This window comes from Cetorhinus maximus, chromosome 4, assembly GCF_964194155.1.
Source record: "Cetorhinus maximus chromosome 4, sCetMax3.hap1.1, whole genome shotgun sequence".
Classification (NCBI taxonomy): domain Eukaryota; kingdom Metazoa; phylum Chordata; class Chondrichthyes; order Lamniformes; family Cetorhinidae; genus Cetorhinus; species Cetorhinus maximus.
This window is the reverse complement of record NC_135882.1, coordinates 89,254,692-89,326,780: the sequence shown is the minus strand read 5'-3', so window position 1 is coordinate 89,326,780 and position 72,089 is coordinate 89,254,692. Positions and strand designations below refer to the sequence as shown.

At 42.9% G+C, this 72,089-nt stretch overlaps 1 protein-coding gene and 1 long non-coding RNA gene across 2 annotated transcripts; both read right to left on the bottom strand.

The window, feature by feature from the left end:
• Positions 1 to 24,389: 24,389 nt before the first annotated feature.
• Positions 24,390 to 32,927, bottom strand: LOC144679748 (uncharacterized). The gene is made up of 3 exons (XR_013576414.1): positions 31,520 to 32,927; positions 25,925 to 31,378; positions 24,390 to 24,547 (listed from the first exon to the last, which is right to left on the bottom strand). It is a non-coding gene; the product is annotated as an uncharacterized LOC144679748 (long non-coding RNA).
• Positions 32,928 to 34,691: 1,764 nt separating this feature from the next.
• bpnt2 (3'(2'), 5'-bisphosphate nucleotidase 2) lies at positions 34,692 to 69,911 on the bottom strand. The gene is made up of 5 exons (XM_078540459.1): positions 69,320 to 69,911; positions 58,266 to 58,428; positions 39,599 to 39,694; positions 37,871 to 38,032; positions 34,692 to 36,607 (listed from the first exon to the last, which is right to left on the bottom strand). The coding sequence occupies exons 1-5, from the start codon at positions 69,665 to 69,667 to the stop codon at positions 36,333 to 36,335; spliced, it is 1,044 nt and encodes a 347-aa protein (XP_078396585.1). The 5' UTR covers positions 69,668 to 69,911; the 3' UTR covers positions 34,692 to 36,332.
• Positions 69,912 to 72,089: the final 2,178 nt, after the last annotated feature.

The window sequence follows — 72,089 nt, the reverse complement described above, 5'->3', positions numbered from 1 at the left end:
GATTTAGTATTTCAAAGATAATTCTAATATTCACTTTAAACTGTGCAACCACCCCTAGAGGTTTAGTACAGGCCTCACATAAGTCACTCCTCTAAGGTAGTGTGCATGGTCACACATAAAAATGATTAGGCTGCGCACCATGAAAAAATTAGATAGGTCATTGGTTAATCCCTAAAGCCTCAGCATCTTTTAGAATCATAGGGCAGAAATTTCCAGCCCCGGGTGTTATGGCAGGCGTGAGGAGACAATATGGTGGGAAGGCCAAAAATCGGCTTCAGGCCGTCGTGAAACCAGCTTGCGATCATCTGCTCCACCCATCAATGGCGGGCCATGTTTCCTGCTGCCGGGTGTTGGGAACGTCTGCATGTCATTATAAGCCCAGCTTGCTGAAATCTACTGGTGTAGAAGGGAGTTGTTCCGGTGGGACGGGCTTCACTATCCTATCCCAGTCCACTCCAGCTAACCCTGCCCTCATTCCTTTGTAATTACTATTATTTATGTTTAGCACAGTTGTTTTTGACACAAGTTTCTCACTCTCGAACTGAATGCTAAATTCTACCATGTTATGGTCACTGTTCCCTAGGGTATCTTTTACTCTGAGATCATGTATTAAACCTGCCTCATTACACATTACCAGATCCAAAATAGCCCGATCCCTGGTTGGATCCACAACATATTGTTCTAGGAAACTGTCCCAAATACACTCTATGAATTCTTGCTCATGGCTACCTCTGCCAATTTGATTTTCCCAATCTACATGAAGAGTAAAATCACACATGCCCTTTTTTACATGTCCTCATTATCTCCTGATTTATTCTCTGTCCTACAGTACAGCTATGGTTTGAGGGCCTATAGACTACTCCCACTACTACTTCTTCCCCTTGTTATTTCTTACCTCCACCCATATGGATTCTACAGAGCCAGATTGGCTTCATGAAGGGGAAATCATGCCTCACAAATTTATCAGAATTCTTTGAGGAGGTAACTAGCAGGATAGATAAAGGGGGACCAGTAGATGTAATATATTTGGATTTCCAAAAGGCATTCAATAAGGTACTGCATGTAAGGCTACTTAATAAGATAACAGCTTATGGGTTGTGGGTAGTATATTAGCATGGATAGAGGATTGACTAACTAATAGAAGACAGAGAGTTGGTGTAAGGGTGGTAACTTCAGGATGGCAAGTTGTAACTAGTGGAGTGGCAGAGGGATCAGTGCTGGGGCATCAATTATTTACAATATTTAGAATTACTTAGATGAGGGAAGTGAATGTACTATCGCCAAATTTGCGGGTGATACTAAAATAGCTGGGAAGGAAAGTGGTGAGGATGACACAAGGAGTCTACAGAGGGATTTAGACAGGTTAAGTGAGTGGGCAAAAAAGTGGCAGATGGAATATAATGTGGGAAAATGTGAGGTTATGCACTTTGGCAGGAAGAATAGAAGAGCTCAATATTATTTAAATGGAGAAAGACTGCAGCACAGAGGTTCTTTGTACATGAATCCCAAAGAGCTAACATACAAGTTCAACAGGTAATAGGGAAGGCAAATGGGATGTTGGCCTTTATTTGAAAGGGAATGGAGTATAAAAATAGGGAAGTCTTGCTAAAACTATACAAGGCACTAGTTATATCACACCTAGAATACTGTGAACAATTTTAGTTCCCTTATCCAAGGAAAGATATATTGGCATTGGAGGCAATCGAGAGAAGGTTCACTGGGTTGATTCCGGGTATGAAGGGATTTTTTTTATGAGGAGAGGTTGAGTAGGTTATGTCTGTACTCATTGGAGTTTAGAAGAATGAGAGGCGACCTTGTCGAAACATATAAGATTCTTAGGGAGCTTGACAGGGTAATGCTGAGAGGTTGTTTCCCTTTGTGGGAGAGTCTAGGGCCAGAGGGCATAATCTCAGAGTAAAGGGTCGCCCATTTAAAACAGAGATGAGGAGGAATTTCTTCTCTCAGAGGGTAGTCAATCTGTGGAATTCTTTACATCAGAGGGCTGTAGAGACTGGGTCATTAAGTATATTCAAGGCTGAGATGGGCAGATTTTTAATCAGTAAGGGAATCAAGGGTTATTGGGAAAAGGCAGGAAAGTGGAGTTGAGGATTATCAGATCAGCCATGATCTCATTGAATGGTGGAGCAGACTCGATGGGCCGAATGGCCTACTTCTGCTCCTATGTCTTCTGGTCTTATCAACCTGCAAGCTGGATCATCCTGACACGTCAGCATGATTGCATGCTGACGTGTTTCACAACTGTGCACGAACAACATGCACTTGGTGAGCTGCATCTGACTCTGGACTTTGAGGTTTGTTTGTCTACCTTGCTTCAGGCAGCACGGGCATTCATCAGCGCCAGGCTTTGTAGCCAGAACGACATCACTTTTAGGGGGGCTCACAGGCACGTCTCTACTTACCAGACCAGCTAGAAGGAGACGGTGGCTTTTTAACATCTGAAGGGCTAGGACTTGTTTGGGGAAGGGGGAGAAGTAGCCTCAGGCAAGGGAAGAGGCTGCAAGGCAAGGGCATTACTGGGGAAGGGGGGTATTCCAGGGTGGGTGTGGGGGCACGTGTTGATCTGTGCAAGTGGCCTCAAAGGGGTGAGGGCTGAGGAGGCAATCTCCAGAGGAGATGACGCCAGATGGAGATGTGAGGGTGTGTGTGAGAGAATGAGTGGTGATGTGTCTTGAGCTGGCAGTGAGTGAGATGCCAGCGAATGTGTGATGGCCTTGTGAGTGTGTGAGTTTAGAGTGATGAGATGGTTGCCTTAGCCTGGTGGCACGGGTGAGATCATTCATCCTCATTCTGTACTGGATGCCAAACTTCTTCTGTGCAGCATTGGCACTAACCACTGCTGCCACCATCTCCCTAGCCAGAGCAGTGACACTGATGGGACACCTGCGGCCATAGTTGGGGTAGAGGACATTGCAGTGGGCTCCACTGGTGTCCAGAAGGCATTCCAGGGATACATCACTGAATCGGGGGCAGAGGGGGCCGCAGTCTTCTTACCTTTCACGGTCATGTCTTCTGTGCAACAGTCCTGGGCTGGAAGCACTGAGAGGTGTGCGCGCAGCTGCACTTTAAATATAGCGCCCGATGTGGGGAAGCAACGAGGTGATGACGTGGCAGCCAAATCGGAGGCTGCCCACCAGCTTTTCCTGGGAGTGCGTGATTAATGAGGTGGAATTGGGCGATACCAGCCAATGAGGCCGGCAGGTGAAATGTCCTTCCCCCCGCGTTCAAAAGTGAAGAATTTCTGATCACAGCCCTTCCACCCTCCCAGACTCCTTCTCCCCCGTAGACTCCTTCCCCTCTCCGCATTCCTTCCTCCTGCCCTGACTCCTTCCTCCACCGGACTCCTTCCCCTCTCTGGACTCCTTCCCCCCTCCGAACTCCTTCTCTTACACCTTCCTTCCCCCTTACACCTACCTCCCCAGTTGCTGTCTTCTCCCCAGTTACCGCCTCCTCCCCCTGTAGTCCCTACCCCCTACCAACCTTACCCCCTTCACCACCTTCATTACCCCCTCCCAACATCACCACACCCTGACACCTTTGTTCCCCCCTCCCAACTTCACCCCCCCGACACTTTTGTTCCATCCTTCCCAACCTCACCCTCTGACACCTCCATTCCCCCCTTCCCAACCTCATGCCCCCAACACCTTCGTTCCCCTCCGCCCAACTTCCCCCCACCCCCACCTCCACTCCGGTATCACTTCCTCTCCTAGTTGATCCTAGACCTTCCTCTCCCACCCTCTGGTACATCTTCCTCTCCCAAAAACAGCTGGACCTTCCTTTCCACCCCCTTGACCATCATCCGTTGTGAGCAGACCCTCAGCAGTGACTTTCCATCTTCTGTGAGGTGCTTCGCAGTGGAGCCATGTCCATGAGAATCCACCCAGCATGCCATGGACGTTCCTCCAGTGTGCCGTTGCTGTCAGGCTCCAGCATCTTCTGCTCCTCGGATGTCCGCGATGTGAGCAAGGCCCTGGCGGTAAGTCCCAATTTCTGCATGTCATACTTGCCGTTACGTGTTCTGCATCAGCATGTTTTCCCGCGGACGAGCCAGCATGGGGGGATGTTTCTAGCAGGCTGGCCTTATAATAATATGCAGATGTATTACAATGAGGTTCCCAACATCTGGCGGTGGGAAATACGGCCTGCCATCGACGAGCAGAGCGGATGATGGAAACCTGGCTTCACAACATCGTGAAACCGATATTTGGCCTTTTCGCCAAATTGTCCGTTCACGCCTCCCAACACGCCTGATGCCAACGGGCACGGGAAGTTCTGCCCTACATATTTACTAAGAAACTGGCCGGTGTACACCAATCAGACTGATAAATGGTTTCGTTTTTTTAAAATCATTCTTGGTGATTTATAATGGAGTTGGTCACAAGAAATAGATAATCTTATAAAAAAGCTTATTTTTATAAGTCCATTTTTACCTATTAATTAAACTACATCAAGTTTTCCTTCCTAAATATATTAATAAATATTTTTAAGACAAGAAGAGGAAAAACAAATTCTATTTTCTTACATTGCCTGATATTTGCTGGGTTATGGAAGATTTTACATTGTGATTATGCAAGTGCTTTTAGACAGCAAGTTGATCTGTAGCTTTACATTGCACAAACAGTGCAATTTGAGTGTTTTTTTTTGTGCAATCTGCCAATTGCGTCCAAAGTGGAAACTCTACCCCAGAACATCTGTGAGAATGAGATATCTCTCTCCATAAGCTTTGTGTGAACCAATTTCTGAAAAATTACTTTAAGAAGAGTGTATTTAGCTCACTATTAGGAACAATATTTTGTGCTTCATTATTTCTGTTAGAAGGACAATTACAAAATAGATTAGGATTCATTGTGAACATTACTCTGTTCTTTCTCGTATTACCTATTAAATAAATGAGCCCATTTAGTTTATTACCAACCTCATTTTACTAAAATGTTCATCAGTACGCCTTTGAGAAAATAAGGATATGGATATTGGAACATTTGTGAGATCACGTAGTATCCAATTTACGTAATATTGTTACAATCCCAAGTCACACTATTGTATGACTTGATAATGGGCAATTAAAGTTCAACACCTGACCTTGATCTATTTGTGGGAGAGACTGGTGATGCTGAACCTAAGAGGGTACCCAGCACAGATCTGGGCTTTGTAATTCTTTCGCAACAAAGAAGAATAATGGGTATTTATCACGTCATTAAAGATACTAGTTAGTGTCCCTTGGGAGCCAATATTAGTCTCTATTAGTTTTGATAGCACAAAATAGAGTAAACTAATGAATATCAAACTCAACCAAGGGCAACCTAGGCACAATGAGAATTGCTGGACTGCTCTCTTTTCTAACTCATTTTACTGAACATTGCAGAATACACACACACACACACACACACACACACATCCACCCATTTCCACACACACACACATATCCACACCCACACACGTCCACACACACACCCGCATCCACACAAACCCACATGCATCCACACACACACACCCACATCCACACACACACACACCCACATCCATACACCCACACCCACATCCACACACACCCACACCCACACATACACACACACCCACATCCACACACCCACATCTACCCACACACCCACATCCACACACATGCACCCCACATCCACACACACACACCCACGGACCCACATCCACACACACAGCCACACCCACACCCACACACACCCACATCCACCCACCCACCCACCCACCCACCTACACACACACACAGATGGATCCTAGGGTGGTCAAAGGATGGCTACTGACCCCTCTCCAGGAGCCCCAAACAAAGGCACAGAAGTGATATAATCAATGCAGCCTGCTCAGCAAGGCAACCACTGAGCAGGCCATTGGGCTTCTGATGTGATACTGGTGCCTGGACTGGTCAGGTGGTACCCTCAAATACCCTCAGTCTTTGTGGTGGTCTGCTGTATTTCCATAAAATGGATCTCCAGAAAGGTTGGACCTGGAAGGAAACATTTGTGAGATCACGTAGTATCCAATTTACGTAATATTGTTACAATCCCAAGTCACACTATTGTATGACTTGATAATGCGTAATTAAAGTTCAACACCTGACCTTGATCTATTTGTGGGAGAGACTGGTGATGCTGAACCTAAGAGGGTATCCAGCACAGATCTGGGCTTTGTAATTCTTTCACAATAAAGAAGAATAATGGGTATTTATCATGTCATTAAAGATACTAGTTAGTGTCCCTCGGGAGCCAATATTAGTCTCTATTAGTTTTGATAGCACAAAATACAGTAAACTAATGAATATCAAACTCAACCAAGGGCAACCTGGAAGGGGTAGGAGCAGGAGGTAAGAGAGGAAGAATTGGAGGCAGAGGGTGATGATGCTTGGCAGGGATGCCCCTGTTGTACAATGAGGTGGCCTCCTTCAGCCACTCTCCAGGAAGTGGACCTCCCTCCACACCCACAAGGCTGCTAACATTAGTTCCAAGTTGGCATTGAAAAAAGAAGCTCCAGGTGCCAGTCCTCTGGCTCCCCTCGGGGAACTCACTTCCCTCTAGTGTAGTAGAGGCTTTGGCAAAATCAGTGTATTTCTCCCTTAGGACAACCTCAGCAATGGCTGCCTTGAGGGTCTAAATCAGCCTGACAGTTCAACTGACCCATGTCCTTTCCTGTCCCCATTGGATCTAAGTGAACAGGAAACCAATTTCTATATCAGCTAAGGGCTCACCCTCTTGAAAATCTGAACTTTACAGTTTCCCACTGGAGGTGGGATTCTCACCCAAAAATAGACCCAGCTCCTGTTTCCAGTCCCTCAGGGAATGCCAACATCTCCTGTTGCTGTTCCAGAGAGATCCGCCTTGTGTGTGACCCCTGAGACCCTGTATCTCCACCCAGCTAAGCTTGGCTGTGTCTGTCTTTCATCCTAGAAAACGGACAGTAAGAGCTCCTTTAAATATACAGAAAGAAAGAGAGAGGCCAAAGTGAATATAGGCCCCTCAGAGAATGAGGCTGGGGAGATAATAATGGGGAAACAGGAAATAGGAGAAACAGCAGAAGAGTTGAATAAATACTTTTCTTCAGTCTTCATGGGAGAAGATACTAATAGCATTCCAAAAATACTAAATAATCAAGTGGCAAAAAGTTCGGGGGAGGAAATAAATACAATAACTATCACAACAGAAAAAGTACCAGGGAAACTAATGGGGCTGAAGGCCGATAAGTCCCCTGGAGATGATGGGTTGCATCATAAGATATTAAAGGAAGTAGCTGCAGAGCTAGTGGATACACTGGTAGTAATCTTCCAAGAATCCTTAAATTCTGGAAAAGTCCCAGAGGATTGGAGAACAGCCAATGTAACATCCTTATTCAAAAAGGGAGGGAGACAAAAAACAGGTAGGCCAGTTAGCTTAACATCTGTCATTGGGAAAATGCTGCAGTTTATTATAAAGGATATAATAGCAGAGCATTTAGAAATACATAATCTAATCAAGCAGAGTCAGCATGCCTTCATGAAGGAGAAATCATGCCTAACAAATTTATTAGAGTTCCTTGAGGAGATAACAAGCAGGATAGATAAAGGGGAACCAGTAGATGTAATGTATTTGGATTTCCAAAAGGCATGCGGTAAGGTACCGCACATAAGACTACTTAATAAGGTAAGAGATCATGATGTTGGGGGTAGTGTATTAGCATAGATAGAAGATTGGCTAACTAATAGAAGACAGAGAGTTGGGATAAGGGGGGCATTTTTGAGATGGCAACCTGTAACTAGTGGAGTGCCACAGGGATCAGTGCTGGGGCCTCAGTTATTTACAATATATATTGATGATTTAGATGAGGGACATGAATGTACTATCGCCAAATTTGCAGATGACACAAAAATAGGTGGGAAGGCAAGTGGTGAGGATGACCCAAGGAGTCTACAGAGGGATATAGACAGGTTAAGTGAGTGGGAAAAATGGAATATAATGTGGGAAAATGTGAGGTTATGCACTTTGGCAGGGAATAGGGGAGCTGAATATTATTTAAATGGAGAAAGACTGCAGAAGGCTGGGAGTTCTTGTGCATGAATCCCAAAAAGCTAACATACAAGTTCAACAGGTAATAGGGAAGGCAAATATAATGTTGCCCTTTATTTCAAAGGGAATGGAGTATGAAAATAGGGAAGTCTTTCTAAAACTATACAAGGCACTAGTTAGACCACATTTAGAATACTGTGAACAATTTTGGTCCCCTTATCTAAGAAGATATGTTGGCATTGGAGGCAGTACTGAGAAGGTTCACTCAGTTGATCCCGTGTATGGATGGATTTTCTTATGTGGAGAGGTTGAGTAAGTTGGGTCTGTACTCATTGGAGTTTAGAAGAATGAGAGGCGACCTTATTGAAACATATAAGATGCTTCAGGGGCTTGACAGGGTAGATGCTGAGAGGTTGTTTCCCCTTGTGAGAGTGTCTAGGACCAGAGGGCATGATCTCAGAGTAAGGGGTTGCCCATTTAAAACAGAGATGAGGAGGAATTTCTTCTCTCAGAGGGTAGTCAATATGTGGAAAACTTTACTGCAGAGGGCTGTAGAGTGTGGGTTGTTAAGTATATTCAAGACGGAGATAGACACATTTTTAAGCAGAAAAAGAATCAAGGGTTATGGGGAAAAGGTAGGAAAGTGGAGTTGAGGATTATCAGATCAGCCATGATCTCATTGAATGGCGGAGCAGACTCGATGGGCCGAATGGCCTACTTCTGCTCCAACGTCTTATGGTCTTATGGTGTGTGTGGAGGCACATGTTGATCTGTGCAAGTGGCCTCAAGGTGGCGAGGGTTGAGAAGGCATTCTCCAGAGGAGATGAGGCCAGATGGACATGTTGGGTGTGTGTGTGAGAATGGATGGTAATGCCCCTTGAGCTGGCAGTGAGTGAGAAGCCAGCGAATGTGTGATGGGCTTCCATACCCTGGCTTCATGAGGATGAGATCATTCATCCTCTATCTGCGTTGGATATCCAACCTCTTCTGTGCAGCATTGGCATTGATTACCACTGCCATTGTCTACCAAGCCATAGTGGTGATCTTGCTGCTCCTCCTGCAGCCAGAGTGCGGATAGAGGACATCACAGTGGGCCTCCACGCTGTCCAAAGGACGCTCATGGGCTGCAGTCCTCTTGCCTTTCGGGGCCATGTCTTGTTTGCTGCAGTCCTGGACTGGAAGCACTGAGCGCAGCTGCACTTTAAATGTGGTGCCTGGCATGGTGAAGCTGCGAGGTGGTAGCATGGCAGGTGAATCAGAGCCCTCCTGCCATGGAAACGGCATGTTTCCCAGGAATGCATAAATAAAGTGGCGGGTTTGGGACGATACGGTGTGAAAACCCGCCATTGCGGCTGGCAGGTAAAATGATGGGTTACCCACCCGCTACTGCACTTTGTGCAAATCTGGAATAATTCCGCCCATGGAACAGGATTGGGACCCAGAAATGGTCCCTACCCTGCAATGAGAATTCAGCACATCATGTGCAGCTCCCACAGACAGCCCATGACATTGAGTTACATGCATTATATTGAACTCTCATTCCCACAAGAATATGTTGCTGAGGTGCTGTAAATTGATGATGTGAGAAACAATTGTGTGCTTCAACAGGTTAGGAGTTTGCTACCTGGAAACCACTATTGGAAACTATGAACGACAAGGAAAAAATAAGGTAAAGATGCAATTGTAGCAATGTGCTATGATTGCAGTGTATCAGGCACTAAGGACAGTTGCCCAATTTAAACCTGCACTGGAGCACATGTCCACCTTTTCAATTCACCTCATAATGCACATTTACAATGTTTAAGTGCATGTGCAGAAGCAGTGCATTGGATTTGTTATGGGGTAATTACAGATGAAACCCACTTGGCTGGTTTCCCAGCCCTTGTGTCAACAGGGACAAGAGAAGCTGGCCAACTGGATGGAAAATATGCTGCTGACAAATGTGTATTTGACTGTTCCTTTATTATATCTCAAGAATGTTTTTTTCTATGTTTCATTTGTTATGATCCCAGCTGAGGTTACCCCTGGACAAGCCTGATCCCAGAGTGGAACCCAGTTTGATAGATCCTAACTTTTAATTTTTGTTTGTTTAGATACCTGGAGAGTGGCTACTGAACAGCGTCACTGGAGTCAGCTAATGAACGTTTAACAAAATAATAAAACATTTATTTAACAAGAAAAGATTAACTACATTACAATGCTCCTTCACCCACAACTATACCTTTACAAATATATACAGATTTGTAAGGATAACTTAAGTTACAAAAACTATCTTATACTCTAATGTTCACAGTAAGTACACGGTCTATGTAAAACATGAGGCACCCTGTGGTCAGAAACACCACACTCTGAAACCAAGGACAGAATTTAGCCCATGTCGGGCAGGCTCGGCAGGGGTGGGCGGGGCCAGTCGGGAAGCTGACTGGATCCTGCAATTGGGGCCAGACCGTGATTTCACGCTGGTGAGCCAATTAAGACCCGCCCAGTGTGAAACATAAGCGACAGCACACAGCGATGCCTATTTGGGGGGTGGGGGGGAGTACAAGCAGGACGAGTGCAAACTTTGGGCATGCACGTGAGTGAGCACTTCATAATCTCCATGAGGCCACAGAGCTACCTCAGGGAGATGTTAAAAAAAATAAAGAAAATAAAAATGTAACGAAACATGTTTCCTCGTGTGACTCTGTCACATGAACAGGGACATGTTATTAATTAAATTTTAAAACTTCTATTTTATTTTTATTTGCTTTTGGAAACCTCATCCCGCCTGTGGATGAGGTTGCCAAAAGAATGCAAAAGCCGCTTGACCTTTTCGCCTGCTCGCCAACCATAAGGTTGGATGGGCAGCGAAAAATTTAAGTTAATTCTTTAATGGCCTTAACAGGCCTTTTAATTGTCGGTGGGCACGCTGCCAACTCCGGCGCACCCGCCGACCGATCTATCACGCGACTGCGCGTTGACGTCGGCTGAGCATGCCGACGTCAATGCGCGTCATTTTAAGCTCGAGCGTGTGCGGTATGCACCCACCCACCAAGCTAAAGATTTTACCCCAAGTGGCAGATGCCACCCCAACCAGATGCTATGGATCTCTCCTCAACTCCTCTAACCCCCCCAGATGCTTGTCATACCGTAAGCCAACCAGTCTCATCGAACTCCATCTTTCACACAAGGGTTTCCAATCTCCAAGAACCCGCATTGAAACCTTCTCCCAAACCAATGCTTTCTCTCAGACAATATCCGCAAGGGTTCACCTCCAGGGTTTCAAACTCTTCTTCCAATGTTCCTCTCCCCTGGCATGCATTCAAGCTGTCTTCCACGCACTCTCTCTCACCAACTCAGCCCTCAACATTACCACTGCTTCACATGCCCATAGCAAAGAGTTACAGACCATCAGTCATCTCTTTGGACCTTCTGGCCTCTTGCAAGCTGTTCTCACTTTAAATCTGCTTTCTGCAGCTTTTGTCCCTTTAAAGTATGAGAAACAATGAAGAAAGAGAAATATCCCACCACTCTTCACAGATGCAAAATCAAAGAGATGGATATCTAGTCAAAGAAAAAGATGTCAAAAGGTGTGATCAAAGTGGTGGCTTTATAAGGAGGATCTTAGAAGTGGAAAGACAGCAGAATTAAGGGGGAATTTCTAGAGCATTGGTCCAAGGTGGCTACTGGCATGAGGTGAAGGGAGGGGTATGCAAAAAAGGCCAGAGTTAGTTATTGGAGAGTTTGGAGGAGGGACTGTTGCACTGGGGAATTGTTTATAGCCCAGGAGGGGAAAAGTCATATGAAGATTTGAACCCAAGGATGAGAGTTTCAGATTTAAGGCACGCGTGGACTTGGTGCTAATGTAGTTAATTATGAACAGGGTAATGGGTAAGCAGGATATGATGTGAGTAGGATATAGGCAGCAGAGCTTTGAATGATCAGAAGCATATAGTGGATAGAGAATGGGAGGCTGGCCAGGAAAGCATTGGAATAGTTGAATCTGGAGGTGACAGAGGTGTGGGTCAGAGCTTCAGCAGCAGGTGAGATGTGATCAAGGGCGGGGAGGGAAATGTTAAAGGTAGAAATGAGGAGTCTTTGTGATGGAAATGATGTCAGGTCAGGAGGTTCACTCAGAATCAGCTAGGATGCTGAGGTTACAAACGGTCTGCTTCATTCTGAGACAATGGCCGTGTGGGGGGTTGGGGGGGTGATGTGGGGGGTTTGGGGGAATGGCTGGCATTTGAAGGGAAGCCAAAGATGATGGCTCTGATCTCCTAAATGTTTAGCTGGAGGACAGTGCAGTTCATGCAAAACTAGATGTGCAACAGTCTAGATGTAGTGAAAAACTTGAAAAAGTTGGTGAAGAGGTAGAGTTGGTGTTATCAGCGGAAGTATAAACAGGCACTTATAAATTAATTAAGCAACATTTTTCAGCATAGTATTAGTTGAATTCTTAAACTTCTACTATGATAAAAGACCAGCTTTGTCTTTCACTTCAACTGATGCGTGAAAGAACATTTGATCCTTTCAAGGACAGACATATCACAGCTAGTTTTTGCTTGTGTGAGTAACGTGCTATGGTTGTCAATATAATTAGACTCATGCAGCATCTTCCATTCAGTACATGATCACACAATTTTAAAATATTGAGTTATTTTATGGCAGTGATTATTGTATGTTATACAACACAATTTAAAAAAAAATTAAAACAAATTAACCATCTGAAAAATATTTATAATCAGCTAAAATATGCTTAGGAATTTTATGGATTAATATATTTAATTTTACTAAATCAGAAACAAAATCCTTCTTTTGCCCCATTCCTTAGAAACAAAAGCAGAATTGTGTAAAGACAGTGTTACTTGATGAACCTCTTATTGGTCAATGCTTCATGAATGCTTGCTGCCTCTCTGTGACTTTATTTGGAACTGCAGCTTAAGACAGTTTTTTTTAGGATTGGAGAAGATCATGGAATCAGAGAAAGTTTACAGCGTAGAAAGAGGCCACTTGGCCCATCATGTCTGTGCTGGCTGAAAAACGAGGCATTTAGCCTAATCCCACTTTCCAGCATTTGTTCTGTAGCCCTGCAGCTTACCGCACATTTATGCCACCTTTTAAATGAATTGAGGGTTTCTGCCTTTACTACCCTTTCAGGAAGTCAGTTCCAGACCCCTACAACCCCTCTGGATGAAAGCCTTTTCCTCATCCCCCCTCTAATCTTTCTACCAACCACTTTAAATCAATGCCCACTAGTCACTGACCTCTCTGCTAAAGGAATAGGCCCTTCGCATCCACTTTATCCAGGCAGCTCACGATTTTGTACATCTCAATCAAATCTCCCCTCAGCTTCCTCTGTTCCAAGGAGAACAACCCCAGCCTATCCAATCTTTCCTCATAGATTCAAACTTCCAGTCCAGGTAACATCCTCGTAAATCTCCTTTGTACCCTGTCAAATGCAATTATATCCTTTCTATAATGAGCTGACCAGAACTGCACACAGGATTCAAATTGCGACCTAACTAATGATATATATAGTTCCAGCATATTGTCATGCTCTTATATTCTATGCCTCGACTAATAAATGAAAGATTCTATATGCCTTCTTAACCATCTTATTCAACCTCTTCTGTTACCTTCAGTTATCTGTGGATATTCAATCCAAGGTCCTCCACTTCCTCTATTCCTTTCAGTATCCTCCCATTTTTTGTATAAACCTTTGCTTTATTTGACCACCCCAAATACATCACCTCACACTCCTTTGTGTTGAATTCCATTTTCCACTTTTCTGCCCACTGGACCAGCCCATTGATAGCTTCCTGCAGACTATAGCACTCCTCCTTGCTGTCTACCATGCGGCCAATTTTTGTGTCATCTTAAAACTTCTTGATCGTTCCCCCTACATTTACATCCAATTCCTTAATATACACCACAAAAAGCAGGGGACCTAGTACTGAGCCCTGCAGAACCCTACTAGAAGCAGCCTTCCAGTCACAAACATCCACCAACAATTACCTTTGTTTCCTCTTGCTCTTTATGTACTGGAAAGCATCTTTGGGTTTTCTTTGATTTTACCTGCCAATAATTTTCACATCCTCTCTTGGCTTTCTTAATTTCCTATTTTACTTCACTTTTGTGTATTCCCTCCTCCTCTAGGCTTTCTACAGTATTAAGCTTTTTGTGACTAAGCACTCTTTTTCTGCTTTATCTTACCTTGTATGCTTCTGGATAACCAGGGGGCTCTAGTTGTGGCAGTATCGCCCTTTTACTTTTTGGAGACATGTCTATAGTGTGCCATTGAATCTCATTTTTGAATATCTCCCACTGATTTGACACTGTTTTCCCTTTAGTAGCTGTATCCAGTCCACTTTTGCCAGTTCACCTCGCAGCTTTGTAAAATTTGTCTTCCCCCAATTTAGAACTTTTACTCCTTTTCTATCTTTGTCCTTTTCCATAATGATGCTAAATCTAACTGTATTAAGGGCCAGAATTTTTACCTTGTCAGGCAGGCAAGCGCCCAACCCAAACGAGCGTAAAATGATGCATGATGACATTGGGCAAGAATCCCGACGTCATCGCGCACTAGTGCGATACTTTGGTCGACAGGCGCGCGTGGGAGTTGGCAGCACATCCGCCAACTATTAAAAGGCCTATTAAGGCTATTAGCAATCTAATTGAATTAAATTTTCCACTGTCCGTTCAACCTTACGGTTGGCGGGCAGGCGAAAAGGCCGAGCGGGCTTTGCATTTTTTGCAAAACCTCGCCCATGGGCGGTATGAGGTTTCGATCCGTCATTAAAAAAACATTTTTATACTAATTTCTAACATGTCCCTACTCATGTGACAGAGTCATATGAGGGGACATGTTTTTTAACATCTTAAAATTCTTTATTTGTAATTTTTTATATCTTCATCTCGCTGAGGCAGCTCTGTGACTCAGGGAGCTTTCTTAGTGCGCACTTGTGTGCATGCGCGAAGTCCCCGCTCGCCCTCCTGCCCCTCCACAGAGGCAGCGCTGCAGCACACGTTTCACGCTGGGCAGGCCTTAATTGGTCCGCCAACGTGAAATCGAGGTCCAGCCCTGATCGCGGGTGGGGGTCAGTTTCCCAACTGCTCCAAGCCGCCCTCGCTGAGCCCGCCCAACGAGGTAAAAATTCTGGCCATGGTCACTATCTCCAAAATGTAACTTCATCCACTGGCCCAGCTTCATTTACTAAGATTAAGGCCGGGATTTTCTGTGGCTGGCGTCGGGCGAGTTCGGTGATATGAGTGGACAAAATAGCGTGATCGGTTTCACGATGGCGTGAAACCAGTTTGCGATCATCTGCTCAGCCCACCAATGGCAAGCCACGTTCTCCACCATCAAATGTCGGGAACCTCATTGTAATACACCAGCATATCATTATTAGGCCTGCCTGCCGGAATCGTCCCCTCCCCACTGGATCATTCGCCCACAGCAGCAGGAAAACACGCCGGTATAGAACACGCCTGGACAACTGTGACATGCAGAAGTTGGGACTTACCCGCCAGGGCTTTACTGACATCACGGACATCTGAGGAACAGAAGGTGCTGGAGCCCAACACCTACGACACACTGGAGGCATGTCCATGGCATGCTGGGTGGATTTTCATGGACATGGGTCTGCTGCGAAGCAGCTCACGGAGGTTGGATAGTCACCATTGATGCTCACCACAAATGACGATCGAGGGGTTGGGAGAGGAAGAGCTGTCAGGGGGCTTGTGAGGTTGGGAGCTGGGGAATGAAAGTGTCAGGATGGGTAATGTTGGGAGCTGGGGCGAATGAAGGTGTCGGGGAGGGAAGTTGGGAATGAAGATGTCAGGATGGGGGTGAGGTTGGGGGGGGAATGAAGGTGTCGGCGGGGACGTTGGGAATGAAGGTGTCGGGGGGGAGGGAGAACAGGGGGAGAATGGAGTAATGGAGGAGAAGACAGCAACTGGGGAGATAGGTGTAAGGGGGGTGGTGGAAGGTGCAAGGGAAGGATTGCAGAGGGGGGAGGGTGACCTGGGTGAGGAAGGAGTGCTGAGAGGGGAGGGTGTCCAGGGAGAGGAAGGGGTATGGAGAGGGGAAGGTCCAGGGAGAGGAAGGGCTGTGAAGCGGGGAGTGTGTTCGGGGGGAGGAAGGGGTGTGGAGAGGGGAGGGTGTCTGGGGGGAAGGAAGGGGTGGGGAGAGGGGAGGGAGTAAGGCTGGAGGAAGAAGTAAGCCTGGAGGAAGAGGTAAGGCTGGAGGAAGGAGTTGGGAGTGGGGAGGGACTAAGGGTGACGGAGAGGTAAGGGTAGAGGAAGAAGTCAGGAGGGGGGAGGGACTAAGTGGCGGGAGTCCGGTGGGGGGGTGGGGTGGGAGAACTTACGGGGGAAAGGGTTTCCAGTGGGAGAAGGGGTTTGAAGGAGGGAAGATTTGCGAAGGGGGGGATTGGGTACGAAGTCGGGGAAGGGATGTGAGGTGGGGCAAGGAGTGCAAAGAGAGGGGATGTGCAGGTGAATGTGCATGGCAGGGGTCAGATGGGTCCATATCTGCCTCCTGGAGACCGAATTGAGGGTGGGCGTGGTATGGAGGAAAGGTGACAATGACCGAGGGCAGTGTGAGGCGGTAGGGTGGGAGGGTGAGGATGTGACAGTATCGGTAGAAGGGACAGCAAGACGGTTGGTGGGAACCCGGAAGCAGACACGGGCCCTGGGGGGTGGGAAGGAAGAGGCTGGGGAGGTGAATGTGTATGTGGGTGGGATTTTTGGGAAGGAAGTGAACATGCACATTCACCTGGACATCCCCAAAGGAAAAAGGTTGGGGCTGGTAGGTAACGGAGGGGAGGTGGAATGTGATGCTGCGGGGGTTGGGGGGGCGGGGGGGAAATCAACTGTGATAGGGGCAAAGAAATGGGTGACTGGGGGAGGCTAAAGGGTGGGGGAGTGAAAGTAAAACCGAATTAACACCATTCTGTCCAAATCGAAAGTGAAACTAGAGTTGCGCTGGGCAAGATCAGGTGATGCATTGGAATGCAGAGATGCAGGTCAGCTCAGATGGAAAACTGAAAGTGAACCCCAGCAGGCAGCTCAGGACATTTAAATGAGTGTGAAATGTGAAGGATCCGCATGCGTGCGAGACTGCTTGCCCGAGGCTCCAAAAGGCCCTGCCACACACACTTTTCCCTCCAGAATCACTCATGGGCCGGCTGCTCCCTCTGCAGTGACAGGTCATCTGGGCTGCTTATTTCCACCTCTGCACTGGGGGAGGAGTCCACTTGGAAGCCACTGAGGACGTGGATGGAGTGCAACAAAATATAATAATTTTCATAATATTTTTCTAGTTTATTGTGAAGTAGGTTTATGGGTATAAGTATGGTTGGTTCTGTCTGTGTGATTTAATTATATTTGGAGTCAAATAGCTTCTTTTGATGATTTCTAGCTTGCACTCTATGTGTAGAAATGTGCTTAACATGCTAATCAGTAAACATGGATGTGGGTTTAGCATGTAAGGTGTGAAGGGAATTTGTATTTGTTTTAGATAAATGAAGGGTTTGTTTGGATTGCAAAGGCATATTAGTCTGTTTACAACTGGCCAGATAAACAAGGCTAAGGAGTGTGTTTATTTTCCAAAGGTTACTGATAATATTGGGAAGATGAAAGTTTTTATATTATGAGGAAGATACAGTTTCAAAGATGTTTGGAACAATAGAATTTATATATTAAAGTGAGAGAGAGATACCAAAAGGAGAATGAAAGGCTATGTGAGGAGGGGGCCATGTAAGATCCAACAGGAGCTTCGAAACAGTCTTCAAGGTGCCTCCAGCCATTTGTGCATAAGTCTGCTATGTAAAGTAACTGAAGTTGGGGAAAAGCTATTTGGAATTCCACTGTCAAGTGGGTGCTGTGTTAACTTGCTGGTTTTGTTTTAAATCTAAAATCCATTTTAGACTGTTGCCTTAAAGGGGGATGGGGGTGTAACTGGGAATCAGGTCAATTAGGAATTTTAGGGTTTGTTATAGTAGTAAGCAATTGTTCTCTTATGTATGTGCTTGAAATCTTTTATTTTGTTAATGAATATTTTCATAGAATTTTTAAAATCTCGAGAGGTCTTGGTGGACTTATTACTTTTGAATTCAGTGCACACATCTTCTTGCAAAACCATTGTGATAGCATGACCAAATTTCCGTTGTGAATTTGGTCCGCCTGGCACACATCATCTGCCACATCATAACAGGAGCTGAGGGACTGGCTGGCTGAGGGTGTTGTCCCTTGTAGAGCTCCCTGTGAACCAAAGTAGAGATAAGTAGCGCATGAGTCAAAGGCACAAGAGAGAGCACACATAGTTGCGTTGAGGGAGAGATGATGTAGTGCAGGTTCCTCAGGTGAATGTTTGCCACCGACCTCACCATCACCGTAGGCATGGTCCACATCCTCACTAGTCAGCACGATCCTCAAAGTGAGGGAGGGGCCTAATGCGGGCCACTCCACCCCAGGTCTGGGACCTTTCCCTGCTGATGAGAACAGGCTTCTCCTGCATGAAAACAGATGGAGAGAGTGTGAGCAGGGCATGTGGCACTGCATGGAATGTTTGTGTGGTGAGCGGCACCATGGACAAGAATGAGGATATGAGCTCGAGAGGATATGAGCCTGATGGTGATATGAGGGTGTGTGTGAGAGTTAGTGGTGTTGTCCCTTAAGGTATGAGATCCCTATGGATACGTGATGGATTTGTGAGTGTGAGAGTTGAGAGTGATGAGAAGAGTGAGTTACCCTGGTGAAAAGGATGAGGCCATTCATCCTGTAGTGGTACTGGGTAGCTGTCCTCTTTTGCAGGGCATTGATGCTGACCACCACCTTCCAAGTCTGGTTGGTCATGCCGCTGCCCATCCTGCGGCCAGAGCAGATGAGGTGGGGGGGGAGCAGAAGAGGGTAGAGGACATCGTGTTGGGAGTCCACAGCGTCCAAAAGGTGTTCCAGTGATGCATCACTAAACCTGGGGGTTGCACTCTTCTTGCCTTTGCGGATATCTTCCCTGCAGTAGTTGTGGACTGGAAGCACTGAGATGTGTAGGCGCAGCTGCACTTTAAATATGTTGCCCAGCATGATGAAGTGGCAGGGTGATGACAGGTGAATTAATGGGAGCCCACCTGCCATGAAACAGCATGTTTCCCGGGAATGCATAAATAACGTGGCAGGTTTGGGACAATACAGCGTGAAACCCACCATCATGGCTGGCACTACCACCCTTAGTGCGAATCTAGGATGATTCCACCCTAAATCTAGAATTGCGCCCCCTCTTGTTGGGCTTATTACATGTTGGCTGAAAAAGTTCTCTTGAATGCAGTTCAAGAATTTTGTGCCCTCTGTGCCCTTCTCACTGCTCATATCCCAATTGATTTTAGGATAGTTGAATATTGTTTTTGCACTCAGAAATTTGCCTACACATTTGCTCTTCTAACTCCTTTCCACTATTTGGCAGCCTATAGTACACTCCTAGCAATGTGGCTGCCCCTTTTTTTATTTCTGAGCTCAAACCATATGGCCTCATTTGTGCTTCATTTAGTAGATCATCCCTACTCACAGCTGTAATTGTTTCTTTAACCAATTGTGCTACATCTCCTCTCCATCCTGCCTGAAAACTCTATGTCCATGATATTTAGCTGCCATTTTTGCCCCGCTTTAAGCCAAGTTTCAGTTACAGTGATGATATCATGTTGCCATGCATCTATCTGTGCCCTCAGCTCATCAGCTGTATTTGCTATACTCCTTGTATTTACATATATACCTTTTAACATTGTCATATTCCTGTGCTGTACACTTTTTAACCTGTGCTTCTCCTGTCTTTCAGAATCACTAATTCTCTCATCTCCCATTTCCTGCTCTGAATTTGCCCTCAGGTTCCCACCCCCCTGCCAATCTAGTTTAAACCTCCCCCCACCCCCCAACTGCACTGGCAAATCTCCCTGCGAGGATATTCATCCGAGTCATGTTCAGGTGCTTGTACAGGTCCCTCCTTCCCCAGAACCAGTCCCAATACCTCAGAAATCTGATGCCCTCCCTCCTAGCCACCTGTTTAATCCCTCTATTCTCCTATTTCTATACTCATTTGCACACAAGACTGGAAGTAATCCTGGGATTACTGTTTTAAAGGACCTGCTTTTCAATCTTCTTCCGAGTTCCCTGAAACCTGCTTTCAGGACCTCATCTCCTTTTCTAACTAAGTCATTAGTACCAATGTGGACCATGACCTCTGGCTGATCACCCTCCCCCAGAAGAATGTACTGCAGCTGATCCATGACATCTTTGACCCTGGCACCAGGGAGGCAACATACCATCCTGGAGTCACATCTATAGCCACAGAAACATCTATTCCCCTAGCTGAGTCCCCTCGCTACTGCTCTTCCCCTCTTCTTTCTCCCCTCCTGTACAGCTGAGCTGCCTGTGGTGCCACAAACCTGGCTCTGACCACCTCTCTGAAGGTGCCATCCACGCAGCTCTCAGCCTCGCAGATGCACCAATGTGACTCCAGCCACCGCTCAAGCTCTGAAACTGGTGACACTTAAGGTTTTGCAGCTGGTGACACTTCCTGTACATGTGGTCATCTAGGACGCCGATAGTGTCCACGATTTCCCACATATTACAGGACACACATTCCACATGACTGAGCTGTCCTGCCATTGCTTCAGTTTACTTCCCTTATATTAAGTTTATTTTACTTTGGTTTACCTATACTACTTCATTTTACCTGGCCTTGTCTATTACATGTGTTTCTTACTGAAATCTAAGTAGCTCCTTCTTTTAAGAAGAATGTGTTTTTACAAATTTTCTGCAACTTGAAGACCAGGGTTGCAGCAGTTTCTCACCAACCAATGAACTTGTGTTCCTCCTGTGATGGCACTCTTGGATGTTTTCAAAACTCAGCCCTCCTGTGCAACAAAAGAATGTGATAAAAATTCCACAGCACATTTTGACTGATTTGTGAAAATCTGATGCCCAGATTACACAATCACACTCATTATAAAATAGCAACCAGTATGTAAGAAAGAAGGTTGAGACCCTTAGAAATATTAAGCACAACCTACAGGAGAAATCAAGTATTTATAATGAATTTTCAATAAAACATGCTCCGTATGTACTGAATTTTAAAAATTTGTTCCTGGGATATGGGTGTCCCTAGCAAGGTCAGAATTTACTGCCCATCCCTAATTTCTCTCGCAAAGGTAATGGTGAGCCTCTTTCTTGAACCGCTGCGGTCCATGTGATGTGGGTACATTCACAGTGCTGTTAGGGATAGAGTTCCAGGATTTTGACACAGCAATAGTGAAGGAATGGTGATATAGTTTCAAGTCAGAATGGTGTGTGATTGGATCAAGACATGCAGGTGGTGGTGTTCCCATATATCTGCTGCCCTTGTTCTCCTAGATGGTAGACGTTGTGGGTTTGGAAGATGTTGCTGAAGAAGCCTTGGCGAGTTGCTGCTGCGCATCTTGTAAATGGTACACACTGCTGTCATGATGGTGGAGAGTGTGAATGTTTATGGTGCTGGATGTGGATGTGAACAAGCAGGCTGCTTTGCCTTGAATGGCATTGAGCTTCTTGGGTAACGTTGGAGTTGCACTCATCAGGCACGATTCTCCTGTGGGCTTGGGAAAACCTGACCTCTGGACTTTTGCACCTTCTGAAATGCAGACATGACCCATGTGTGGCTTTGCCCAGGGCTTTTGTCTTTTCACACAGGGGCTAGGTTCACAGTGCATTATGAGAGGCTCAATGGAGTTCGCGAGGAATGTGGATGTGGAGGAGGGCTGGTTAGAAGGCCTGCTAAGTTCTCCAACACAGCAGCCTAGCTCCAAACATTTAAAGGCCTCATAAACCACCCCTCACCCTGTCATCGACCTCCCATGCCACCCCATTCCCCCTCAGAATGGCCATGCTACTCACCTGCCTATGCCACCCCATGCCCTCTCAGATCCTCTATGACACCCCATAACATCTCCATGATGTCATGTATCCTCCATAGCCACTCACCCAGCATGCGCTATGTACAGTCCTCAGGTGCCATGCAATAGCAATGGGAGTTATTTAAAAACTATTAGAAAAAAATAAACATCTAACCCTCTCACAAAACCCTGAATTCAAACCCATTATCTTTGATGCTAGAAATAAAAGTTTACTCGTGTAAAAAAAATAAATCCTTTAAGTGTCTATTGTGTCTTTTTTGTTTGTTTAAAAACCTATTGAAGGTATATTTTGTTATTACAGCTTTTTAAGTGTCAATCATTCTTGGGTCATAGGCCACCTGTTGACCTGAAGCTATTCAAGATATTGAAATCAGGCCAAGCATTCATAATAGTTCAATAATTCATAACAAAAGTTCCCAGTTTCCTTATGCATTGCCTGATACTGACCGAACAGAACGGTGTTCTATTTCCATTTCAAAGCAGGGTGCCTGTCAATCAATGGATAGGAGCAGAGAGTTTTTTCAACTGCTAAAGCAGGCTTTTTAAAAAAAAAGTCAGAGCTAACAGTTGATTTTAAATCATAGCACAAAACATGACAACAGGGACTGACAGGGCACTTTAAAAATATTTTTAATGCATTATGGCACTTGCTTCAATGGAAAAATATGGTAATGCTCGACAACACTTACACAATGGTGGTCAATGTAAGGATCAACTTACCTTTGCAGGACAGATCCCTATGATGAATCATTGCATTAAAAACACATCCACATTACAATGCCACATCTAATAGTGACATTGAAGGTGTCAAAATATTTTACACTTAACTTTCAGAATGTTTCCAACTCCTGCTTCACTCCCCAAGGGCAAATTCTCAATCTGATTTCTGGACTTTACAACCCCCCTACCAAATTCTCTCCCACCCTACTAGATCAGGCTTTCCCGCATGGCAGTCAGCCTGTTTCTCAATCTGGTTAACTGTCAGCCAGGAAATGGATATGTTTTCATTATATTGAGGTACAACCATTAAATTAAGCTGAAGCTTTGGATTACCCATTTGTCCTGAACTACACCCCGCAATCACCCCACCAAGGAAACATGAGAGCTGTACAAATTCTGTATCCTTGGAACCGATACCATTTCTCCTTCCTAGCCATTGTCTCAGGCTGAATTAGGCTGTTTGCAACCTCTGTGGCCGTTCAACCCTCAGCTGACCTTCTAATTTCATATCAATCTCCACTACAAAGTCCATCTATGTCCACCTTCTTAACATCACTCCATTCCAATCCGATTTCAGGCCAACACTCACCAACACATTTGGCACCAACACATTTGGCACCTCCAAACTTGATTGTTCCAGTGCTTTCCTGGATGAAATTCATAAACTTCAACTCATCCAAAACTCTGCATCCTGCATTCCATCCCACATCATTATAATCACTAATTATACTTGTTCTTCCAGTGTCTCAAATTTAAATTCTCATTTAAATCCTCCATCCTTATTTCTTTTAACTTCTTTAACTTTACAATTCTATCTTCCCACCACCCCTCATGCTTCCATTCCAGTCCAGCATCCTACTCTGCCTTCACCCATTAATGGAGTGTTCATCTGACCAGGCAAGCCTTTCCAGGATTCGCCTCCGAACCCAACAACTTTCTCTCCTACTTAAAATTCTCTGTAAGATTCACGTCTTTGACCAAGCATTTGTTCATTCCTTCTAAGGCTTGGTGAGACATTAAGGCGCTATTGTTATGAATGCCTTATAAGATGCTTATGTTTAAATCATCTCCTTTAGTTCAAGGTAAAATGGAGAGGGGCATGTGCCCTCCTCCTAATTCTGCCTGGAGGCAAGCCCATGTGACTTTAAAAACAAAAAACTGTGGATGCTGGAAATCCAAAACAAAAACAGAAACAGAAATACCTGGAAAAACTCAGCAGGTCTGGCAGCATCGGCGGAGAAGAGTACAAGGGTCATGAGGACTCAAAACGTCAACTGTACTCTTCTCCGCCGATGCTGCCAGACCTGCTGAGTTTTTCCAGGTATTTCTGTTTCTGTTTTCCCACGTGACTTTTGCCTGGAGACAAACCTCATTTTGCCTAATTGTTATGGAGACTCAATAAGTTTTAATTTGGGTTTCTAAGTCAGATGCAAGGCTTAACACCTGAACACAAAGGAAAAGGCGGAGGCCCTACTGCTGCAGACTCAGACTCTCAGAGTCAGACCGACCAAAGGATTTAGGAGAAGCAGCCGCTCCTCTGCCAAACAGAAGGACTGCTTTTGTGTTAATCGCCAAGTGAACAGCTGTTACGGACAGAACCCATGTTCAAGGAAACAAGGAGTGTGAAAAGTTAGAGACCATGGTATGCAGACAGAGTTTACAGCAGCAGGGAGTCTATTCTACTATGCTCAAAGGGTTGAGTGAAGAGGACTTGGTTTAAAATGAAACTGGAAGATTCACCTGGAGGAAGCAGGGAGAAGGGATTCTGTTAGTGCCGGAAGGGTTGGACTTTAAACATATGACTACACGTCTACAGAGAATGCAGTATAATGTATAAATGCAGGATGGGGTTTTTCATTGTGTTAAGAAGTTAAAGGGGGATACCTTTTCTGGAACAAAACAAAAACAGAATTACCTGGAAAAACTCAGCAAGTCTGGCAGCATCGGCGGAGAAGAAATCAGTCAACGTTTCGAGCCTCCATGGCCCTTCGGCAGAACTGCAGCATAGTTTCAACAAGGGAGAAATATAAATTGGTTTAAGGTGGGTGGGGGGCGGGGGGGAAAGAAACACATTGAGGGTGTGGTGTGAGCAGATAATAATCAAAAGATGTCAGAGACAAAAGGGTCAAAGAGGTGTTGAAGGTGGTGGTCTTTGTCTGAGAAAAGTGCTAATTAAGAATGGAAAACAGGATATTCAAAGTACAGCTCTAGTGGGGGTGGGGTGGAAAGACTAAAGGTTTTAGTTTTAGATTTAAAAATAATGGAAATAGGTGGGGAAAGAAGAATCTATATAAATTATTGAAAAAAAAGCGGGTGGGGATGGGGGAGTTTAAGATCTAAAGTTGTTGAATTCAATATTCAGCCCAGAGGGCTGTAAAGTGCCTAGTCAGAAGATGAGGTGCTGTTCCTCCAGTTTGCGTTGGGCTTCACTGGAACAATGCAGCAAGCCAAGGACAGACATGTTGGCAAGAGAACAGGGTGGAGTGTTAAAATGGCAAGCGACAGGGAGGTTTGGGTCTTTCTTGCGGACAGACCACAGGTGACCGCAGGTTCCGGTCTGTCCGCAAGAAAGACCCAAACCTCCCTGTCGCTTGCCATTTTAACACTCCACCCTGTTCTCTTGCCAACATGTCTGTCCTTGGCTTGCTGCATTGTTCCAGTGAAGCCCAACGCAAACTGGAGGAACAGCACCTCATCTTCCGACTAGGCACTTTACAGCCCTCTGGGCTGAATATTGAATTCAACAACTTTAGATCTTAAACTCCTCCTCCCCACCCCGTTTCTTTTCCCCCCCCCACCCGCTTTTTTTTCAATAATTTATATAGATTCTTCTTTCCCCACCTATTTCCATTATTTTTAAATCTAAAACTAAAACCTTTAGTCTTTCCACCCCACCCCCACTAGAGCTGTACTTTGAATATCCTGTTTTCCATTCTTAATTAGCACTTTTCTCAAAGACCACCACCTTCAACACCTCTTTGACCCTTTTGTCTCTGACATCTTTTGATTATTATCTGCTCACACCACACCCTCAATGTGTCTCTTTCCCCCCCGCCCCCCACCCACCTTAAACCAATTTATATTTCTCCCTTGTTGAAACTATGCTGCAGTTCTGCCGAAGGGCCATGGAGGCTCAAAACGTTGACTGATTTCTTCTCCGCCGATGCTGCCAGACTTGCTGAGTTTTTCCAGGTAATTCTGTTTTTGTTTTGTTTTGGATTTCCAGCATCCGCAGTAGCTTTTAGCTTTTTGTTTTTATACCTTTTCTGGAGTTTAGGGTATTAGGTGCCTACTAAGTAATGTTTCGTTTCAGTTGATTTTAGTTAGTTTGTTACAGCGGAGGTCTTGTAATGTGAAATCTTGTCATTCAATTCTTTGCGTAGGTCACTCGGAATTCATATCGTTTTTAAAAAGTTATCAGCCTCTAAGAGGATCCTAACACTGTATAAATGTAAGTTATTTCTGTTATGATAATGCACTACATAATTCAGCAACGTCAATGTTGTCGGATGCTTTTTTAACAGTGAATCTGGATGTCACATGTAATACATAAAATAACAGCTAAAATATAATCCTCTTCTGACCACTTCCTTGCAAAAATTGTACAACACAAACATAAAGCTTCAAAAATGCTGTTCAAATTATCTATATAGGCTCTTTTATTAAAAAAGTTTGTTACAAAAACCTTGAATGTACTATTTCCATTGGTTGCGTGTGTCATTCATGGTAACAAACTGCACCTAATATTAAATCTTGTTCATCCTGCACAGATGTAAGCAGTATATCCATTCACAGTGAGTTCTAAATCTTTAATTACAGAATATCAAGACTCTTGCAAATGTCTTTGTGAAATAAAAATACAGTTTAAAAATGCAACAAACAGTCCATATATTCATCACAACTTTGACCACGCATTTGGGTAAATAAGTTATCATTTTAAAGGCATTTAATGGATGAAAATTTGTGATGCAAAATTGATTTGGGAAATATCAATGATACTAAGTCTGCCATTCTGATTCTATGAACGCAGTAAGAAAAATGTCTATATATCTTCTGAGGTAATCTTTTCCTATATTTCTATAAATGCTTCTAAGTAGATCATCTTGGCAAATAAAACCTTTTTCTAATGCATAAAACCATTTTCATAATCCTTCGTAACAGTTAGAAAATAAGATTTCTCCTCACACTTTATTTAACAGCAATCAGCAACAGAACACAGCGATTTCAAAACATGGCTTCATGTAGTTATTAAAATGCCATAGGGACAATTCAACCCACAAAACCGACTGCCATCTTTGTACAATCCACATACTGCTGCTAGTGAGCTTAAATTCTACTTTAATTCTCAAGCTGCTTTTTTATCATTATGCTTAGATATATATATATACATATATAAACCCAGGATTTTATATTCTCCACACTTAGATTGCTATTGAATAAGTACTGTTTTTACTCTTTGCTCAGATTGTTTAGCACCTTTGTTACAAGTGTGCGCGCAATTTATGGGTTCTATAATATTAATACAGTTGATAGATCTAATTCCCTTTTTCTGTTGCAAGGACTGAAAAACTGTTGATTAAATGCTAATTGTATCTAGTTAGTACAACAGTTACAGGGATTTTTTGTATTTTATTGCAAAATGTATCAATGCACCATGCACAAATTACAATTACCAGAAGAGGGGATTATACTGATACACAATCCAGCAAAGCTAGTTGCATTATCAGTCTCTCAAGTATGAAAAGCATCATAGTGAAGTACAGACGTAATCCGTAGAATAGTGAAAGCCAGCTTCTATCAGGTCTCTCTTAACATTCATAAAAATCTTCATATCACAGTACCAATACTGCTCATGTTCCTGTATTTTTAAATGAACAATGTGGCCCAATACAAGATAGATTGCTCATTTGTATCTATACATATAGGACAACATTGTATTTCTGGTATGGATAAAATAATGCAATGTTTCTAATGATAGAGCAATATATTTAAAAATTAGTTGAATGGTAATTCATGTAGATCTGAAAAGTTGACCATGTCCTCCAGAGTGCAAGTAATACAGTACTCTGAAGTGCAATATGCAGTGTTTCAGAGCTGAAAGGTCATTATTTCAAATCACTTTCCTGAAACAAAATCTAGAAAATTTGACAATGTCATTAATGCCCTATTAACAATGGTTTTGAACGACAAATATTGTTCCCTACTTAGGACTGAATTTTAAAACTCAAAGCTCTTGAAAGGAGGCAAGAGATAGAGGGCCTTGTAGGAGGTATAAAAGATACTAAGCAGAATAGAAAGGGTCAATCATAACTGGACGACATTGGGAAGTATAAACTAGTAAAAAAAACAGCAAAACAATATAAGGAAACACTCCTTCACATAAAGAATGATTAATACTTCTATTGATTCAATGGGTAATTTATGGAGAAAAGATTGTGGCGTCATTCAACATACTATAGTTGGAAAATGGAATAAAGGTTTCTATAGAAGGATGACCTCCTACACATATGTATATATCAGCGTGACCGACCTTGAAAGCATTTCCAGTGTTTCCTCAATATATTTCAGGCACTCTCTTCAACAAAGCAATGCATTGCTTTGATTATTTAAAACACCATTTTTATTTCACTAAAACTGAATTAAGATTTATTTTCAAGTTTTTGAAAGCTAGCATTAGCGGTGACAGATATTTATTATCTTTTTGTAGACACGACTAATATGTTCAATTAAAATAAACTGTAAACCACCAGCAAGGGGTTTCAGTCTGATTGCTACTCCCCCTAATTTAGACCGAAACTATAGTGTTTTAACTGTCGTATAGCCAATAGGTGCTTAAACTCCATTTATGGAGCAGGTGGGATTTGGGGAAAGACTGCCAAAGCAAACTGATGGATCATGTCACATCTAGTGGAAGAACTGCACTAGTCTGAATATATTAGGCAGTCCTCATGTCCCTGAGGGGACCTCAATGTTGTGTTTGCCTTTGTGGCATTCTGGATTGCTGGCCAGAGTTGTTATACCTGAGGCCTGACCCAATGATGCGAAGCTATGTGCCAGTTTGGCTACATCATTACAGCATTAACGGGACAGGGAGAGGTGAAATTAGTGCATCTAATGCACAGAATGATTGTGTATGTGTTAAGCCAGTCCTCACACATTTTACTGTAACAAATTAAGTTTGTTCCCAAATTTTCCTTCTTTCTTACAAGTGGGAGCTTCACAACTGACCAAACCCAGTAATGCCATAGAAATGATAGGATAGCTCTTGTGCATCCATGCCCATCTATCATTCCCTATGCAGCTACCCAAATCATTTTGTGTGTAAAACTACTGTATAAAGATGTAAAACTATGCAAGATCTCTTAAAAGCCATGTGAAGAAAATATGCTTCAACTACACAAATAGGTAGGCCAGGGTACAATCATTACCTTTGTGTATAGTTTTACTTTTTGGTTGTTTGGCTTTATAGTGGTTGGTTTCATAAGATTTATTTTTTAAAAACTGGGTCTCTGAACAATGTTTTGAACATCAAGTCATTAAATGCGGCTGAAGGTGGTGACATCTTTAAGAAAGCATGCAGTCATTTTATAAAGTTGTTTTAAAGTTAAACCTTGAAGTTTCATTGCAATCATTAGAAAAGTGACATTATTTCATACCTTTAACTTCTGCAGAGATTTTAAATGGTCTCTGCTTCCATTTCAGATGTTGAAATTATACATCATTATGGCATACAAGACATTTATAAACATTATAATCTGAAAACACTAACCTACATTTTGTGCCTTAATTATTTTCTGAGATAATAGTGTTGCCGCATTTCAGGTTTTTTTAACCTTATACATTAACTGAAATTTTACTATGTTTAAGATATTGTTCTTAAATTAATCGCGTTCCCACAAAAAACAGCTTCTGGGAATGCTGAGTGGATTCAGACAAGGCATCTGTCTATAGTTATGATTTTTGAATAAAACATCAGCTTGACACAGTGCGTATTTGTTAAAAAGATTTCAGTGTCCGGGAATGACTTTCTTCAAAGGAGCTTAGCAAGATGCCTGTCTGGAGACCAGAGATAGGAAGGTTTAACTGGCGGCTTCACTAACCTATTGCTGAACAGTGAGAAGCCGCCTTTCACTTACAGTCCAGATTGCTGAGGTCACCAGGGAGGAGGGAGGAAGAGAAAAATGAACTTTGAAAGTTTAGTACCACTTAGTTTCAGATAAATTTCTAGTCAGCAAAGTGTATTTAGCCCATCCATCAGGGAGATAGGGGATTGCATGCTCTGTTATGAGGAATATTTAAAAGTAATTAAAATTCATGGCTTTCATTGTTCACTTCGCTCACAGATGTGTAAAATAAATTATCTGGTTGGTTTGTAACTGGCATCATTTCATTAGTTTGTATCAGCACGATCTTCAGGAGGATAGAAATAATCTAGTGTCATGTGTGAAATCACAATATTGAATTCACATAAAGGGGCTTTAGTGTTATGGTCTGCCAAGTCATACATCAGGTGACTAAATATTGAGCAATAATGGTAAACTTCTTAGCGATGGGAATGCAGGGTCTGTTTCTATAGTAGCGACTCTTGCCACTGAGGCAGAAGGTTGTGGTTTCAAGTCCCACTCCAACACAATGATCTAAGTTGACACTTCAGTGCAGCATTGAGGGAGTGCTGCTCTGAGACCCTGTCTGGCACCATTTCAAGGAAGAGTTATCCCTGGTGCCCTGGCAAATATTTACCCCTCAATCAACATCATGACAAAGTAGCTTGTCATCATTCTATTTCTGTTTGAGAGTTTGCTGTGTGCAAATTAGCTGCCATATTTCCTACAACAGTGACATTTCAAAAGTACTCCATTGGGGTGGAGATCTGAAATGTTCAAGTGTAAAAACACAATGTTTGCTCAAAATTCTGTGTTTGTGTATCACATACATGTGCAACTCAACAGAAGAAATGCAAGACATACCCTTTCAAAAATTGGGATTTGTGTTAATGAAATTGCAAGATGTTTCCTCTATTCAAAAGACACAGGGGTTCAGCAAACTCAACCAAAATATTTGTTACGTATTCACATTCACCAGCACTAAGAAAAATTACAAGTCTGTATTGGTGAAATAATCCTGTTTAAGCTAATTGTCATTAAAAATCCTAGTCACTAAAAAATCATTTTGCTTTTTTCAACTATTCAGGAAATTGTCCTAAATTTAGACAATTTCCCTTCTCCAATTTCACGACTCATTTTCACCTTGGCACACAGCTCTTCCTATGATACAGTTCCACAATGCCTTATCCAAATGAGTTACTATTCATTTGAACCTTGATAGAGAGTCCACGGAGTATTCAGCCCTACCACTGGTACATAATAGCAGAATTTGATGCTTTCCTCATAAGTGCCACACTTGCACATTTCCAGAAGGGGACACTAGATGGTGGTAGGGAGTGTGAATCCAAAGTATGAGCTAGAGTTGCCTCACATTATGTTGCATCATATACTGGGCATGGCTTGTTGACGTCAGCTGCTTCCTGCATGGGCCACATGGTTTGAGGGCAGAGGGGCACACACGTCAAATAGCTTGATCCCACACTATCCTGACATCACAGCCAAACTGGCTGATGGGATGCTAGGATTCAAAACTTATTTTATGGAGGGTCAGCCACAAATTTGTGCATCACTCAGCAAAGATCAGGTAGCAGCTGTAAGATAGGACTTGTAACTCTTTCGAGTATATTCACAGTTCTTGACTTTTTTTTTTGTTCAAAGTCCTGGAGTGGGACATGAACCCACAACCTTCTGACTCAAAGGTGAGGGTGCTATGAACTGAGCCACAGCTGACACCTCAAGATAGAACTTGTACCTGTGCAAATTAAAGGACCACTCCACAAGTTGCAGCTGAGGTGGTTTCCAGTAACTTTTCCTTACAGAGTTGACGGTAGCTCTCTATTGGGATCCTGGAGTTTTATGCCACTTTAGGACAGTCGCTAAGGATGACAGATGACTATCCTGATGAAGGGTCATCAACGTGAAACGTTAACTGCTTCTTTCCACAGATGCTGCTTGATTTGCTGAGTATTTGCAGCTTTTTCTGTTTTTAATTATGACAGATGACTACCTGACGCAGGGATGGGCAGTTCTATAATTATCCCCTGGTCTGGAACAGCATCAGGGAATTGAATGGAGCAGGTAGTGAGGGCAAGCTGTATGGGTGGGGTTGGGGGTGGTATGCAGGAGGGAGACATCCTAGATTCAGTGCAGCTGGGGGGAATGTCTCACAGTGGATTGTGGGGTTCTGCTTCAACTTGAAATAGCCCATCCTGCTGTGGAACACCCAATTATCACCCTCATCCATTTCACATTCCATAATCATAACATCCCCTTGCCCAACATTCAGCAATCAAGCTACCGTAAAAATCTTCACAAAACATCGTCATGCAATATCACATCCAATTATGTAAACAGCAATGTAATTTTCACTTATGTATTCCCCGAGGGCCTGTCTTGTCCTTACCTGTCCTAACATTCCTAGTGTTATCCACATGGCTACAGGATGGCTGGTGGAAGGCTGCCAACTTTCACTGCAGGAGCCTGCAGGTGGCCTGCAGCATGTCCCCAAGCAGCTCTGGGCCTTGAGGGCCTGGTTTCAGACTGCACCACCTGACCTTGAAACACACCATAAGAACATAAGAAATCAAGGGCAGGGCTGTTGTTGCAGTTGCACTCCCACCATTGCCATCATCCTGAGATAGGGCAGCAGGCATGTTGTCCGTGGGGCCTAGTAATCTGCTGGAGCAGAGATTGCTGGAATACAGAGAGCCTGCAGGCTCGAGTGCCAACATTCGCACCCATGATGGCAGCAGTCTGTACATGTGTGGTAGCAACCATGGATCTCATGACCTCAGTCTGAGCTTTCAATGCAGCACTGATGCGTCATGAGTATTTGCCTGTGCAGCAGTGGAAGCTGAGACAGCAGCCACCAGACGGTCCTTAATGGGTCAGTGTGGCAATGTTGTCATGGAGTTGGCCATCATTTCCACACTGGAAAGCATAGGTTTTAGGCTCTGCAGGATGCTCTCTACCACATTGTAGCTGGACTCCTCCATGCCCCTAGACAGTGATAGGTGGCATTCAACCCATCTACCTATGCCTCAAAAATCAGTGTTTTGTCATCAGCATCCTGTTGTATGCCGCTCCATCAAAATCCTCATCTGGGGGCCCTGCAGTAGAACCTGTATATGACCTTACCCTCAGGGAAGCTGGATCCAATTTACCTTGAGTTAGTGGGCTGCTAGTGTATGGTTAAGTTACAGTCATACTCATCACCTTCACGGGGTTGCTCTTCCTCTTGCCTCTGCTCTGCAGAACATCCTATCGAATGTTGGAATTAATGCTTTTAATGTTATCAATGGCAAACTCAGCCTGGTGCACACAATATCTATGAAAACAAATATCTAAAATTATAAGCTGTCCAACCTAAATCCAGGTATTAACGATGGTATGGCACTGCGGAATGCCCCATCGACTCTTGATGGCGAGGTTGTCTAGGTGGCAGCTCTGGTATCTGAAATCATACAAGCAGAAGGGGAGGGTTGGGATGAGGGAGGGGGTTGGGAGCAGTAGGGAGGAAAGCAGGAGTTGCATGGTGACATCATCTTCAGCTTTCACTTGAAGGGGGGAGTTGAAAAGGCTATAAAGCTGTCACTTGCCATCTTCCTGGCTAGCCACTGCTGCTCCAGATTGTGCGGGCTGCATTGCCGCTGGCCTTATGACGTGTAGCAGAAACCCCTTCAGAGGCCTCTACGCCAATGGAAACCTGTACAGACCCCCCTCCACCTTTCCCCATCTTCTGCCCCTCTCCATTCTTAGCGGCAATTTTCTCCTGCAAGATGTTGCATTGCAAAGTGTTTGGTTATGTGCCTGCTGTCATTGAATAGCTGGAGGTACAAGTTGGCAGGGAGATGTACGTGTGATACCAGCATTGGTGGATGTGTGTAGGTGAGGTCACGTGTGAACATTTGGCATGAGTCCAGAGTGCCAGGGAGTGCTGCTGAGTGTATGATGGGGGTTTGGTGCATAGAGCTAAGAGGTTGCTAGTGTGGTGAGCGTGTGATGTACTGTTAGAATGCACAGCCACGCATGTGAGCTTACTGCATTTTTCTCAGCAATACTGCCTCGTTCATGGCACCTGACTATCAGCATTATCCTCACAGGCGATGTGCTCCCATTCCCTCCTCTGGCTGTGCGCCTTGAGGGCTTCCTTCCACCCCATGGAAACACTACCTTGCCTCCTGGATGCTGTGGTAGCGACTAGAGCCTCCAGCATGGCATTACTGAACTCAGGTACCTCTCCTGTGCCTGATGTGTTATCTTGAAATGTTCAGAAATGATGTTGTGTCAGCATGACTTCAGGTGTAAAGTGTTCCTTGAATCAGGCAGTGAGCCTTTAAGAAAAGCAGACTGCCTGGAGCACATGATCAGCAAACACCTGTATGGTAGATTTGAGATCAGCAGAAGGAGCAAAGCAGCAGCAAGGCCTACACCACAATCATAGAAATGAGGTGGGTACACCAAATTGCTTAATATGTATTTTGATTTTAATGGTAGCAGGTAGGTCATGAATTGCATCCCCTGCACCCAAAAATCAAGGCATGTGAATTCCTAGCTCCATGCCCTTTCCCTAACACAGCTAAGGCTAACTGCAAGCTCAAACCACTGGTTTGTCTGATTAGGTCATTTAGTACAGACAAGGGAACAAACCTGGAACCTGTTGGTCTGGTTATTCCACAATGAGTTTGGAGTCATTCAAAAGGCTAAGATATAAATTTTTATCAATGGCATACTCAAAACCAAAAGTATTCATGTCTGTTATATGACCTGAACAAGAAACATTATTTTCAAAATGTAGAGAACTTAAGTTATTGATAAAAATTAATATGACACAATGCAACCATTGCAAAAAGAGCTGCAAACTGAAGCACTTTCTACTTGAGTTCTTAAGCTGTGCAAGAACACAAAGTTGGAACTCTAAGAACAAATGAAAACCAAAATTTTATGCAAGAGATCTTAAAAAATAGCGAGGTCACTTGTTATATTTTTAGCAATAGCACACAAAATGAAAGCATTATTCTTAATACCACAAATACCTCAATCTACATAGAAGAACTAGACCAGTGAATAATTGTGTAGCTTTGTCTGAAAACAAATAGCATACAGACAGGAACACAAATAAAGAAAGAATACAAACAAAGCAAAAAGAAAGTCAATAAACAAGATTTGCTGCATTTAGTTGAAGGCTACACAATTAAAAGAACAATAGTAATGTTCTGCTCAGTTGTTACAGATCTGCAAAATTCCCAGTACACACACTCAGAACCGTTTGATCCAAATTTCGATTCTTCTAGCTTTGTGCCCGTTATTGCAGTTGTTCCTTCAACGTTTACTTTCAACAATTATTCAAAGTCAAAAAATTGTGCTTGAACTGCAAGTCACATCTATATTGGACTTTTTAAAAAAATATATAAAAAATGACCATACGACTAGGTTTTTAAATCTTGACTTAAAACAATCCCTGATGAGTGCCCTTGATGGCCTACTGGATTAATGCACCACCTGAAATGGTATGTAGCACGAGGTACGAGGTACAAGATTCAAACCCCAGTATGTGCTAAGTTGGCTGATTTCATTGGGGGCAATAATAAGAGTTCTATAGCTGGTTTTAAAGTTCAGGTAGGATTCCCGTGCCTGATCACTACTCAGAGGTGGCTGCTAAAAGCGTTAATAGCCTGTCACAAACTATCAAGGCTCACTCACAAAGACTAACATTTGTCTAAGGTACTGAGGGTTGTCAGCTCATCTGGAATCAATCACAAAACATAAATCAGTGCCTTCAGGAAATGAGGGCATAGCAGAAATCCCGAGTTTGCTAAGATCATCCTATCCAAGGTGCTCATGTATCTCTTCATTCATTATTGCCTAATTAGAACTTGCTAAATGTTCAATAATATTTTAAATAAAGCACTAGTGCTGTAATAAATAATCAATTTCAGTGTGAATATTCATGATTTTATGCTAGAATTTAAAAATTAAAAAGAAAAAATATGTTGTGGAATAGCTCAGCAACAAAAAAGTCTTAGTGAGCCTTTACTCATTTACAACAAGTTATGGGGCATGTGTCCTATGCCATAAGAAAAGAAACAATTTCTCTATGTGGTTCATTTCAATTCCAGTTTTTGTAAAGAGGTCATTTAAAAAAGAAATCAGTTTTCATCTTAACAGTTATCCTCTGAGTTAGAAGGGGGGAAAAAAATCTAGTTCTGAAACAGTAGCTTAAACATCAGCTGAATGTAATGGATCTGGAACTATAGGTTCCATAATTCTGCAACCATAAGTTATTAACTTAAACATTTTATAAACATTCACATTAATACATTAAATTTGGCTAAGTTCATACAAAACAAATAATGTTCTTCATCAGCCCAAACCTGCAATTCTTAAAGTCAGGATTGGTCCTACTAATACCTAGTTTGTTGCTCTACATAGCCATCCACACCTAATCTTGCCTTCACACACATAAATCAGCATAATGATCCAAAAGAAAACCAGGATAAGAGTTAATTCATGACAATTATGAACACTTTTTTTGCTTTTACATTGCAACAACTAGTTAGGAAACTCTACTGGGTTTTAATAGATTTCAAGTTTGGCAACTTTTCGAGCAACATCTTGTGGGAGACACCAATACTGGCAACAATTCCATCCTCATTCAGCTCATTATCAGTATAATCAATAGATCTTCCTTCGAGAGTAGTCATTTGACCACCAAGTGCTTCCAAAAGGGCATTGCCAGCGCAGATGTCCCACTTCTTGATATTAGTTACATGAAGGTACACATCAGCATGGTCAGGCTGCTTATCATCAGGTATATTCAGCAAAGACAGCACTTTATAACCTAAAAAAAACAAAATTTTGTTAAATTTTCTTTAGCAGAAAACTTTATATGAACTCAAGTTCAAGATGTAATAAAAAGGACCCAGTTCTCAATGGTTGAGAGTTTGCTCCATTTTTTTCAGGCAAAGGTTTTGAACATTTGCCTGGTATGCTTGATCTTAGCTATATCAGCATTTGCACTGCTTTTACATTACAATTAATTAACATTACACAAAATGCTATTCAAAAGCCACCAATAACCCTCTCAAAGAAAGTAAAATGAATAGGATGTTGAGCGCTCAAGCAGTAATGCACATGAAATGTAGGCGTAAACCTTCCAATCTCTGGATTGTCAGAGATGGAATGTATGTTGGAAGATGCATGTCAGGACCCTGCGGAAGTGCTAATGCTAGATACACATGGGAATTGCCCAGGAAGCTTAAAAACTTCCAATGTGCTGACTTCCTGTTTCTCAGTACCCTCCACGGATATCTCCGACCCTGAGCTTAGGGTGGAGGCTTAGGCCAGATGTGCGGGACTTACCTGTATATTTATCTTGGAAACGTTGGATAGTTTAATACCTTGTCTAACTCGCCGGTCAGCCAAGGTAACTCAATTGAGCACCACAGCCGATTCCCCCTCAACCAGGCCCAACTACCCCCCCCCACCACTGCGACCAGAGCCGACTATCCGCCCCTGCCCCCGCCCCCCGTCACCAGACCCGACTATCTGCCCCCGTCCTCCACCTCATCCGCTCACAGTTACTGAAAATCTTTTAAAACTTACCTGAATAAGGCAGCTATTATCGTGATAAGGGGGCAGGTGCCATCTCCTTGCTCCAACTCTCCTATACTCACTGGACTTATTTGGAGAGCCTGTGCTGATCAATTTCTGCTTCAGCCAAGATCAGAATCTACGGCTGAAAACAGGTAATATTATGGAGTCAGAGAAAACTTTGCAGGCAGCTGACTGGAAGGTCTAGGCCGTAGTGCTCATACCGGATTGTCAGCTAACAACACGTGGTTTGATATCAACATGTCTAATCAGATTTGTAACGCCAACAAAGGATTTGTACACTCTCTCTCTCTCTCTTTGGGTAATGCAACTACAAGAACAAAATCACTCATCTCCTGTTGTTTGCATTACTAACTTTTCACTAAATTAATTATCACTGGTCTTCCCTTGAATTTTTAGTAATAATTTAAGCACCAAAAGCTTTTAATGAATTACAATAAACTGAAAAAATAAAGACTAAAAATGATTCTTATTTTCCAACCAATCTTACCAGCCCCTCCAGCTTCTTTAATGTCACTATCATTTCCAAATGCCTTTTGGGCAAATGCTTTTGCTGTGCCTGTATGTGACCGGGAAATTATAATTTTTGGTTTCTTCTCATTGTATGATTTACGCATGCTCACATTTGATCCTCCATGTACCATTCCCCAGGCTGTCAGACAAAGAAAGAGTTAACATTAAGACAAGCAGGAAATTCCATAATTTATTTTGTAAAATAATGTATTCTTAATATTCAGAAATTGTACACACTGCATACACTTGTGTAAAAGTTGACTCCATTACTTTTTGCCTTAAAAAACTGAATTTTTCATATGCCTTGTGTAAAAGTCAATGCTAGCTTTTCAGGGATCAAACTGCATTATGAATTTACTCCTACTGGTAATTTAAAGTAGATGCGGGAGCCTTTAGATTTTCCCTCTGCCAATTCTAGCAGCAATCTCTCAGCCAATCAACAAGATTAATGTGTACCACATGATCTATCGCTATGCCTTTGAGAAAGACTGACAAGCACGCAGCTCAATTTGAAATGAAAGCTGTAGAAATTGCTGAGAAGACTAAATACTTTGCAGCAACGAGTGTTTAATGTTTCCAAGAAAATAATTAAAGTATGGTGGATAGCACAAAATTAAAGCTGATGGTCATATTCAAGCACAAAGAAATTCCAGAAAGGCACTGTCGTCCACGCTCATGAGAAAGATTGGATGGATGAAGATGTTTGGAATAAATCAAAGAAATTTGAAATTTGAGACCAGGAGGACTACACAAAAAAAAAGTTTGCTCACCTGGGATATGTTCAAATCCCACCTTGCCGATGATGTGGTCCGTGATGCAAGATCAACGAACAACAACATGGCATTAATTCCTGGCAGTCTTATAAATAAACTTCTGAAGGACAGTATCCAAAAGATTTGGAACAATTGGATGTTGGAAAGTGAAAAAAACGTTAACTAACGGGTGGAAATATGCAAGCACCCTCAGTACCAACGTTGTGTCAATGGATCATAGATGCACGGAATAAACTTGATCCCAATATTGTCAAAAAATCATTTATAGACTGTGGAATACCACGTGCATTCAATGCTACAGAGGACAATTACTTGTGGAACGGTGATGCCAAAGTTACCGGTAGTACCAATGATGATGATTTTGAAGACTAGGAAGATCCATATAATATTATATAAGCAGCTGTAGGGACGAATTGTTTGGTGATTCAGATGGTGATCAGTGACTTGAAGGATGTTGTAGATAATTCATCATGGTACATGTTTTGTTGTGTTGGATGAAATGTATACAGTTTGCATTGATACAAAATAAATAAATGAGAATTAATATGAATTCTTCAGTGTTGTTGGTGTTCAGTTTATTTCATTGTGACTGTCTTTTTTATGCCCAAATCAAGCACCCATGTACATCCCTCAAAAATTATTTGTGTAAAAGCAGACCCCATGACCTTTAGCCTAAAAAACTGGTCTCAAAAATTCGACTTTTACATGCGCATGTATGCTATATGCCGACCTCCTGGACATTTTACTAAGTTGCTGGAATGTTTAAAATATTTAATTTACCCGGAGTCCAGAGGTCTGACTATGTTTATAATCCAGTAATTGTACCTACACTTCTACAAATACAGTAGGGAAAAATAAAAATGGAAAAATTGAAAAAAGCATACAGTAAATTGAGTACAGAATGATTTTTCAGATATAAATGCTTTCCATACCTGTAAAATCAGCAAATGGCTTATGGATTACTCCAATCACTGGTTTTCCATTCACAGCGACACACACCATAGTGGTGACATAGTGTAAAAGTTTTTCTGCACAAAGACAAAAAAAACACAATGATAATTTTCCCTAGATTTTTCTTTAGTGCCGCACAATGCATTTCATTTTGAATTCCAATTTGTTCTACAGTAGCCAGAAATTGCATGTTAATTTTCCACTTCCTTTTAAATGCAACACTGGAAAGGTTCAATAGTAGGTCTCAAGAAAAAGCCAATTCACAGTTTAGAAATGCAGCACAGGATTCCACAAAAATCTGATGAAGTTCAATTGAGTTTCATGAGAACGTGAGCTCATACCTGCATAAATATTTTCTATGTAAAGCAACCAAGTTTCTTTCTGAGCCTTACAGACAAATTCATACTTAGTTTTCTCAGTCCTTTAAGAATTTTACTTGGATTGTTGTAACATTGAAAGCAGTGGTGGTGTCTTACTTACTTATTCAAGTAGCAGTAGACTGAATATCTAGTTAATGAATTTAGCAAGGTGGATGTTTGCATCAGGATTCCACTTGATTATGAACTGCTGTAAAGCCGGTGATAGATGTACTGTTTCTGTCAGGCACTGGAACCTAAAACGTTAGTATAATTGACCTGAAATGTTAACTCTATTTCTCTCTCCACAGATATTGGCTGAGCTACTGAGTATTTCTAGCATCTTTTGTTTTTATTTCAGATTTCCAGCATCTGCAGTATTTTGCTCTGGCATTCTGCAGAACAAAAGCTGCTGTGATGTTTTAAAAATAAGTCCAATTTCAGAAATTATACTTGTAACATATACTGGATGCAGTGTTATTCATTATACTGTAATATGTAGAAATTAGTGGTTCCTACCTTCTTTCCACATCTGGCATACTATTTTAGCTTTGATTTTGCTAGTGGTGTGCATTGCATTGTAAACTGGTAGATAATTAATTCCCACATAATTAAGTCTGAGATAATAATCCACATATAGACTGGAAAAGTCAGGTGGGCAAACATAGCCTCGGTGAGGAGTTCATAGAATGTTCCCAGAATAGTTTATTGGAACAGCATGTTCTGCAGCCAACCAGAGAACAGGCTATAGTGGACCAGGTATTGTGCAATTAATTAATGATCGCATAGTGAAGGCGCCCCTAGGTAGCAGCGACCATGGAGTGGGTCTGAGACAATGTTTTTAAACGTAAATAAGGGCAAATATGAGGGAATGAAAGCAGAGCTGGCTAAAGTGAATTGGAAAATTAGGTTAAGGGATGAGTCAATAGAGATGCAGTGGCAAACATTTAAGGTGATATTTCAGAATACACAGAATAGATAGATTCCAACGAGTAAGAAAAAGTCCAAGGGACCGACACACCATTTGCGATTAACTAGAAAAGTTAAAGACAGTATTGTTAGGGGGAATACAGTAAGAATTTATTGAAAGGGAATTACTTAGAATCTCCAGGTAGCCAAGGCCATCAAGTACATTAACAGTTAAGGGTTACCAGATGAACCTTGCACACCCTTAGGGCCTGCAATCATCAGAAAGGCCTTGGGAGCCAGACCGGAAACGGGGGATGAAAATAAGATAGATTAAGTGTGCTCTTCAACAGATAAGGAAAGGTCAGATGGTCCCAGCTTAGATAGGGGGAGAAGGCTCTGCATGGGTGAAGGGGGAGTGTATGTACCTGAAACCAAAGATATCTGTTTAATGTAAACCTATATGCTGACAAGATTAGAATCTGAACAATGTTCTTGTATGTGATCAGTGATGTATAAACAAGCTGTATACTTGTAATTTGGTCGAGTGCTACCTCAAGCTGCTTTGAGGTGGTTCTCTCCTTGCAATTGCTCAAATAAATGATCGTAACCTGTACCTGAGCCTCCTGTGGTTTGTTTGTCAAAAATACCACAACAATTGGCATAATCGGCAGGATACTCGGATTGGATCCTCGGGATGGCTCTGCAAAGTGGGTGAGTGTACTTTATTTACCACCCATGGTTAGTGCAGTAAGCCTACGCGAGAACGGTCCAGTTGAGTATCAAAAGAATTGGGAGGACGACTCAGGACAGGAGGCGGAGCCACGGTGGCGGGCTAGCGGTGCCGAAGCCGCGCAGGGAGACCGGACCACTACCGTGAGAGGAGGCGGAGCCGCGCTGGCATGCTACAGTTTGAAATAGAACCATAGTTGAAGCCGTGCAGAGGCCAGACCCCTGGGGAAAACAAGTAGACTGCAAGTAACTAAGATGTCAGAGCCACGCAAACTAACTGTGCAGAGACAGATGGAATAGAAGAATAGAATGCTGTCAGGAAAACAGGAAAGTGCTATGGAACTCGGCTGGGGAGCCGCGGACTCCAACACGAGGTTCATAGCAGAACAACAGTCAAAATTAATCAAGAAAGTGTGGGTGGAATCCACAGGGAACCCCCAAAGAGCAAAAACAATGGTGGGTAGAGCAGAAGAAGGATAAGGAAAAGAAGTAGGTGATAGTTATTGTTACCTTGTATTTACAATCGTGTAGATGGATTAATACTAAGGTCCATTTAAGAAGAATCGAACACCGATTCTTCTGTGCAGTGTGGCTGCGGTGGCGGAGTTAGACCCAGATCAGTGGAAGCAACATGGGCAATGGGGCATCCTGTGTTGGCAAGTGGCCGGAGTCTGGGCACAACACAAACATGATTGCGGTAGGGTTAACATGACCCCCCACACATATCCCGTGGCCAGAACACCCTCCAAGGAAACAATACCCCATTAAATCGGAAGCACAGAAAGCAGTGTAGGATATCATACAGAGTTTAGAGCAGGACGGGATAGTTAGGAGGACAATCCACCACCAACTCCCCCATTTGGCCCGTTCAGAAACCGGACGGGTTGTATCGACTGACAATTGACTATACAGCTTTAAATGAAGTGAAACCTAGGGAACACCCAATCGTAGCGAGTCCTGCCACCAAATTCAACAACTTAGGATTGGGCCACGCAATCTTTTTGGTCCTAGATGTTGCAAATGGATTTTGGGCTATACCGTTGGATGAGAATCCTAGAATTAATTTGTTTTCACGATAGGACACCGACAGTGCGCCTGGACCCGCTTGTCGCAGGGTTTCCACAATAGTCCGGCCATTTTTCATTAGGTAATGTGCGATGCGATGAGCCATGCAGAGCTGGATGAGGGCAGTGTAGTGATCCAATATGTGTATCATCTTTTAATTGCCTCAAAAATGGCTAAGAGACACATGGGGGCGCTGTTACATATCTTAAAGTTATTAGAAGCAGCCGGATTTAAAGTAAGTGTAAAGAAAGCCCAGCTGGGAAAGCAGGAGGTGCAGTACTTGGGTTATATGAAATCATAAGGGGAACGAGAGATTCCCCATAGCCAGAAGGAAGCTATAGAAAGAATGCCAAGACCCGTAGATGTGCGAGGGGTTAGACAAATCTTGGGACTGTCTAATTACTGTAGGGCCTTTGTGGAGGATTTCGCGAAGCTTGCTGCACCCATACAGGAATTGATCAAAAGGGGGAAAGCATCGCAGGATTGCACAGAAAAGGGTGGGAAACAAGAAGTAGCTTATACTGCGCTGAAGCGGGCGCTCACCCAAGCACCAGCCCTAGGGTTGCCCTGCATGGGAAAAGTGTTTCATCTCTATACCCATAATGAGGGAGGGTTTTGCAGTGCGATGCTGACCCCGGAACATGGGGATCGGATGAGACCCGTGGGGTATTTTTCAACAAAACAGTCACCTGTAGCTGGTGGGATGCCTCGGTGCGTAGCAGCAATTGACTGTGCATCTTGGGCCATGAAAGCCTGTGAACCTATGGTAATGGCTGGTACTGCACACAAAACACATTATAGTGGAATTACGCAACACAGGAAAATTGAGAATGGTCTCGGATAGTAGACGAGCAGCTTGGGAAGCTATGTTACTCCCGCGAGATAAATTGGTTGTAATAGTTCGCGATTTAGGAACTAACCCAGCAGGGGGGGGTTACTGGGAAGGAACATGTTATTGAACTTGAACATGATTGTTCCCAGGAGATAGATGAGGAGAATCCGAAAGCACTGAGGGAAAATTAGTTAGAAGATGAGAACCTGTCCCTGTTTGCAGATGGGTCCCGTGTGTATGTGGATGGGATCCCATGTACTGGATGGGCTGTGGTGGCTGGAGAAGGATGGATCTTGGGCAGAGGAAAGTTGACAGGTAACTTATCAGCTCAAGTGGCAGAGTTAGTGGGATTGAAAGAAGCTCTACATATAGCGGAGGGCAAAAGAGCAAATATTTATACAGACAGCAGGTACGCCTTTGGGGTAGTACATGATCATATGGTTGCCTGGAGCCGCTAATGTCACATCGGGAGGAGATCAAGTGCAGCACGAAGCGATAGTCAGAGACCTGGTAGAAGCTGCAACCCTACTATTAGAGGCAGCAGTAATAAAAGTCAAAGCCCATCAGAAGGTAGTGGACCCCATCAAGTTGGGCAACCAACGTGCGGAAGAAGCGGCTAAAGAGGCCGCAGCCACCAGCCCAGAGTATCTGATGGCAGTAATGTGAACATAGTGGATTTGCACTGAGATACTAAGAAAGAGGAGAAAGGACAGTGGGAGAAGCAGGGTGCAATTGAAGGCATAGATGGAGTTTGGCGGGAGGAAGGGAAGGTAGTAGCACCCCAGTGTATCCAACAGAGTCTTATGTAGATATACCATGGGAACTCTCACCATGGAAGGGAAGCTATGTTAGGATAGATAGGCAGGTGCTAGTGGTGGCAGGGAATGGGAAGAGGTGTAGCCAAATATGGCTAGCAGTGCTTAATATGCGCGCAACATAATCAGGTAGGCCCATCAAAATTCGTATGTCGCACCAACCTCAGCCAAGGGGTCCCTGGGAACAGATACAAATAGTCTTTACGGGACCCCCTCCCGCCGAGTCGAGGGAAAAACTACTGCCTGGTTATTATCGATCAATTCACGAGATGGGTAGAGGCTTTTCCCACGCAGGGCTGTTCAGCCACAACTGTGGCCCGGGTAATGTTAGAGGAAGTAATTCCACACTGGGGAATACCCTTACAGATGGATTCAGATCATGGTATGCATTTTATGGGGCACGTACTCAAAGAAATATATAGGTGGCTGAGAATCAAACAGAAGTTCCATGTCCCCTATCACCCACAGAGCTCAGGCATGGCTGAACAAATGAACAGGACCTTGAAGCGAGCATTGGCAAAGGCCATCCGGGATACAGGATGGGGCTGGGCAGATTTGTTACCCAGTATTCTGATGGGACTTCGGGCAACACCTAACAGAATAATGAGATTAGCTCCATATGAGTTGATGACGGGAAGAGCGATGAGATTACCAAGGGATGTCATAACTGGCAGTGAGGAAGTGGGACCGATGAGGGAGAGAGTGAAGCAATTTGTTCGGGAGCTGTGCAGGCAGCTGCACGGGCTAAGGCAGGAGGCTAGGAATCAGCAGATCACACGGGACTTAGAAGTGGAAGTTAGGTCAGAACAAGCCGAAGTGCCTGGCATAGGGGAGGTGATGGTTAAAGCTGCTCCCGAAAAACCTAGGTTGGCACCCAAGTGGGTGGGACCGTCTGAGGTAATCATGACCAGTGATACATGCACGTGCGTGGACTTTAGGGGAAAGGGGCGCTGGAAGCACTGGTCACAACTGAAGCGTTTTATTAACTGATTCTATCCACAGAACTAATCTCAACAACCGACCGGTGACGACTAGGGCAGTAATCTGCTTAAGTTCACAGAATGTTAATTACGATGTTGACATTCGTGGGCATGGCAGTACTGGCAACAAGGTCGGGGATAATCACTGCTCGGCCCGCACCACAGGAGAGACTTTGGTACAGCACGGACAGTGCCGAATATGGCACACAATGTGGAATGCTCAATGTAACAGTAGAAGAACAAGTGATTTTGAATTGTAGCAAGGGCTTGCTTTGGATCGGGCGAGGAAGTGTCAGGGATATGACACGCACAGGCAGTTGGTGGGGGCTGTTCAGGAAAGCTAGCTACCCTGCTCGAAGGTCATGAGGTGACCATCAATAAGCTGATCGGGATAGGGAAAAATATTTCTGATGAAGCAAGCAGAAATGATGTTTGCAGCACGTATGGATCCTGGGCACTGGAACAAGCCTGAGAGAATTTAAAACAGATTAATAGAGGGGTAGTTCCTTTATGGGTAACTAATGAACGTTTATTTAATCTTTCACGATATAAGGATCATGACTTGACTGGTTGCCAGCTCAGAGGTTCAACACATGTATATAGAATGAATGTTGAACATATAGTGAATAATAATATGCTAATAGGCATGGTCTTAGTGATACCTGTTATATCTATGTCAACACTCGGCAGAACATTACATAGAATAGAAAATATGCGGGTGATACAGGGGGATTATTATATTAGGTACTATGACATTCCGCCATATGCAGTATACAGAAGGGAATGTAGTTAGCACCACATTAGAAGGGTGTAGTATAGAAGCCACAGCAGTAGTATGCGCACATCCAATATATGAGATGGAAGAAGCAAGGTACGGATTTAAAGCAGCAGCAAATTGTACAATGGAAACTATATGGGCTGCAAAAGAACCGACCCATGTTGCGTATATGGGGAATGGGAGATATTGTATTACCACACGGCAGCAAAAGATCCAGTATGGGAGCAACTGGATATGCCCCATCCACAATCAGTGTGTCCGCAGGTGCCGGCAAGGGTGCGGAAGGTGGAACTGGTTGAAATATACAAGAGAGGAGCGGCTACTATTCAGGTCATGGAAAGCCTTAAGGATAACCTGACAGTACTTGAGCGAGTTCTCCTATGAAATTCCCTCATTACCAGAGCACCTAACCGCGATTCAGAGTCAGGCTCAGCAGGGATCAGTGCTGGGACCTCAACTGTTTTAAATTTCTATAAATGATTTGAAGGGATGGATGGGATGGTTGCCAAATTTGCTAATGACACAAAGATAGGCAGAAAAGTAATTTGTGAAGCGGACATAAGGAGGCTACAAAAAGATATAAATAGGTTAAGTGAGTTGGCAAAGATCTGGCAAATGGGGTATAAATGTGAGAAAATATGAAACTGTCCATTTTGGCAGGAAGAATAAAAGGTGTATTATCTAAATGGTGAGAGATTGCAGAGCTGAGATGCAGAGGGATCTGGATGTCTTAGTGCATGAATCACAAAAGGCTAGTGTGCAGGTACAGCAAGTAATTAGGAAAGCGAATAGAATGTTATCATTTAACGCGAGGGAAATTGAATACAAGAGTAGGGAGGTGAAGCTGCAGTTACACAGAGTACTAGTGAGACCACATCTGGAGGACTGTATACAGTATTGGTTACCTTATTTAAGGAAGGACGTAAATACATTGGAAGCAGTTCAGAGAAGGTTTACCAGGCTCACATCTGGAATGGGCTTGGTTATCTTATGAAGAAAAGTTGGACAGGCTAGGCTTGTATCCGCTAGAGTTAAGAGTAAGAGGCGACTTGATTGAGACATATAAGACCCTGAGGGGACGTGACAGGGTGACTGTGGAGAAGATGTTTCCTCTCGTCGGAATCTAGAACTGGGGTCACTTTAAAAATAAGGGGTCGCCCATTTAAAACGGAGATGAGGCAAAATTTTCTCTCTCAGAGGGCCGTGAGTCTTTGGAACTCTCTTCCTGAAAAGGCAGTGGAAGCAGAGACTTTGAATTTTTTTAAGGCAGAGGTGGATAGATTCTTGGTAAGCAAAGGGGTGATAGGTTATCAGGGGTAGGTGGGATGCAGATTTGAGGTTACTATCAGATCAGCCATGATCTTATTAAATGGCGGAGCATGCTCGAGGGGTCGATTGGCCTACTATTTGTTGGTATGTACGTTCATATGATACATAACATGATTAGATGCAAAGGTGCATCAGAACTATTTCAATGCCTGATATGGTTTCTGCATGTTACTGGTGCAAATAATTAATTTCAATGTCTGTCTTTATCATTGTTTTCAGCATGTCAGTGCTGGACCCATGTTTACAGATGGTATCACTAAGATGTTGTATCTGCATATCGAGCAGTATCTGCATATCGAGTAGTAAGTAATCAATGATAAGCCTTGATACATGGTGGAGATGACTTTGAAGGGGAAAACGTATTATTACAGGCAGTGTGCTTGCTGTGTTGGAGCAGGCAGAGGTGCAAGCATAGCAGGGTAATGCCGTCGAAGTCAAACAGGGAACAGGTAATGTAAAAGAATGGTGTGATCAACCATTTTGAAAGCTGAAGTGAGCTGGAGGAAGACCAGGAAAGATATGTACCAAGATCAGTTATGTAGAACATATTAATTTGATTATTCTGGTGAAAGTCAAATTACAATATTCAAATACCAAAACTATGTAACCAGGAACCAAGTGGATGCTTGAATCAATCTTAATGTTATTACTGATTAGTTATTATTGTGATGAACTGACCACATTTTACCAAAAGGATTTTCTGCAGCAAGGACCTGCCATAACAACTCTCACTTCCTCCCTCAGATGAACACCTGCTCACTGGCCAAAAATGTTGTCTTTCTGTGGGAGTCTCAACTCACCTCCCCCTCACAAAATGGTGATATAGACCGTCCAGATTAACGAGCACCCCATTCTCCCATTCACCCTGGAAATGAGCACCTCAGGTGAAAATGTCAACTTCATACTGATAAAGGAGGAATAATGGGAGAACTGATTATAATTTTCAATGTTTATGCCCACAATGTTAACTGCCCCACAACACCATTCCTCCCATTCACACAATGAAGGCCACACTGATGAAAGGAGATATAAATGTATCCTCCAACCCCAGATTTTCACTAGATGATATGAGCTGCCTGGAAAAAACAACCATAAACATCAAAGGACAGCTGCTTTAAAATCTTGGGGTTCCACTCTATTGATATAAGTGCGGAAAAGTGGAACCCTTGCCCAAGACTGGAGATTCCATTCCAAACTCCAGGAACTGGATTATTTACATTGCCTGAGCTTGCAAGGGATCAACAATGAAGGGTGATCCAAAGCAGAATTCTCCACAGGTCCTAAGGTTTGTTTTAATATACTGTTTATCTCATATTGGAGCTACTGTAACTAGAGAAGGCAATCAGTCTTCTCCAGGGTGAATTGTCTTACTGGAGTTAGGATTGGGACATTTAAAAAGGTTCAGAGGGACTTACACTATGTCTCCACTGATTTCTGCTGGAGTACTTAAGATATAGAGAAAAGAATTTTCCAGGAAAGATCTGCTCATGCATACTCTGACCAAATTTTCAAGGTTTGGTTAAAATGTAGCAGAGTCAAGAACGGGCCTATTTCCTGATCTCATCTGACCCCACTCCCTTTGAGCATAACTGATACTTACGCCCTCGACATTCGCAGGAATTTCAGGTCAATGTAACATCTACATCTGTTAAACACCTGGAGAATCAGAGAATCTCAGAATTTTAACGGCACAGAAGGAGGTCATTCGGCCCATTGTGTCAACACTGGCTGTCCAAATGAGCATTATGCCCTAGTGCCATTGCCCTGGCTTTTGCCTTTTGCATAGTCATAGCTGACAATGGTCCCTATTTAGCAGCTCTTTGCTTGAGGTAGGTGTGATTATTTCCTAGATTACCTTTTTTCAGATTTGAATCACTTTTTATTCATGGACAAAAGAGCTGAACTCCACAGGTGAGGTGAGAGTGACTGCCCTTGGCATCAAGGCAGCATTTGACTGAGTGTGGCATCAAAGAGACCTAGCAAAACTGGAGTCAATGGGAATCAGGGGAAAGACTCTCTGCTGGCTGGAGTCATATCCAGCACCAAGGAAGATGGTTGAGGTTGTTGGGGGTCAATCATCTTAGTTCCAGGACATAAAGCAGGAGTTCCTTTGGGTAGTGTACTCGGCCCAAACATCTTCACCTGCTTTATCAGTGACCCTCCCTCCATAAGGTCAGAAGCAGGGATGTTCACTGATGATTGCACAATGCTCAGTGCCATTCGTGACGACTCAGAAACTAAAGCAGTCCATGACCTGGACAACATTCAGGCTTGGGCTGATAAGTGGCAAGTAACATTCACGCCACACAAGTGGCAGGCAATGACCATCTCCAACAAGAGAGAATCCAACTATCTCCCCTTAACATTTAATGGTGTTACCATTGCTGAATCCCCCACTATCAACATCCTGGGGGTTGCCATGGACCAGAAACTGAACTGGACTAGCCATAATAAATACTGTGGCTACAAAAAGGTCAGATGCTGGGAATTCTGCAGTGAGTAGCTCACCTCCTGACTCCCCAAAGCCTGTCTGTCATATACAAGGCACAAGTCTGGGGTGCAGTGGAAAACTTGCCACTTACCGGGATGAGTGCAACTCCAACAACACTCAAGAAGCTTGACGCTATCCAGGACAAAGTAGCCTACTTAACTAGCACCCCATCCGCCATCTTCAACATTCACTCCCTCCTCCACAGTGACAGCAGTGTGTACCATCTATAAGACGCACTATTGCAACTCACCAAAGCTCCTACGACAGCATCTTCCAAACTCGTCACCTCTACCACCTAGAAAGTCAAGGGCAGCAGATGCATGGGAACACCACCACCTGCAAGTTCTTCTCCAAGCTACACACTATCTTGACTTGGAAACATATCACTGTTCCTTCAGTGTCACTGGGTTAAAATCCTGGAAATCCCTTCCTAACAGCACTGTGGGTGTACCTACACCACATGGACTGCAGCAGTTCAAGAAGGCAACAGCTTACCACCACCTCAAGGGCAATTAGGCATGGGCAATAAATGCTGGCCTACCCAGCAATGCCCACATCTCATGGATGACTAAATAAAGCTGTGCATCTTTCCCACTGCATATATTATTGCTTTCTTCTCTGCCAAGTAGCACAGCCAACCCTGAAAGGTCTAGTGCAAAAGAAAACAGCTCCAGGCCCATCATAGGAAACAGTCAACCAGAAAGCAGCTGAACAGCCTAGTCAGCAGGAGGTGAATACTTCTGACACAGAACAGTATTCACTAGAATGAGCAGGGTCATGAGCCAGGAAAACCTCAAGTATACGTCTGCAAAAACAAGCACACAAGAAGTAAAAAGTACAGGGTATGTGAACCTCTGAACTCGCTGAGACTAACAGGCATTTTAGCCTAACTGTACATCTCACTGCATAGGAAATACCATACCATTAGCTTTCCTGCCCCAAACTCTCATAAATGACAATGTCATTGGACTCCCCAGTCTCTGCCAAGCAGTATTATATTTCCCTAGTTGACACTCATCTTTGTTAAATTATTTAATCACATTGAAGTAACAAGCTTCTTCTTTCAAGACAAAGTAACTTAAATTTACACTTTAGTGTAATAAAATTTCCTAAGGTGCTTGCAGCTGCCATAGTGATACTCAAAAGACACAATGGCTGCATTATCTGCTCCTCTTGGATTCTATCCCTGTTCAGGATGGACTATAAAATACCAGCAAGGGCAAAGTCACCAAGCTGGAAGTGGCGCCCCAGACATAGCTCACGACATCCAAACAGGGTTCATATAGTGCTACCTCTCAGGAGACAACATTAGACGCTCAAAGCATATATTGTAGTACTATAACTGCAACATAACACCCTTACCCAGCTCTCTCACTAAACATAGAAGGCATTGAATGAGTGGAGTGGTTAATCTTGTGAATTACATTTAGATGAATGGGCTTCAGCTTTGCAGTCAGCAGAAGATGAAAATTCTATACTAGAGCCCCATGTCTGCTAGATGCAAATGCCTCCAGGTCTCCAGCGTTCTTCTTTCACCAGAAAATAGTTCCAGATCTTTCTCATCCCCCATTCTCTTAGCTTTAGCCATAAAATCTCAGGTAGCAAGCATCAGAGCAAATACAGGTATTCAGAATTGAGACTAGAGAAATAAACAAAACATTACTGCATGCAATTACATCCTACTCTATGAAATTAACCCCACCATGTCCCTCCCTGACATCTTCTGAAGGATGTTTTCTGAATTAAAAAGTGATTACCTTCCCAAGTGCTTAACAAAAGATCATGGAGTACAGCCATGAAACAAGCTTAACAGAGGGCATGTCCCTCAAACTTTTCAACAGAGGGCATGTCCCTCAAACCGACCAGGCCTTCATACATCAGCGAGTCCCACTCCTTTACATGGTCAAAGTCAGGCTTCTAATACCTAAGAACAATTGTAACCTTTCTTCACAACACCGCACCACCCTCGCCTCTCTAAAACCCTCGCCAATCCCTGCAAACGCATTCCCCTATAAAAAGAACCTACCCCACCTCATGTTGGTAGCAGACATGGACAGATAGCATAAACTACTCATATTTCTCCAGGAGTACATGACCACAATAAAAATGAACATCTCCTCTACCCATTTCAGGTGCTAGCACTGTAGGGACCCAGCCTTGCAATTCTGAAACCAGGACTGGATCATCTTACAGGCAGGCAAGATACATAAAAAATGTCAGTTCCCTAAATTAGAAAGGGAGCTCAGTTATTTCATCTAATTGCTGTGCCAGGAGGCCAGGGTCTCTCAGGTAACCCTATTGCTGCCTAAAGCACCACAGAAAATGTAAATAAAGGCCCAAAAAGGGCCCATAAAAATAATGGTGGACTGAAAGGAGATCTGCATCTCCTTGGAAATCCCTCAAATCCTTTGATCTTCATTGGATGTCATAGGAGCTGAATGTAAGATGGGCCAGTGAGGGAAAAATCTCACTCAAGCGAAAAGCAATTGAGGGGACATCTGAAAGCATGAGATTGTCACAAACCAATCATAGGAAGGACAGGACTGCCAAATAGGATTTGACAGGCCTCAGTCTGATGGTAGAGTATCACAGGAAAACAGTACACAGCAATCAGTCAGTCGTAATTTGAAAGGATCTTCTTCTGGCGAGCCCACATCCATTCAAGTGTCTGCTTCAGTTCCAGTCATCATTTTCCCCCCATTTCAGTATTATCCCAATTAAAAAACAAAATTCCTGGCTCCCAGCCCCACTCTTCTGCCTCGAACCCTTCAGAAGTTAAGTGGTTGTTCACCAGTAAAGATGACAAATGCTTCATAGTAAAAGATCATGATTACAGCAGGAACTAAATACATGACAGACAAGCTGGGATAGCAAATTACATGCAGCACATCTTGGTCCAATACTGGACTAGTTTAGCAAGCTGCCAAGAATACAGGCAAAAATATGCTTTACTTTACATTCTGTTCAAGGCACTAAGTGGCAGAGAACAATTTCCAACTTTAATTCTGTTTTTTCTTCCTTTCCCCTAAGCTTTCTTTCATTTTAAATAACTCCATTCTCCAATGATTTCTGTGCTCTTCTTTGTAAGTCCATTCTATGCTATTTACTTTGTTAGGAACTAGAGATAATTTAAGTTATATTTGTATTTGGGGCCATTAGGAATGAAGTTTAATATGTGTTTCTGCATTGGTGTACTAAGAAAAGGGGAAACTTAAGTTTTAGTTTCACTTTAAGAGATGTCTGCATTTTAATTAGGTTTTACAACTCTTGAAGGGAAGGTAAAACAAACAAGGTAGAAAAAAAACTGTGCTGTTGTCTAGCAACAGGAAGCCCACATAGAGCTGAAAGCAGCTCGAGTGCAGTCGGTCAGTGTGCTCTGAAGTTGAAAGGAGTTGCCAGCAGAAGCAGTACAGGTGAGGGACAGATAGCAGGTCCCAAACTAAAGGTGAAACCAGCTGCCAGGAGAAGCTGGACAGGAGGGAGCTTCAGGAAGCAGTTTTCCCTACAGAGCAGAAGAGGGGTCCTGAGAAGATCTTCTAGTCAAAGGAAGGGCAGGCATCTGGAAAAGGTCCTGTTAAGTGAAGTTAAAAATAAAGGGCAGAGAGAAAGGCTCCAAGCTTAAACGGAGAAGCTGCAAGGCGCAGATTTAAAGCAAAATAGACTTGTGAGAAGCCAGAAGATCCAAGGAGACAGCTGAAGGTCTGTAACTCTTTACTATGGGCATGTGAAACAGTGGTGTTCTGTTGGCACGGCTGAGCATATGAGAAAGAGTGTGCGAAAGGAAGTTTAAATGCACATGGCGATCCAGGGGAGAAGAACATCAGAAGGAGAGTTCGAAACCCTGGAGATGGACCCTTGTAGAAGGCGTCTGAGAGAAAACGGCGGTTTGGGAGAAGATTCCAAAGCAAGTTCTTTGAGAGTGGAGAGTGGAAACCTCGTGTGAAAGACAGAGTTTGAGTGGCTCACAGTGTGACAAGCATCTGGGGGAGTTGAGAGTTCAATTGCAACTGTTTGGGGTGGCAGCTGTCACTTGGCTCCAGAGTGTGCTGTGCCTGACCGCAGGTTACCTATTGGTTTACATAGGCCGTGTACTTACTATTAACATTAGAGTATAAGATAGCTTTTTTAACTTGTGCTATCCTTACAAATCTATATATATCTATAAAAGGTATAGTAGCGGGTGAAGGAGTATTGTAATATAGCTCATCTTTTCCTGTTTAATAAATGTTTTATTCTTTTGTTAAATGTCCACCAGCTGACTCCTGTGACTCCGGTAGCCACTCTCCACATAGCTAAACAAAAAATAAAAGTTACGATCTATCAAGCCAGATTTCACTTGGGGTCTGGCTTGTCCAATAGTAACATCAGCTGGGGTCATAAAAACATCCCCTACTCTTGGTTAAAAACCTCATTCTGCTTAACAAGACACACTGTTTTAAAGCTATATGCATTTTGAGAACTGTTCTTTTAAAGATTCTTTTCAGCTTGGTAAAAGTTTTAAAACATCGTGTCCTCCAACTCCCATGGGAGATCTATAATTAAGAACCTTGCATAAAACAACCAGTACCTGTCCACAAACTTTACCTCCTGCTGTCACAATTTCTAGAAAAAAATTACAATGTAAAATCTGTACAATTTACAATGGAATTTTTTTTAATATGCAAACTGTTGTCTGTAGCTGAACACTCTGGCCACCAGATGGTGTGGAGGCTCAAGTTTCCTAATGGTCACCTGGCATTTCCATGGCGCTTCGTCTGATCATCTACTGTAACATCAAAGGACCCACAGCACTATCATCTTTATAGTGGTATATATCAATAAGTTGCTGCTTCTTATCTTAGCATAGTAACCAACAGTAAAAACATGTTAATAAAAACATAATAACGTAAGAAATAGGAACAGGAGTAGACCATTCGGCCTCTTGAGCCTGCTCCACCATTCAATAAGATCATGGCTGATGATCTTGTGTTTCGATTTCCACATTCCCATCTAACTCCGATAACCCCTGATTCCCTTGCCCAACAAGAATCTATCTACCTCTGCCTTAAAAATATTCAATCACCCCGCCTCCACCACCTTCTGAGACAGAATTCCAAAGTCACACAACCTTCAGAAAAGATTTCTCGTCATCTGTGTCCTAAAAGGGTGACCCCTAATTTCAAAATAGTGCCCCCTAGTTCTGTACTCACCCACAAGAGGAAACATCCTTTTGATCCCCACCTTGTCAAGGCCGTTCAGGATCTTGTATACTTCAATCAAATCACCCCTCACTCTTCTAAACTCCAGTGGAAACAAGCCCAGTCTGTCCAACCTTTCTTCATAAGACAACCCACTCATTCCAGCTATCAATCTAGTAAGCCTCCTTTGAACCGGCTCCAATGCATTTACATCCATCCTTAAATAAGACCAAAACTGCACACACTATGCGAGATGTGGTCTCACCAATGCCCTTTATAACTGAAGCATAACATCCTTACTTTTATGTTCAATCCCTCTCGTAATAAAGGACAGCATTCCATCAGGCTTCTTAATTACTTGCTGTATCTGCATACTAACTTTCAGTGACTCGTACTAGAACACCTAGATCACTCTGCACCTCAGAATTATGCAGACATTCTCCATTTAAGTAATACTCTGCTTTTTTGTTCTTCCAGTCAAAGTGAACAACTTCACATTTTCCAACATTAAACTCCAATTGCCAGATCTTTGCCCACTCACTCAACCTATCTATATCCACCTGCAAGCTCCTCATGTCCTCTTCACAACATACTTTCCTACCTATCTTTGTCTCATCTTCAAATTTAGCTACCATGTCTTCACTCCCCTCATCCAAGTCATTGATGTAAAAAGTTGAGGCCCCAGTGCAGACCCCTATGGGACTCCACTCGTCACACCCTGCCAATCAGAAAGAGGCCCATTTATGCATACTCTGTTTTCTGGCAGCCAGCCAATCTTCTATCCATGCAAATATGTTATCCACTACACCCATGTGTTTTTATTTTCCGTAATAATCTTTGATTTGGCACCTTATCAAATGCCTTCTGGAAATCTAAGTGCACTACGTCTACAGGCTCCCATTTATCTACTGCTCAAATGTTTACTCCTTCAAAAAAACTCCAATAAATTGGTGAAACCATGCTGACTCTTCCCTTTTGCCTTGAGCTCTAAGTCCCCAGCTATAACCTCCTTAATGGTCGATAACTTCCTTTCTCCTGTTCACCTCCTGATTTGCAGCTATTACTGGAATGTTTTTTATATCCTCTATAGTGAACACAGAAGCAAAACTTTTGTTTATTCCTTATTATCTACTGTTAACTCCCCACTGTCACTCTCTAGAGGACCAACACTCACTTTTCTTACTCTTTTCCTTTTCAAATATCTGTAGAAACTCTTGTTATCCATTTTTACATTTCTAGTTAGCTTCCTCTTATACTATAATTTCTTTCTCCTGATTAACCTTTTAGTCATTCTCTGCCATTCTTTATGTTCTGTCCAATCATCGGTCCTGCCACTCATCTTTGTGGAACTGTATGCTTTTTCCTTAAGTTTGATGCTTTCCCCAACATCTTTAGTTAACCACAGATAATCGGTCCTCCCCTTAGAAGTTTTCTTTATAGTAGGAATGTACTTATTCTGGATACTCTGAATAGATAGATACATGGATGGGAGAGGTCTGGAGGGTTATGGACTAGGTGCAGGTCAATGGGACTAGCGGAATAATATTTCGGCACAGACTAGAAGGGCCGAATGGCTTGTTTTCTGTGCTGTAGTGTTCTATGGTTCTATCATTACTTTTGAGGTTCTGCTTCTTAATTTGGTATGCAGCTCCTCATAATGACTTTACAAAACTTCTTTCCTAGTTCTACCTATGTCATTGGTGCCTACGTGGATCACAGCAACTGGATCCTCCCCCTCCCACTGCAAGTTCCTCTCCAGACCTGAGCAGATGTCCTGAGCCCTGGCACCGGGCAGGCAACAGTCATCTGGACTCTCGCTCTTTGCTGCAGAGAACAATGTCAATCCCCCTCACTATACTATCCCCTACTACCGCTACATTCCTTTTTACTGCCCCCCCCCCCTCCCCCCGCTTGAACGGCTTCCTGTACCACAGTGCCACGGCCAGCCAGCTCACCCACCTTGCAAACTTCACTTTCATCCACACAGGTTGTGAGTACCTCTAACCTGTTTGACAATTGCAAAGTCTGAGGCTCTTCCACTACTGTCTGCTCAGTCCCATTACCTGCCTCACTGACAGTCACATCCTCCTGTCCCTCACTGCTGACCAAAACAGATGACCCGCTTCAAATGGTTTGACTGTCTTCTGGAACAAAGAAGCCAGGTATTTCTCCCCCTCCCTTATGTTGCACAGTGTTTGCATTTCGGCTTCCAGATCAATAATCCTGATCCGGGATCCTCAAGTCGCTTACACTTCCTGCAGACATGTTTTTCATGGATTGCCTTGGTATCCAAAAGCTCCCACATCACACCTGTCCCACCATTCTAACTTATATGTTATTTAGTTAATTTACTTTAATTACTTTCTTCCTATGTATGCTACAATTTACTGGTTTTTATTGAATGCTAGTACCACTGACAACTAAAGGTTATATGCTTCTTAACTACAAAGCATGTGTTTTAGATGTTTGTTTAAATTACTTTATTTTAATTGCTTTATCTTTATTATTTGATTTTAATTTTAAAGTTTTCAAATTTTGGTTTATTATTTTAAAGTTTTAGTTCCTTTTATTTACAGATCTACCTTAACTCGCCCATTTCTTCCCACCTCTTGCAGGATCCAAATACAAACAGAAAATCCATCCCAGGCCCATTTTCCCACCTGACAGTAGCAATCTGTAGTCTGAAAGATGACTTAGCAGCTCATGGCACTATCAAGATCACAGCACACCTAATGTCCTACAATTCAAAATACTACCTTCCCCAACACAAACCCAATTTCTCCCATCTTAAAAGACAGAAGGACAACCAAAGGGTGACATGATATAAACAGACAGGTAGAGACCAGAAGAGAAGAAAAACAGACAGAAGGGGAGGAGGAGGGGGAAGAGTAAGAATCCCACACACAAAGAGAAATAAGCACTGAAAGAAATACAACATGAGGACAATAGAGAAGGGAATAAACAGAATGTATCCTCAAGATTCACCATGAGCAACGTCAGAGGCAATTCACTGATTAAGAAAATAAACACAGAACCTAAATAACACTTCAATCATATGATTTTCGTACATACGGTCCAGAATACTAGAGGGAAATGTAAATAATTCTAATCAATAAATGCTATTTTATTAGTGTACGTTATTGTTTTTAATTCCCAGGCACACAAAATTCATTAATATATATTGTACCTGTATACTCCTGGGTGGCATCAAGCGGATCAATCCAGACCGTTATGCTGTCAGAAGAGACTTCTTCACTTGTGGATGCCTTGTCCAGGATTTCCTTTGGAATTGCATGATCCCATGAAGCAATCTCTGGTGTGGCACCAATATTCCGTTCTTCAGAGAATACCTAATGCAAATGTCACAGTAACTTCCATAAATTGATTTGTCAGTCAACTTCAAAAGCGTTGCAATGTGTGCTATTCCATTAAAGCATTTAACGAAGTAAAACCTGGTATTAATCACTTTTCACATCTATGGCACTTCAGTTCATGTCACATTATACAAATGCAGGATATATATTATTAAAAGGTAAACAAGGTTCCCTTTTGGCTGAATGGATAAATACATCATCTGACGTGATGTTGAGCTGCACAGTGGGAAGATGGAAATTCAATCTTTGCTCTGTGATGAGCTAGCTTATCGCACTCGACATAGTAACAAAGAACACTACAGGTATTCTGGGCTAGTTGGAAGAGAGTTAGAGAAATCTGCCATTGATACTCTGAAGCAAAAAAAAAACCTGTGTTCAATAGTAACCAGCCACACACTGAGGCATCAGAAGAGATGAAAGGCTTCCAGATTACGTGCTCCAAAAACTGGTAGATGGTTCAGGACACAAGTCCAGTGTTTAAGAGAAGTACATGACCATTGTCAGGGGCAGCAGAGGGAGGCAAAGCACATAGGTGCAGGACAAAAACAGAATTACCTGGAAAAACTCAGCAGGTCTGGCAGCATCAGCGGAGAAGAAAAGAGTTGACGTTTCGAGTCCTCATGACCCTTCAGCAGAACTAAGTTAGGAGAGGGGTGAAATATAAGCTGGTTTAAGGTGGGGGGGGGGAGAGAAGTTGGGGGGGGCGGGCGGTGTGGAGGGTGCAGGGTCAGCTGAGCAATTTGAACTGTTAGATAGTGAATAGTATTCGGCTAGTGTGAGATAGGCGGTGACAGCAACAGAGTGTGGTGGTCCTGAGCAATATAATAGCACGGTGGACATTACCAGAGAGTGAAAAACAAATAGATCACAAGAATAGGAGAGCAGTAAAAAAGAGATTTTGTTGTCAAGAGAATAAATGTATTTTTTTCACAGTCATGACCCAAAAAGGCATGCTGTTTTCCTTTGCTGTCAAAGTGAAGGAAATAAAGGAAAGGGCATAAAAAGTCTGAAAATCGAGTGGGAGCAACTAAAAATGGTGGTCTACATTGGAACCAATGAAATACATAAAAAATATACTTGAGGTCTTGCAGAGGACATTTATGGAGTTCAACACTAGATTGAAAAAAAAAGAGCTCAAGGAAGGTAATCTCTATATTTCTGCCTTTGTTACATGTTGTTCGGGTTAAGGGGCTGAAGGCGGCCCCAATGCATAGTTTCAGGGCTGTTGTAGAAGAAGGGTTTACATTCTTAGGATATTAGGTAAACAGAACAGTGGGGCTTATACTAATAGAACAGAGGGTTAGAGAGGGCAAGCTGATTAAAGTGCCAAAATATAATAAATCTTATAAACCTCATAATTGTTACAACATACTTAGGAGACAATTAGATGAATAATTCAAGCTGAGAAAACTACCCAGGGCAATGGTGAGAAATCTTGGCAATACAATTGGTATTAGAAGACTTAAAGTGCCAGACACAATGGACTGAATCATAGCCCTCAAAATCAGGTGTGTTGATGTCAGGTGAGATGTTAAAACTTTATAAAATCTCAAACCTGACCACAGCCCAACCTGTCCAATTCTGAGTTTAATAGAGATGGGACAAGGAGCAGGCAACCAAACCTCTCCCAAGAAGGATATAATTTAATATTTTACTAAGATTAGCAACCTCAGATATAAGCTGATTGGCAGGTTTAACCCTGGCTGGCCAGGTTCCACAAGCCTGGCAGCTTAAGGGAGAAGAGGACAGCTTCAGGGAGAAGGTAAGTACCTTTACAGCTTTGCTTGTGGATCAAGGGGAGCTGGAGTACTACCCTGACCACTTCAAGCTCCCAGGCACCCCATAATCAGATGCCCAGAGTTAGGGATTGCAACTGCAATCCCATCCCCAAAACACACACACACACACACACACACTCAGCAGCAACTGCAGGCTTCTTGCCCGAGACTGTGGCCTGTTCCCCTCCTGGTTAGAAGCCATGCCTGTCAATCAGAATGACTTCTAGGGTGGAACTTACAGGAAAAAACTATGCACGCTCACTCCACGGGGCTGCCGAGTTCCCAGCAGGAGACTCCACTACAACCAACGTACCGCCCCATCCCCGCAGATGCAACCCTTTCCCATCAAGATCGGGGTCAATGGCTTCCTTCTATAAACACCTAACGCTACATTTAGATATTTATCAAGGAGAGGGTCTTGGCACTTGCTCAAGTAAAGAGAGTCATAGAAGTTTACAGCACAGAAAAAGGCCCTTCAGCCCATCAAGTCTGTGCCAGTCAAACAAGTACCTCACTATTCTAATCCCATTTTCCAGCACTAGGCCCATAGCCTTGTGTGCCATGACATCGCAAGTGCTCATCCAAATACTTCTTAAATGTTATGAGGGTTTCTGCCTCTACCACCCTTTCAAGTAGGGAGTTCCAGATTCCCACTGCCCTCTGGGTGAAACAATTCTTCCTCACATCCCCTCTAAATTTCCTGCCCCTTACCTTATATCTATGCCCCTGGTTATTGATCCCCTCCACCAAGGGGAAAAGTTTCTTCCTGTCTACCCTATCTATGCCCCTCATAATTTTATACACCTCAATCATGTCCCCCCTCAATTTCCTCTGCTCCAGGGAAAATAACCCCAGTCTATCCAATCTCTCCTCATAACTAAAACTCTCCAGCCCAGGCAATACCCTGGTAAACCTCCTCTGCATTCTCTCTAGCACAATCACACCCTTCCTATAATGTGGATTCCAGAACTGCACACAATACTCTAGCTGTGGCCTAACCAGCGTTTTATACAGTTCCAGCATAGCCTCTCTGCTCTTATATTCTATGCTTCTGGAGCATTGCTATTACCTACGGAATTGTACACTAGCATAAACTAACACCTTCAGGAGGAGATGGGAAAATTTTCAGCGAGAAAGGAAAATACGAAAAGTGAGTAATTCCATATTCACAAATTCAACCGTAAAAATCAAATCAGCTGTAAAACTCAAATCAGGAAGGCACAAGGTTGCACAGTGTTGGAGAGGAAAATCTAAACTGGGAGTGTAAGCATTACACTGGTCCATATTTTGCAATATCACTACTTTACTGAGATGGACAGCAACTTTAGGAGTCCATATAGGTTCACCAGACTGATTCCTGGGATGACAGGATTGTCGTATGAGGAGAGATTGGGCCAACTAGTATTCAATGAAGCTTAGAAAAATGAGAGGGGATCTCATTGAAACAAATAAAATTCTGTCAGGGCTGGGCAGACTGGATGCAGGGGATGAGGTTTACTCTGGCTGGGGGTGGTCTAGGAAAAGGGGTCACAATCTGAGGAAATGGATTAGACCATTACGACTGAGATGAGAGGAAACTTCTTCACTCAGAGGGTGGTGAACCTATGGAATTCTCTACCACAGAAAGCTGTGGAGGCCAAGTCACTGAATATATTTAAGGAAATAGATAGATTTCTAGACTTTATAGGTATCAAGGGGTGTGGTCAGAGAACGGGAATATGACTTTAAGATAGAGGATCAGCCAAGAACATATTGAACGGCGGAACAGGCTAGATGGGTCAAGTGACCTACTCCTGCTTCTCTTATTCTATGTTTCTACGTATAAGGGCATAACTGCCCTGAAATCCAAAAGTTGCGATTAGTGATTTTATGTTCCTCCAGGGATGCGCTGCTGAGGGGTCCCCAGAGTACAATCCCCAAGTCATCAGTAAATCAATGAAAACTTCCACTTTTACGCTGTTAGCGTCAATGAAAAATCTCTGGAAAAAGTTACATCTTTAAATGAGGTGGTTTAATTGTGTACTAAGTTCATAATTATTGCTGAACAACCTCACTGGTCCTGAAAAGCTGAGTTTATTTTTGTGGAACGTCAATTTCTATGATAAAAATTTCCACATTTTTAAATATGTAAATGTTTTCAAAGCTTATGATACTTTAGTTCCTATCTTAATCCAATCGTAACCATTTAATTTCACCATCTGAAAATTTAAATGAAAAAAGTGAAGGATAATCAGTGCTTTTAACTTCTTGTGTCGCTGCTGACCACAACATTCAACCCAATAGGTCAAAAAATGTGAGGAAAAAAGGCCAGCAGCACATATGGGCAGGGCGGTGACAGTTACCCAAGTAGGAGTTTTGAACAAGAATGCATGTAACAAACAGAATAAAACAAATAAGTTTAATTCACAAATTCAGCTTAAAATAAGGAAATTGTGAGTAAGAAAAATTAGACAGCATTCTTTGGGTGAAGTTGTATGGCTGTGTGGGGAAATCTACCAGAGAAAGCCAAAACAGACAGCAAAAAGGAGTTCCAGACAACTGGAAGCATTGCTGAAGAAAGAAGAAATTAAAGGATATGAGGATATGAGGAGAGGATACTCAAGTGCAATTAATTACTGAAAAAAAAAAGCTTTAACCTAATAGCCTTTACAAATTAGTTTTTTTTTAAGTCAGATAAAGATGATGCTAGCTATTCGAGAATCCATCAAAAGGCAACACTGTATTGTACTGGATACCGTGGTCCCCGAGAAGGTGCAGAATAGGGCAAACAGGAAATATCTGGTCTTAGGAATCTAAGTTCCACAGAAAACTTAAGGAAGCTAAGTTTATTCTTGTGAGAGGTGAAGGGATATTTACATGTTGTAATAAAAAAATTCAAAAGTGTGAATGTTTTAGGTGAAGTTAATCCAAACAACCCGTTTAAGGTGCTGAACATCTCAAAAATAGGGAGGTATCACTTAAAAATTAGGAAATTAGAAGTAAACTGAATACAGAGACAATTCCCTCCTATAGAGGAAAAGCTTGGCTCAGCTGGCAGCACTCTAGCCACTGGATCAAATAATGGGCAGGATTCTAAGGACATCAGGCGGGTGCAGCGGACGGGCCTGGGGGCGGCTGGGAAACGGTCTGCCACCTGCAATCGGCCTCCGACCGCGATTTCACACGAGATGGCCAATTACTGGCCAGCCAGCGTAAAACGCGCGCTGCAGTGGGGACAGGAGGAATGTGAGCGCAAAAGTCTGTGCACGCGCAGGGCAGCGCGTACTGAAGGCTCCCTGAAGGCAGGGAGCTGAACAATTTTAAAATTAAAAATACAGATTTTTAAAATCTGAAAAAAAGAGTCCCGACATGGGGCTCACCCACAATAACTTCAGCAGAATACAAATTCTGCCCCAAAATTTATATTTATTTTTTATTTAATTGTGGAACCCTCATCCCGCCCGTGGATGTGGTTTGCTAAAAAAAATCAAAGGCCACCTGGCCGATTCACCCGTCCGCCAAACGTAAGGTTGGATGGACAGCAAAAATAAGTTTAAATTAATCGATTAAGGGCCTTAATAGGCCTCTAACTGTTGGTGGGCATGTGCCCGCCAGCCAAAATATCGCATGAGTGTGCGGTGACGTCGGGACACTCGCCCGATGTCATCACGCACTATTTTATGCCCAATTGGGTCCAGGGTACACTCGCCCACCTGCAGGATGTAAAATCCTGTCCCGTGGGTTTGAAGGCCCAATACAGGATTTGAACACAAAGCTAAGGTACAGCCCAGTGTAATACTGAGGTACTATTATCTCCTGGAGTGAGCTAATTCCATCAGCATACGCTCATTACTAAGCCAATGAGGTCTGTACTATCTCAGCCTCATTCATTGGATGTATCACAGCTGTACTTCCAAAGATATTCTGTACAATGAACAGGTTATTGGGTCATGACATGCTGGATATCCATTCCTCTGCTACAAGGACATCTGCAAGTGAGATACGAAGATGGTGGACTTTGACAGAGGCAACTGGGAGATAGTCGCCGACGAGACAGTGACTTCTGGAGGTCGAATGTCTGCAAGTGCATTGGAGGAGGCAAGGCGAAATGGAAAACTCAACTGGCTAAGAGCCCAGAGAAAGCACAGGCCAGCAACTTGTACCTTCTCAGCCCACTGTTTCCATTTGCAGCAAGTGGGGCACAGACTCCCATGCCAGAGTGATTTCCTGAGCCCCACCAGGTGATGTTTAACAGAGTTGACCACCAAAGGCGTAAACCATCATCTCATGAAATGGAAGGCTACCAGGGACATTCTGATAAAATTATAAGCTTTCCACATTTCTATTCTCTTCCCTTTCCAATTCTGGTAAAGGTGCAGGAAAAGGAATGGGAGAATCAAAATTTGATGTGAAAAAGTAATTTAAAAACGTACACGTAAACACCTGCCTGAAGTTGACAAGGGATAGTCTGATAGGTGCATTTTACACAATTTGACTGAATTCCTCAGGGCTTCTCCTGCTGTGCCACAGTAACTTCTGTGGAAGCCCACCTGGTTTATGCACATAAGTGGGGTTTCTACAACTCATACAATGGAGTAGGCGAGAAAAGAATTCACTCCAAAGTCTTTTAAAAAGAGGGTAAAGGTAACATAAAAAGCAAAGCACTGGAGGTTCAATGAGTACCAAAAGGAAGAACATAATGTAAAGGAACACTGCCACCTCCAAGTTCCCTTCAGCTTAACGCCATTCCGTTTTGGACATACAACGTCATTCTTTCAACTCTACTGGGTCAAAATCTTTGGAATTAAGAATGCACTTGGAAGCAAATAGTAATCAGACATGATCAAATATTGTTGAGGCAGAGGGAGAAAACAAAGTGAACCAGTCCTTGTTGGCAGAGGGATCAAGAACCAGAGGACGCTGATTTAGGTGACATGAGGAAAAACATATTAGTGCAGCAAATGGTTGGATTCTGGAATTTACGGCCCAAGTGCATGCTGGAGGCGGATGCCAATTGTGGCTTTCAAAAGAGAATTCAATAATTACCTCAATAGCAAATAATTGCAGGCTGGAGAGGAAAAGGCAGGGGAATGGGAGTAGGCGAGTGGGTCTTGCAGAGAGTTGGCGTGGGCAAGAAAGGCCAAATAGCCTCCTTCTGTATTGTAACCAATGATTCTATGCAAGTGCTATTTTTCACAATCTGAAGATCTTTCTGGGGGCAGATTAATCTTAGAACTTTTATTTCATAGGTAACATTTTAATTTATATTTGGAATAAACAATCTGAGCCAATTTATATTTGGGAATTACAATATCTTGCAGTAAAGCAGTGGAAGGAGACAGGACACTTTTGTCAACATAGAGTAGATACAAGTAATATAAAATACCAAACTAATTTAGTTCCAAAAATCAGTATACGAGAAAAGGGATGATTCGTTTTATCCTGGAATTAATTTCCATAAAGGTGTCTGGATTGAAGCATTAATTGACTTGAGGCATTTGGGGTTATGAGAGGTGCTGAGTATTTAGATCCTAGTCAGTATTTCATTAACTTCTTGTTAGTTTTCTGAGGGAGTCTCAACTTGTTATTCTGATTTGATGCTGCAGATGATTGTTCCTTTGATCATGTCAGACACTTAAACAGTATGTTTATAAGAATTCTTCAGTGATCTGTAGTTGTCGCATAGGGGCCAAACAGGTGCTTTAAACTGCATGGGTATTTGGGACTTATCCCAAAAATGCAGTGACTATTTACCAAGGGACAAAGGATTGCTACTCTGATTCATCTAAAAACCTGTTACATTCCAAGAAACTCAGATGCATTCATTTGTTTTCAGTCATGAAGGACACACTATTTGAAAATGGGGAAGATGGACACCTTTTGTACCTTCTGCTGCATTCCCTTTGCTTTTGCAAATTAATTATAAGTAGAAACAGTGGACACTCTTAAACACAGACAATGATTAAATATTAAGCAGTTTTATTTCTGATGTATGCGGTGTTATGATTTTGGTTTCTTACTTTCTGGCATGATAAGGGGTTAAGGCCACATGCTTACTATATGTTGACTGAAGTGTCCTGGGCCATTAACTCATAGCTAATTGCCCAGCTTATTTTGATACATAGTACCAGAATGTAGTTGTTGCTATTATGTCTAGCCACATACTGGAGAGAAGGACAAACCGTTGAAGTTCAAATACAAGTCTCCTATGGGTTTTGTTGGTATACATGTTTTACAATGATATTTGAAGTTTAAGAGATATATTTCAATTTCACGTGCCCCCGTTATAAGTATTTCTTGATCTATCTTGTTCAAATTGGATACTCCATCTAAAGCAATCAGAGAAAGGTATAGATGGCAGAAAGACTGATTAGAATACAATGAGCCACCATATAAACATTAATATTCATGGACTTGAACCTGGTCCAGATCACATGCAGTTTAGCACAATAATGAGGGATAGCTGCTGTATATCTATAGTATGCAATTGTCCATTTAACTGTCCATTTACTGATTGGCAGCCTGAGCTACAAACTAGTGCAGTTTTGTATTACTGCCTCTAAAGTTGAGCAAGCTTACATGAGGACACATGACATAGCCAACAAACTGAAATACAGTAACAAGGATTTGCTGTTTGATACCTGAGCTTGTAAGGCATACTCTGAGTCATAGCGTACAAAGAAATATTTACACAAGTAATCTCAGATGATGAATTTAAGAAAATTATCTACAGTAAAACTAGCACAAAGCACCAATATTAATCGTGATCAATAATAATTTATACACCTGGGCTAGTGGCAGAAAGTAAAAACTTCTGTTCAGAAACTGGTGTCAATCCATTTAAAATTTCTAAAGCGTCCTGGAAAGGCCATACCAAAACACTATGAGGAAACTTCTAAAACTATAAATATAGGTACTGACCCCTACATACCAAAGATGGTTTTGAAAACTAAAGTTTAAAAGGAAACTAAAAAAGTCAGGATTGACTCAGTGGTAGCATGCTCACCTCCGACTCAGAGGTTGTAGGTTCTGGTTACGCTCCAGTTATTTAAATACATAATATCCATACACTGCTGACGGGAGTGTTGCACTGTCAGGGGGATATTAAAGATCCTACAGCATTATTCAAAGAAAAGCAGGTAAGTTATTGTTGTAATATATGCTTAGAGGTGGAAGGCAAGGCTAGAATACTTAATGAGAACTTGGTATTGTTATTTACTAAGGAAGAAAATGCTGACAAAATATTGGCAGAAGCAGAAATGATGGGTGAAAATTCAGAAGCAGAATGTACTGAAAAGGCTGGTTATGATTAGAGCTGATAAGCCACCTGATCCTGACAACTTGCATCCCAGGTTGCAAGGGAAGTTGCGGTGAAGGGAGCAAAAGGGTTTGCCATAACATTTCAATCTTTCCTAGGTACAGGGGAGATGGCAAATGTGACATCTTATTCAAAAGTGGGTGGAAGGTCATTACTAATAACTACAGGCCAGGTTATCGGTGGTGGGTAAGGATTTAGAAGCAATAATCAAGGAAAAAATTTACAGGCATTTGGAGAGGTTTGAGTTAATTAAGAGCCAGCACAGATTTGTACAGTGTAAAACAGGTAATTTTTAATTAATCTAATTGTATTTTTTGATAAAATAACTAACTTGGTGGATAAGGGGAATGTGGTGGATGTTGTCTATCTGGATTTTAAAAAAACATTTGACAAAGTACTACATAAAGGCTGGTTAATAAAATTGAAACACGTAGAATAGAAGGGTCAGTGTCAGCTTGGAAAGAAATTGGCTTCAGGACAGAAAACAGGGAATCATGATAAATGGCTGTTTTTCAGGCTGCAGGATGGTGAACAGTGATGTTCCTCAAGGTTCAGTGTTGGGCCACTAAGATATTGAAAATTTGCCAATGAGACTAAACTTGGAGGTGACAAACAGTGAGGATGAAAGCAATCAAAGCGACACAACACTGATAGGCCAGCAGACTGGGCAGCCAAAACACTGCGAAGTGAGAGCTGATGTATTTTGGCAGAAGGGATAGGGAGAGGCAATACAGACTAAATGGCACAGTTCTAGAGTATGCAGGGGCAGAGGGGCCTGGGGTTCATGTACATAGATCTTTTAAGGCAGCAGCACATATTGAGAGAGTAGTTAGCAGACCATTTTGGATCTTGGGCTTCATAAGTAGTGGAATTCAGTACAGAAACAGGGAAGTTATGCTGAACGGTTACAAAGCTCTGGTTAGTACACCACTCAAGTATTGCATCCAGTTTGGTCACCACACTTTAGGAAGAATGTGAGGGTCCTTGAGAGGGTGCAGAGGAGATTTACCAGAATGGTTCCAGGGATGGGGAATTTTAGCTACAAGGTTAGGTTGGAGGAGCTGGGGTTATTCTTGTTGGAGCAAAGGAGGCCAAGGGAAGATATAATAGGTGTACATGATTATGACAGGTTTAAATAAGGTAGACAAAGACAAGCTATTCTCACTAGCTGATGGTACAAGAACTAGGGGGACATAGATTTACAGTTTTGTGGAACAAACGTAGGGTGATGTGAGGAAGAACTTTTATGATGCTATGACTCTAAAACAATGCACCTCCGACAATCAAATGGGAGATAGATGGACATGGTCAGTCATGGACGTGGCCTGGAATGTGATGTATACGCCAAAAATCAAACTGTAACATGCCAAATAAAAATGGCCAACATTAATTTTAACTACTAATTTTAAAGCATTCCTAACAAGCCACCTCTTCTGAATTATCTAACTCGTTACTGTCGACGCTATTTTAAACAAGAAACGTTGTCTAAAAAAATCAGAGGGCTACAGAACTTTAAAAGACAACCTCTTCAAAACACATCCATGATTAATTGTTGCAATTAGTACCAACAACAGCTTAAGTGTTTTAAGTTGTTCCCACTATAATTATTCACCTCCTCAAGGAAGCAGAATATTCTGATTATTTACTTTAACAGAGAAAAGCGCTATAAACCAAAATGCAGTACACTGCCGAATGAATGAAAGGCTGAGTGTACCCCCTTACCCCCAACCCCCAGGTTTTGCTGGTTTTTCTCTGCCGCATTGCCTTTCGTGATCGGTGTTCCCGAGCTCACCTGTATGGTTGGAAATGTATTTTTAATTAAATAATACATCATCTGATGTGACAGCAAGTCTCCGGTGGTGAGCATCTCATCTGCCCCTTCCTTAGTTTTTCCTTTGCTTTTCCCGTTGAGTTCTCCCCCTTCCATCACTCGCTTCACCTCCTCCCCTCCCCGCATGGCGGCTTCCACCGATAACGCCAGCAGTTCTCTCAGGTCGACCCTGTCGGTCCCAGGCAGTTTTCTGAAGATGGCGATCCTACCGGCCAGAAAGCCCGAATAGAAATGGTAGAGGACTCCGACAGCAAGCAAGGCAAACACGGCCACGCCGAGCGGAGACAGTCGGATGCCCATGGGAGCCATGGCCGCGTCAAAGCCCGGTCGCTACTCCCAGCTGTTGCTGATTGACGTGGCTCGAGGCAGGAAATCCCCGGGCTCAGATTCTAATCCCAGAGCTCGAGCTCCCCGAAGATTCGTCCTCGGATTGTTAACCGCGCCCGCACCTTCCCACAATTGTTACACATCAAGTATCAATAAGCAACCCCCTCTGCTACAATTCACCACTGCAGTTCGCACCCACGTCTTCGATAGGTCACAGGGTAAAGGTAACGGGAACTGTTTCTGGGTCAGTTGCAAATTCGGTTCACTCTGGAATGGCAGATGTGTTTCAGAACTGTGGAAAATCATCGGCCCTCCATGTGTTTAAATGGGTTTTAGTCTGACTTTTTGGCCATTAAATGTTTGGTGTGTGTGGTTCCTTTGGGGACTGCGGTAGATGGTATTGCAATACTGAAGCGAATTTATTAAGCAAGAGGAATGTTGTCATATTTTTGTGCTAAAGTGTGAATTATTTTTACAAAAGCAAAATACTGCGAATGCTGGAAATCTGAAATAAAGACAGAATACTGCATATACTCACCAGATCAGGCAGCCTCAGCGGAGACCGTTTCAGATGTTATCTTTCATCAGAATTCGTTCCAACTGAGCAGTTCCAGCATTTTCTGTTTTTATTATCCTTAATGAACCTTTGTATATCCAAATGCCATTCTGTTAGCCCCCAACCCCTTTATTGGAAGTTTAGAAGTATTTTTCCCAGATATAGAAACGTAAAAACTATGAGTAGGCCATTCAGCCCTTCGAGTCTGCTCCGCCATTCATTATGATCATGGCTGATCATCCAACTCAATAGCCTGCTCCCGCTTTCTCCCCATATCCTTTGATCTCTTTTGCCCCAAGAGCTATATCTAACTCATTCTTGAAAACATACAATGCTTTGGCCTCAACTACTTTCTGTGTTAACAAATTCCACAGGCTCACCACTCTCTGGGTGAAGAAATTTCTTCTCATCCCAGTCCTAAATGGTCTACCCCGTTTCCTTAGACTGTGGCCCCTGGTTCTGGGCTTCCCCACCATCGGGAACATCCTCCCTGCATCTACTCTGTCTAGTCCTGCTAGAATTTTAGAGGTTCCAATGAGATCCCCCCTCATTCTTCTGAACTCGAGCGAATATAATCTTAACCAACTCAATCTCTCCTCAAACGTCAGTCCCGCCATTCCAGAAATCAGTCGGGTAAACCTTCGCTGCACTCCCTGTGTAGCAAGAGCATCCTTCCTCAGATAAGGAGACCAAAACTGCACACAATATTCCAGGTGTGGTCTCACCAAGGCGCTGTACGATTGCAGCGAGACATCCCTCTCCTGCACTTGAATCCTCTGGCTATGAAGGTCAACATACCATTTGCCTTCTTTACCACCTGCTGCACCTGCGTGCTTACCTTCAGCGACTGTACAAAAACACCCAAGTCTCGTTGCACATTCCCCTCTCTCAATTTATAGCCATTCAGATGATAACCTGCCTTCCTGTTTTTGCCACTGAAGTGGATAACCACACATTTATCCACATTATACTGCATCTGCCATGCATTTGCCCACTCACTCAGCTTGTCCAAATCACACTGAAGCATCTCTGCATCCTCCCCACAGCTCACCCTCCCACCCAGCTTTGTGTCATCTGCAAATTTGGAGACATTACATTTAGTTCCCTCATCTAAATCATTAATATATATTGTGAATAATTGGGGCCCCAGCACCAATCCCTGTGGTACCCCACTAGTCACTGCCTGCCATTTGGAAAAAGACCTGTTTATTCCTACCTTTTGTTCCCTGTCTGCCAACCAATTTTCTATCAATCTCAATACACTATCCCCAATCCCATGCGCTTTAATTTTACACACCAATCTCTCATGTGGGACTTTGCCGAAAGCCTTCTGAAAGTCAAAATAAACCACATTCACTGGCTCCCCCTCATCAACTTTACTAGTTACATCCTCGAAAAATTCCAGTAGATTTGTCAAGCACGATTTCCCTTTCATAAATCCATGCTGACTCTGTCCAATTCTGCCACTGTTTTCCACGTGCTCAGCTACTAAATCTTTTATCATGGACTCTAGAATTTTCCCCACTACCGACGTCAGGCTGACTGGTCTATAATTCCCTGTTTTCACTCTACCTCCTTTTTAAACATTGGGGTTACATTAGCTATCCTCCAATCTGTAGGAACTGTTCCAGAGTCTATAAAATCTTGGAAGGTGACCACCAATGCATCCACTATTTCTAGGCCCACTTCCTTAAGTAGTCTGGGATGTAGATTATCAGGCCCTGGGGATTTATCGGCCTTCAATTCCATCAATTTCCCCAACACCATTTCCCCAGTAATACTGATTTCTTTCGGTTCCTCCCTCTCACTAAACCCTGTGTTCCCCAACATTTCTGATATGTTATTTGA

Excerpts from the sequence above, each read along its gene's own strand:
- bpnt2 (XM_078540459.1), bottom strand. The coding sequence starts at position 69,667 with ATGGCTCCCATGGGCATCCGACTGTCTCCGCTCGGCGTGGCCGTGTTT. Across the intron at positions 38,033-39,598 it reads GCCATTTGCTGATTTTACAG|CCTGGGGAATGGTACATGGA; the intron begins GTATGGAAAGCA and ends TTTGTCTGACAG. Across the intron at positions 36,608-37,870 it reads TAAAGAAGCTGGAGGGGCTG|GTTATAAAGTGCTGTCTTTG; the intron begins GTAAGATTGGTT and ends TGTTTTTTTTAG.